We start from the raw sequence: 72,089 nt of genomic DNA on the forward strand, positions 1-72,089 counted from the left end.
CTAAGCTCAAGACCCTCTTCAACGTGATATAATTATTTTGGCAAGAAAGACACTTTGGTACCAAGTGGAGAATTTGGAAAAAGGTAAGAATTTTACTCCTTTTATCTTGGCAGAATTCTATATATATGTTGTAGTATGCGGTAATGAATGTAAAGTATGAAAATCTTGTGTTATGGGCATGTGTGTGTGTGTGGCCGAAAATGGGTGGATGGAGAGAAATGATTAAAATTTTATTTATTATGTTAATTGTGTTATAATGGCCTTTTTAATGCAAATGGAAGAATTCTAATTCAAGTTGGCATGAAAAATTGTTGTTAAGTTGTTGTAGGGAATTTTGTGATTTTATTTTAAATTTATGTAATTATGGAAATGGAATTGTTAAGGTGTAAATTGTGGTTGTTGTTGGTGAAGTTGGAAGATAAAAATATGTTGTGAATATTTGTGTCAAAGGTTAGAGGTTTCGGGTGAATTATGGCTTCGGTGGAATTTTTGTATATTTGGTAGAATGATATGAAATGCTTTCGGATTGTATTTGAATGATCTTGAGTTAGTGAATGAATATGAAAACGTTGATATTGGTTTGAAAGTGTGAAGTTGGAGTAGAAGTTGTAGCGTTGTGTAGAAAGGGAGGCTATTTATGTTAAAATGTGTTTGTATTGATTGTTGACGTTGTTGGTATTGTTGTGGGTGTTGTTGTTGACATTTTGGCCGAGTTAAATTCTCGGGGACGTCAAATTTATAGGGGAGATGCTGCCCAAATTTTTGTAGACAAGTGTTGATTTAAGATTTAACTTCTAAAGGCTTCTAATTAATGTTTGGTAAATGTGACCAATTGTAGATTTTGGAGAATTTGGAACTTGAATTTGGAGAGGCTTAAGAAGCGAAAAAGGTATGTAAGGCTTACCTTTCTTTCCTTTGGCATGTCCTAGGCATAATAGGTTTGAATACGAGCCTCGGAGACGATTCTACTCCTAGAAATCCGAGTTTAGATTTGGCCCTTTTTCATTCAATGGAATTGAATTAGATACTCTACGCTTTGTTGGAAAAATAACTTAAACACCCATAACCTTCACAAATGGAACCGAATTGTCCTAAAACTTCCATAGATGACTCTATAAAGTCTAATGTTCATAATTTGGGAACGCCACCTCAACTTGACCCGAGGTGGGCCCGCGATCCCCGAGATCTTTCCATATTGTTCTAATTGACTTATTTTCGAGTGATATTCAAGAAAACTTTGACTATTGTTCCGATTACTAGAGAATGATTGTTTGACTACCCATTGAGTCCCACGGTATATTTTGATTCGTACATATGGTCCTAAAGTCTCTATTCGGTTGAATTCATAATGGTATTGGAAAGCTACTTAATAGAGTGTTACTTGAATTTCCAAATACGGCTTACGAAATGTTGTTAGAAGGCCCCGTACTTCAAAGGCTCTATTTAATAAGTTCCGAGTTTGTCTACGATCCCTATTGGCCTATTGATACGAATATACGTAGTATGGTTAAGATTTTGCATGATTGAGTAACAAGCTAAGTTTAAGAATTTATGACCTTAAGATAATTTTGTAAGTACTAATGTCTTTAACTTTTGTATACAATTTCGGCACTAATACGTTATATCCGTGGATTGGGCTGTACATTCCGCCGCAACACACTGTATGATATCCTATGAGTATGCATGTATGAATCTGTTATATACGTATATGATATATGATGTCAGTACATTGATATGACTAAAGTTTGATTATTAAATGCTAGCACGTCGATTATTCTACCGAGTCTTTGACATACTTTGATACGTACGTATGATTCCAAGAGTTCTAATTAGTTTGATCCATAATGATGTCCAAAAGGTACTTGACCTGATTACAGCTTTGATTTTCCAATAATGGCTTCTGAAACATTTGTAGAGCGTTTTGTACTTCAAACGCTCGTAACTTTCGTATACTAGTTTCCCATTGACCCGAAACTTGTTTCTGAACCTTCAGTTGTCGATAAGTATGTTTGTATATAAGTATGTTGTATCTCGGGTCTTGATTCACATGTACATGGTTTCGCATTATTCTGTTCGTGCAAGCTTCAGTTTGGATTTCACTGAGCCCGGGCCAGGATATGTTTTCGTGCGTACTCCTCTGCATTATTCACCGCGTCCCTCTCATTTGCGGACCGGGGCACGTTATATTTATGATATGATGACGGGGCGGTGGCCAGGATGGCATATGATGATTTTATTCACCGCGTTCCGCAAAAGAGGGTCGGGGCACGTTACATGCACACATGATATATGATATTGGCATCTATGACATATGATTCACCGCGTCCCTCATCGAGGGCCGGGGCACGTTATATGCATATATGATACATGATTCACCGCGTCCCTCACCGAGGGCCGGGGCACGTCACATGCATATTTGGTACACGATTTTGACATATATGATTTCATCCACCGCGTCCCTCACCGAGGGCCGGGGCACGTTATTTGATATATGCATATACGACATATGATTCTGACATGCATGATCCGTGTTCGGGAAGTAAGTTCTTTGGCACTCTGAATGACTCACTTATTTGCTGTACTTCCTTTGACATACGATAACGACATATATGATTTATGTCTGGAAGGTAAACGTTTTGGTATTCTGGATAGTGTTCTTACTCTGGTACTGGATATTCGTTTATAGTTCTGTTTTCTATATTTCATGCCTTACATACTCAGTACATATTCCGTACTGACCCCCTTTTCTTCGGGGGCTGCGTTTCATGCCCGCAGGTACAGACGTTTATAGAGGTGATCCGCCAGCCTAGGGTATACATTCTGCTGTTTGAAGTGCTCCTTTGATCCGGAGCCCACACTTTCGGTACAGATTTTTCTGTTGTACATATTTTTGTATTTGTGACTATTTTGGGTACGGCGGGGCCCTGTCCCGTCATATGATTCTGTTGTCTGTATTAGAGGCCTGTAGACATGTATGTGGGTCATGGGTCGTGTTTTATCAGTGATGTCTAATTGGTTTGTGTCTGGTTTTCTTCTACACTACGTAACTTGATCGATTTATATGTTATGGTATAAGTAACGATTTAAATGGTATGTATACGATTTTGTATGCACGGGATTCATAATATGTAAACGCAAGTATAAATTGGTTAGTGAGTATGTACGGGTGCCCATGTCGGGCACTAGTCGCGGCCTACGGGGTTGGGTCATGACATACACATACTCGTGTAAAGATTGCAATAGGATATGTGATAGGAGAACTAAGAGCAAATTTGAGTAAAGAGGCAATGGGAGAGTTTGAATCAAAAATAGAGAAACGACACGAGATAATATGCCTAATGCATTGCCAGTTAAGGGTAAGGAAAATTACCAAATGATCTAACCGAGACAATCAGAACAAGCGGGTTACTGGTTACTGGATGACAGTAAGTTGTAATATGAGGGAACCCTAGCGCTATTTGATAGCCAACCCTAAAGATCGAGATCAAGAAGTAAAAGCAAGCAATAGTTAAAGACCTTTAAAAGAAAGTCAGAAAGTGTGATAACCAATTGTGAAACAAAGAGAAGAGTAAAGGCAATGACATGGAATAATTACCTCGAGAAGCAACAGAATGAGGAAATATTACAGGAATGACTGTGTAGAGGCCTGGAATGCATTATAACGAATTATAGCGAATCGACCAGTGGAAGAAGTATGTGAAGGGCATAATTAAATAAAAGGACACTTGAGAAAGTATTGGGAATTCAGGATCAGTATAACATTCGAGGACGAATGTTCTAAAGGGGGGAAGGATGTTATACCCCGTATATTTATACGTCGAATTATTTGCAAGCAAATCGACTCAAGTTAAAGGCGGAGTTATTTTTGGACACGAAATAGAAATCTTTAATTTTCAATTTTAATTAAAACATAAATTGTTTATAAATTTTATTTAGTGTAAAAATATTATTAGAGATTAGGGATTAATTAATTGTGATTAGATTACTAAATAAGAATTAGTGATTAATTAATTTAATTATTGAGAGTGGGCCCCATCCAAAAAAAATAAAAAATAAAATAAAATAAAACAAGTCAAGAAAATAATTTAATGAGTCACAAGGAGGGGGGGGGGGGGCACGTGTCTACACATGGGAAACCATATATAGGTTGTTGGCAAGTGAAAAAATCAACACTTGATTTCATTTTTGCAAAAAACTTTTGCTTAAGAAAAACAAAAAAGAGCAGCCATGGCTGCTACTGTTCACGGCCAGCCATGGTTGTTTTAAAAAAAATGCTTTGATTTAATTCCAAGGTGATTTACAAGTTCAAGGAGGTAATAGCAACATTGGATAATGAATCGAGGAAGAAGAAATTGCGAAATTGGAGCAATTAAGAGTAAAAATTCCTCCGAGAAAATTAAGGTAAGATTTTCTTGTTTTATAGTGTAATTGTGTTAATAGTGTTGTAATGGAGTTATTAAAATTGGATTGGACGAAATTGGAATAAAGAAAATGCATGAAATCGATGTTATAGGGAATTGTGGGTTGAAATGGATTTAGAAAGGTTGTTGGGTTGCTAGAATTGTTATGGGCTGAATTGTGAGAATTTTATATGTATATCTCTGTTGTTGGTATTTCTGTGTTAACAGGAGAATAATTGGAAATTCGGGTTAGGCGAATATATAGGGGAAATGCTGCCCGATTTTCGTTAAGTCCTTTAATAAGGAAAAACCCTAAACGAGAATGTATAGGTTAAAGAACAAGTTCTATAAAGCGATGGGCTACGGATTTACGAGCTAAAAAGTATAGCTATTGACGATAACATTACTTTTTTGTTAAATAGGCTAAAAGATCGACAAAGCGAACGGTTTTGCGATTAGTCGTCAACAGGTATGTAAAGTTGTCCCTTCTTTCTTTTGGCATGTCTTAGATTTAAGTGATGAATGATATGAACTTGGGGTAATTCTATTCATAAGTTCCGAGTGTGATTCATGATTCTTATTCACTTCTTGATGCTAGAACTCTTAAGTGATTGAGTTCCTCTCGAGTCCTCTATACGTTGGATAGTAGTTGGTGTGTGAAAGTTCCTATTCTTAAAGACTCTGTAATGATTAATGTCCTTGAATTCCAATAGCGGTTTTGCATTATCTTGGCACATGACGTATGATTCCTGAGGCTCTATTTGATTTAGTTCTTATTGACATCCATACTTACCATGACTATTGTCTTGATATTCGAGTGTTGGTTAGTTCACTTATTCTGTTGAGTCTCAGAATGATGATGTAGTTGCATATGGTTGCTCATGATATTCTACTCGTGCTTACTGTTATTGTATCATTCACCGAGTCCCGCGCCGGGTATGTTATCGTGCACAGTGTCGCTGCATTATTCACCGAGTCCCTTACTAGAGGGCCGGGTACGGTATATGTATATGATGATATGATTATGGCACCGAGTCCCATGATGGGTCAGGTACGATATACGTGTACACGACTTTATTCACCGAGTCCCTTACTAAAGGGCCGGGTACGATATATATATATGATGATATGATGATATGATAATATGACTTTATTCACCGAGTACCATAATGGACCGGGTACGGTATTTGATGATATGATAATATGACTTTATTCACCGAGTCCCATAATAGGCCGGGTCTAGTATATGATAATGATAAGCATGATGGCATTTCGTAAGGCACAGGTACAGTGATTTCTTGAGTATCATACTTGTCCCCCGGAATCTCTACTTCAATTATGATCCTTTTTACTGTGTTTCATGCTTTAAATACTCAGTACATATTCCGTACTGACCCCCTTTCTCCGGGGGGGCTGCGTTTCATGCCCGCAGGTACCGATAGCCGGTTGGTGACCCCTCAACATAGGACTCCTACTCAGCTGTTTTGGGAGAGCTCCGTTGTTCTGGAGTCTAGAATTTTGGTATAAATCTTATGATATATGTATATATGTTTATCCAGGGGTACGGCGGGTCCCTGTCCCGTCATATTTCGCTATTCATACTCTTAGAGGTCTGTAGACATATATGTGGGTTGTGTATGAGTTCTTTTCAGCTGTGTCTATACGATGTACTATGGTATGATGTCCGTCTATAGTTGCAGCCTTGTCATCTTGCATATGATATTGATATGTGATAGCAGCCTTGTCGGCTTGCGTATTATTTCATGATATGATTAGTTGTGACTCCTCGGGAGACAGTTGATCTGGAAATATATATATGACGATGTTACGAACTTTGGAGTTCCTTTATAAGTTTCCGTATTGTCGTAGTTTCAGTTTGATTATATTTAACAGGTTCATGTACGGATGTCCAGTTCGGGCACTAGTCACGGCCTACGGGGTTAGGTCATGACAGAAGTGGTATCAAAGCAGTTCATCCTCGGAGTGTCTACAGACCGTGTCTAGTAGAGTCTTGTGTATCTGTTGTGCACCACATCTATAAACAGGAAGCTACAGGACATTTAGGATGTTACCTTTCTTTCATTTCTAAGATCGTGCGATAGAGCCCAGCCATAGGAAATGAAATTCCTTATACTAACCTTTGATTTCAGCTGAAGAACGACATCGACAGAAGAAAGCGACTGATGATATTGGAAGCTATGCAGTACGCAATAAGCAATAGTGCGAAAGAGGCATGTCGGATAAGGTAAGAATATTGAAATATGATCGAAATGTAAAGTTGAAGGATGAAAGAGAAGGTAGATAGGAAGGTATAACAGGATAGGTCGTTAAAGGATCAGGTACGTCTCGAGGTGCGATATGTGAGGTAAGTCTTGACACCTTTATACTTTTACTGGAAATTGGGAGCCCTGTGTGGCTATGATACGATAGGATATATGTGTATATATGTTGGCCCTGTGAGGCATTGTTGGTATTTCCTGCGTGCAGGTTCTGGGATAGTAAGAAGTACAGAGGAAACTCTGCCCAAATTTTCCCAGAAGTAGGAAAAAGGAAGAGAATGAGATATAAGTTCATAATATGTTTTGAAGGTCGATACCGACAAGGTCAACTTATTATGTTGGACTAAAGCTTTAAGAAATACCCCCACGTCATCCATAAGAGGCATCATTCTTATTTGGGAGACCTTGTTTTGAAGAAGCGTATATGAGCAGCGAATTCGCAATTCATTTGAACGGACCAGAATACGTTCCAACCACATTTTGCCTTAGAAAAAGCTCATGTTGTAAGGGAAAAACAAACGTCCAGCAATTAAGTTTCACTTTATTGGAAGAGTACAAAGCATACAACAAGTAGTTTGTAAACTAAATGGTTCGCTCATGACCCAAGAACAAATATGGAGGTAAACTATGTGAATCAAGCACTTAGAAGTCCTGTGGTGCTTGTCGGATTCTAGTTTTCTTCTGGTGGTGGTTGGAGAAAGCTTCATGGTGACATTTTATTAGTTCTTAACCAACTAATTGGAGATGGAATTTGTGGAGGGAAAACTCAAACTTGTGGGCTGTCTAGGATCATGTATTTCATATGTTGTTGGTGAAATGCTAGGATGATTCGGAAGGGCTTGTGATACTAAGGGGTTATTTAGAAAAAGGTGGCAACTCGTAACAGAACACTTTACTGAGGTATCGAGCGAACCGATAAGTAGGGATAAATTATGATGAATTTACAATTAAAAAGAGTAATTGTATGAGTGAGATAAAAGTACGGAGAAGGAAGAGTTATGACAAGTCATGAAGGTATTGATAAGACAGCTTGTGAGATACTAAGGGTAGGATCGATCAGAAAGGGTGAAGGGTTAAGTACGCCTAGTCCGCAGAATGTAATTAAAACGTAGTAAGAATCGCGAATAAGATTAAGAAGTGTTACATTATAGGATGGATTACGAACAGGATGTGATGTGAATACCATAAAGATTGCTCTAGAAAGGAGTAAAGCCTAGCAAGGAAGTAACTAAAGAATACGGTGTGATTAGTGTGAAACGGGAAAAGCAAATATAGAACGAATAAGAAAGACTTACAAAGTTCTACAGGGAAATTTGTCTATAAGTTTATCATTATCAAAAAGGGAGAAATTGATATATCATGACATGTTTTTATGATTTGACAAACCATACTCAAACAACTAGAATACTACTATGTATCTGGAGGTCTGAGTCTCAGAGGGAACAGTATCTAGGTAAGGGATTTGGTCCTTAGGGGGAATATAATGGATATCGCTTTGTCATCATCAAAAAAGGGGAAATTGCTAAGAAATAATATGTGGATGTTATACCCCGTATATTTATACGTCGAATTATTCGCAAGAAAATCGACTCAAGTTAAAGGCAGAATCATTTTCGGACACGAAATAGAAATCTTTAATTTTCAATTTTAATTAGAACATAAATTGTTTATAAATTTTAATTAGTGTAAAAATATTATTGGATATTAGGGATTAATTAATTATGATTAAATTATTAAATAAGGATTAGTGATTAATTAAGATTAATTAAAATGGCTAATTATATAATTAAAGTGGGCCCCACCCGATTCTTTAATTAAAAGAAATAATAATAATAAAAACAAATGTATCAAGGTGATGATTCACCATGGTGGGCACGTGGAGGGACATTAGAATTCATATAAATAGCCTAGCTAATGATCAAAGTTAGCATTCATTTTCATTTTTTTTGCAAATTGAAGCTTAAGAGAAAAAAACAAAAAAGAAAAAGGAGCAGCCATGGCTGCTACTGTTCACGGCCAGCCATGGCTGTTTAAAAAAAAATGGTTTGATTTAATTCCAAGGTGATTTACAAGTTCAAGGAGGTGATAGCAACATTGGATATTGAATCGAGGAAGAAGAAATTGCGAAATTGGAGCAATTAAGAGTAGAAATTCCTCCGAGAAAATTTTGGTGAGATTTTCTTGTTTTATGGTGTAATTGTGTTAATAGTGTTGTAATGGAGTTATTAAAATTGGATTGGACGAAATCGGAAGTAAGAAAATACATGAAATTGTTATTATGTGAAATCGTGGGTTGAAATGGATTTAGAATTGTTATGGGCTGAGTTGTGAGAATTTTATGTGTATATTGTTGTTGTTGGTATTTCTGTGTTGACAGGAGAATAATTAAAAATTCGGGTTAGGCGAATATATAAGGGAAATGCTGCCCGATTTCCGTTAAGTCCTTGAGTAGTGAACAACCCTAAAGGAGAAGTATAAATTAAAGAATAGGTTCTATAAAGTGATAGGCTACGGTTTACGAACTAGAAAGTATGGTTACTGACGATAACGTTACTTATAAATTAAATAGGCTAAAAGAGCGACAAAGCGAACGGGTTCGCGATTAATCGTTAACAGGTATGTAAAGTTGTCCCTTCTTTCTTTTGGCATGTCTTAGATTTAAGTGATGGATGATATGAGCTTTGGGGTAATCATATTCATAAGTCTTGAGTGTAATTCATGATTCTTATTCACTTCTTGATATTAGAACTCTTAAGTAATTGAGCTACTGCCCCTCGAGTTCGCTATACGTTGGATAGTAGTTGGGATGTGAAAGTTCCTATTCTTAAAGACTCTATGATGATTAATGTCCTTGACTTTCAATAGCTGTTTCGCATTATCTTGATACATGACATGTGATTCCTGAGGCTCTATTTGATATAGTTCATATTGGCATTCAAAGAGTACTTAACATGATTATTGCCTTGATATTCGAGTGTTAGTCAGTCTACTTATTCTGTTGAGTCTCAGGTGATGATGTAGTTGCATATAGTTGCTCATGATATTCTACTCGTGCTTACTGTTATTGTATCATTCACCGAGTCCCGGGCCGGGTATGTATTCGTGCACAGTTTCACTGCATTGTTCACCGAGTCCCTCACTAGAGAGTCGGGTACGTTATATGATGATATGATGATGTGATGATACGATGATATGATTATGGCACCGAGTCCCATGATGGGCCGGGTACGGTATACGTGTACACGACTTTATTCACCGAGTCCCTCACTAGAGGGCCGGGTACGGTATATGTATATGATGATATGATGGTATGATGACATGATGATATGATTTTATTCACCGAGTCCCATAATGGGCCGGGTACGGTATATGATAATGATATGCATGACTTTGTTTCGTAAGGCACAGGAACAGTGATTTCTAGAGTATCATACTTGTCTCCTGGAATCTCTACTTCAGTTATGATCTTCCTTATTGTATTTCATGCTTTATATACTCAGTACATATTCCGTACTGACCCCCTTTCTTCGGGGGGCTGCGTTTCATGCCCGCAGGTACAGATAGTCGGTTTGGCGACCCTTCAGCATAGGACTACTACTCAGCTGTTTTGGAGAGCTCCGTTGTTCCGGAGTCTAGACTTTTAGTACAGATCTTATGATATATATATATGTATATGTTATCCAGGGGCCCTGTCCCGTCATATTTCGCTGTTCGTACTCTTAGAGGTTTGTAGACATATGTTTGGGTTGTGTATAAGTTCTGTTCAGCTGTGTTTATATGATGTGCTATGACATGATGTCCGTCTGTAGTGGCAGCCTTGCCGGCTTGCACATGACATGATATTGATATGTAGTGGCAACCTTGTCGGCTTGCGTATCATTCTATGATTGATCAGTTGTGACTTCTCAGGAGACAATTTATCTGAATATACATATATGATGACGCTATGAACTTTCGGAGTTCTTTTGTAAAGTTCCATATTGTTCGTAGTTTTAGTTTGACTATATCTGATAGGTATGTATACGGGTATCCAGGTCGGGCACTAGTCATGACCTACGGGGTTGGGTCGTGACAAAAGGAGACAGGCTCGATCCATAGCTATATTCTCAGAGACTACGTAGCAGAGCTCTATTTCATTCGGAGCCATATCTTTTGGGTACTTATTCTTTTTTGTATATAATTATGGGCATAGCGGGGTCCTGTCCCGCTTATGTGATATGTTATACTCTTCTTAGAGGCTCGTAGACATGTGAATATGGTCAGATGTGTCTGGCCTTGTCAGCCTATATTTTGTATATTATTTTGATAGTCTTGACGGCTCATGTACATTGACATGGTATAGATGCCAACCATAATATGAAAGCATTGTCGTCCAATGGGACTAGCATGAATGATGAATAGAAATGTATGTTTAATTATGTGGCTCACCTAGATGTAAGTATAAGTGTAAGCCAAGGGGTGCCCGGGTGGGTTAGCACCGGGCGCTCGGCGCGGCCCTCCAGACGGGTCGTGACAAAAGTGGTATCAGAGCCAGGTTCAGTCCTAGGGTGTGTCTACGAGCCGTGTCTAGTAGAGTCTTGGTTATGGGTGTGTTGCGCGCCACACTTATAAACAAGAAGCTGCGGACATTTTAGGAATAAATGACCTTCTTTCTTCATAAGAATCGTGCGATAGAGCTGTGATATAAGAATTCTTGTCCCTTAATCGTGTGTTGTGTATTTCATAAATGCCTGTAAAGAGAAAGGCTACAGCAGCCCAAAAGGGCAAGACGGTGGCAGAAAAGCGGGCTGAAAAGCACCGCCACCGGTAGCAGAAGAAAGTGAGTCCCAGAATGCGGCTCAATCTCAATCCTCCCGTTCAATACCTATATTAGAGGAGCGTGAGGGAGCCTCAGCCCCAGCTCCAGCTCCTCCACCAGATGCTTCAGGCCAAGATGTAAAAGAGGCCATACATTTGCTTACTCAGTTGGTTGCTGCTCTGACTCAGCAGCAAAGTGCAGGGCAAGGTAATAGGGCTGTCAGTGCAAGGGCCCGTGACTTCATCACTTTGAACCCTCCGAAATTCTTTGGGTCAAAGCCAGAGGAGGACCCTCAGGACTTCATTGATGGTATGCTGAGGACACTTCGATTGATACAAGCTTCGGACACCGAGTCGGTGGAGTTAGCGTCGTATAGATTGAGAGATGTCTCGATCCAATGGTATACGGTTTTGATGGCTTCACGTGGGGCCAATGCAACTTCCCCGGTATGGCAAGAGTTTGTTGATGCTTTCCTCCGACACTATATGCCTCCGGAAGTTCGGCGAGCTAGGGCCGATAAGTTCTTAAATTTGAGGCAAGGTAGCATGAGTGCTCTAGAGTATAGTCTCCGCTTTAATTATTTGGCTAGGTATGCTTTAGCCATGGTAGCAGACATGGGTGACCGGGTGCACCGATTTGTGAAAGGCCTAGGGCCACATTTGATGGATAGATGTTTGACTGCGTCCCTTCAGGACAATATAGACATTGCACGCATTCAGGCTCATGCTCAGAACTTAGAAGAAAGCCTACAGCAGCAAAGAAGCAAACGCGATCATGATAGGGGACATGGCAAGAGGGCTAGATCTTCAGGTCCGATGAGTGAGTTTAGAGGTGGGCACAGGCAACAGTTTCCCAGGCATTCAGGTTGTTCTATGACTAGTGCACCTCTACGGTTTTCAGGCCAGAGATTCGATAGATCTACTCGTTCCGGGCCGAGTCAGAGTTATTCGGGGTCTCAGTTCAGACATGATTCGGGTCAGGCAAGGCCACCCGTACTATGATGTTCCCAGTGTGGGAAGTTGCATTGGGGTCGACGCCATTTGGATTCAGATGTTTGTTATTCATGTGGTCGACCAGGCCATATTATGCGTGATTGCCCCTCAGTTCGTGGTAGAGGTAGGACCCAGCCTTCAGGGTCGATAGCCGGGTCTTCAGCATCTGTACGCCCTATGGGGCCAGGATTACATGCGCCAGGCAAATCGGGAACCAGCGGTGGGGCTTCAGGTAGGGCATCGGGCCATGGTAGAGGAAGAGGGAGAGTTCCCAGTTCTAGCGGTCCTCAGCACCGTGTTTATGCTTTGGCTGGACGCCAAGACCTCGAGTCTTCTCCTGACATGGTTACAGGTATATTATCGGTATTTTCTCATGATGTATATGCTTTGATTGATCTGGGCTCCACATTGTCATATGTTACTCCGTATGTTGCGGGTCGATTTAGAGTCGAACCGGAGTCGATCAAACCTTTTAAGGTATCTACACTCGTTGGTGAATCGGTAATAGCTAGCCGAGTATATAGAAATTGTGTAATTGTGATTTGTGATCGTCGTACCATGATTGATTTTCATGAGTTAGAAATGGTGGATTTCGATGTCATTATGGGCATGGATTGGTTGGCTTCTTGTTATGCCAATGTTGATTGTAGAATGAAAATGGTTCGTTTCCAATTCCCAGGAGAACCAGTTTTAGAATGGAAAGGGAACACGGCGTCACCAAAGGGTAGGTTTATCTCCTATCTAAAGGCAAGAAAAATGATCACGAAAGGTTGCATTTATCATTTAGTTCGGGTTCAAGATATAGAAGTTGAATTGCCGACTCTTCAGTCAGTTCCCGTAGTAAATGAATTTCCGAATGTGTTCCCGGAAGAGTTTCCAGGCCTTCCTCCCTAACGGGAGATTGATTTTGCCATTGATGTGCTGCCAGGCACTAAGCCTGTATCTATTCCTCCTTATAGAATGGCACCCGTAAAATTGAAAGAGTTGAAGGAGCAATTGAAAGACCTGCTTGATAAAGGCTTTATTAGACCTAGTTCATCCCCGTGGGGAGCACCCGTATTGTTTGTCCGAAAGAAAGATTGGTCTTTGAGAATGTGCATTGATTATCGGCAATTGAATAAGGTGACGATTAAGAACAAATATCCTCTTCCGAGGATTGATGATTTATTTGATCAATTGCAAGGTGCCAAATGGTTTTCAAATATTTATCTGAGGTCCGGGTATCACCAAGTGAGAGTTAAGGAGAAAGATATCCCTAAGACAGCTTTTAGAACAAGATATGGTCATTTTGAGTTCCGGGTAATGTCGTTTGGGCTAACTAATGCGCCGGCGGTATTTATGGATTTGATGAATAATGTATTCAGGCCCTTTCTGGATTTATTTGTGATCGTTTTTATCGATGACATCTTGGTATATTCTAGATCTGAGGCAGAACATGCGGATCATTTGCGTACTATCCTTGGAGTTCTTCGAGCTCGAGAATTGTTTACAAAGTTTTCCAAATGTGAGTTTTGGTTGAACTCAGTGGCATTTCTGGGGCATATTGTAGCAGCCGATGGTATACGAGTGGATAGTCAAAATATTGAGGCCGTGAAAACTTGGCCAAGGCCCAGAACTCCTACGGAGGTTCGTAGCTTTCTGGGCTTAGCAGGTTATTATAGGAGATTCGTTGAAGGGTTTTCTTCTATTTCTGCACCACTCACAAAGTTGACCCAGAAATAGGTAAAGTTTCAACGGACAGATGCTTGTGAACGTAGCTTCCAAGAGTTGAAAAGTAGGTTGACTTCCGCCCCAGTCTTGACACTTCCAGAGGGATTGGAAGGATATGTTGTTTATTGCGATGCTTCAGGCATTAGGCTAGGTTGTGTATTGATGCAATATGGCAAAGTAATTGCGTATGCTTCAAGGCAACTACGGAAATATGAGCAGAATTATCCGACCCATGATTTAGAATTGGCCGCAGTGGTTCTTGCGTTAAAGATATGGAGACATTATTTATATGGTGTCCATGTGGATATTTATACAGATCATAAGAGTCTTCAGTACATCTTCAAACAGAAAGAGTTGAATTTACGGCAACGACGATAGTTGGAATTGCTAAAAGATTATGATGTTGATATCTTATATCACCCCGGAGAGGCAAATGTTGTAGCTGATGCTCTTAGCCGCAGGTCTATGGGAAGTTTGTGTGATGTACGACCCGAGAAGAGAGAAATGGCCCGTGAGCTTCAGCGGCTAGCTAGTCTAGGAGTTCGAGTAGTGGACTCAGGTAGCCATGGAGATACTATCCAGAATCCAGCAGTCTCGTCGCTAGTAGCAGAAGTGAAAGAGCGACAATACGAAGATTCCATGCTAATGCATTACAGAGATACACTCCCTCAGAAAGAGGAGTCATCATTTGATATCTCAGGAGACGGATTTCTCCGATGCCGAGGCAGATTATGTGTTCCCAATGTGGCAGGTCTACGCCACCAGATATTGAGAGAAGCTCATTGTTCCCGTTACTCTGTTCACCCCAATGCGACAAAAATGTATCATGATCTTCAGTCCATATATTAGTGGAATGGAATGAAGAAAGATATAGCGGAATTCGTAGCTCAATGTCCCAATTGTCAACAAGTGAAAATCGAGCACCGAAAGCCGAGTGGATTGTTGCAAGCTATAGAAATCCCAACTTGGAAGTGGGAAGTGATTAACATGGATTTCATTACAGGTTTACCCCGTTCTCGACGTAAGTATGATTCCATATGGGTGATTGTGGATAGACTCACCAAGTCAGCTCATTTCTTACCGGTCAGGACGACCTATGTGGCAGAAGATTATGCAAGGCTTTATGTTAAGGAGATAGTGAGACTCCATGGTGTTCCAGTATCAATTATCTCAGACAGAGGAACTCAGTTTACAGCCAATTTTTGGAAGTCTTTTCAAGAGGGTCTAGGGACCCAAGTGAGCCTTAGCACGGCATTTCACCCACAGACCGATGGGCAAGCTGAACGCACCATTCAGACTCTTCAAGATATGTTGCGGGCATGTATGATAGATTTTGGAGGTAATTGGGATGACCATTTGCCACTCATTGAGTTTGCTTACAATAACAGGTACCATTCTAGCATTCAAATGGCACCGTATGAAGCTTTATATGGGCGAAAGTGTAGATCCCCAATTGGGTGGTTTGAAATAGGAGAGACTAAATTGATAGGGCCAGACTTGGTCAAGCAAGCCATAGAGAAATTCAAGCTCATACAAGATCGGTTGTTAGCAGCCCAAAGTCGTCAAAAGTCCTATGCGGATAATCGTCGAAGAGACATAGAGTTTCAAGTTAAAGATTGGGAATTTTTGAAAGTGTCGCCAATGAAGGGCGTTATGATATTTGGAAAAAAGGGGAAGCTTAGTCCCCGATACATTGGGCCTTATGAGATTGTACGAAAGATAGGCAAAGTGGCCTATGAGTTAGATTTACCTCCAGATTTGGAGTCAGTCCATCCAGTTTTTCATGTCTCGATGCTTCGGAAATGTGTGGGAGATCCTACTAAGATCATGCCAATAAGTGATGTGCAAGTGACAGAAAAGTTGACCTATGAAGAAGTACCCATTGCCATACTAGATAGGCAAGTACGGAGGCTTAGAAACAAAGAAGTGGCCTCAGTTAAGGTTCTATGGAGAAGCAGTAAACGAGAGGAAATGACATGGGAAGCGGAGGAAAGTATGCGATCCAGATACCCGCATTTATTTCATCCCTTGGAAGATACCCAAGATGAGACGTCAAGATTATACGGTATGTATGTTTTCCTTTTATGCTTTTGGGTTGTGTGTGGCCAAATTCTATTGCTATTATATTATGGCCCTGCGAGGCATTGTTATTGTGGGTTGTTCACAGGATGGTAGTAATATGTTATAGGGGAAACTCTAGCGAAATTTTTATAGAATTCCCGAAGACTTTAACATTCGAAAACGAATGTTCCTAAGGAGGGGAGAATGTTACACCTCGGAAAAATCCTCCGTTGTTGCACAAGTGAATGAACTAGTGAGGAGTACGAGTCTACGATATTTCCATGGGTAAGAAATGACATTTGATGGCCTTAAGTGAGATTTCAAAGGCATCCGATGTTAGACGAGAAAGTTGGCCAAGAGAAGGCAAGGCATACAATGAGTATCAGAAAGGAAATACGAGTAACGAGTTAACGAGGCTTTAATGATGTCTTGGTCCACGAGCGGTCGGGTGGCTTAGAAACCTCCCCCCCCCCCCCCCCTTCCCTTCCATTATGATGGTGTTATGGTTGCCCATGTCGGGATTTGTTGTTGAAACAATTTCCTTTGTTTTTTTTTTTTGGTTTGTTTGCTTGGATTTTCTTGTCTTTGGATAATTTCGTTTTGGTTGTGGTTAGCCTTGTTTGGGCTTAATGTTTAGATATTTTGTGTTGAATGTTGGACTATTTGGTTTCTTGTTTTGGTAATGGTAATTGGGTTTGTAGTAATGACTTGAGTGATCCTTGACCTTGTCGGGCTTGTCTTTATATCACTGATGGTTTGGGTTTGCTGCTTTTTTTATCTGGCCTGTTAAATGGCTCGAACAGGGGAAACAAGCTGAAAACAGGGGAGAAGTTTTAGGTATCTGAACCCAAGACTTTCGCTTCAGCGGTCTCTCAGACCACTATAGTGGTCCCGCTTCGGCGGTAGGGGAGCTGCAGGAGCGGTCAAGGAAGAACAGGAGGGGTACCGCTTCAGCGGTAGCCTACCCGCTGCAGCGATAACGCCACAGCGGTAGACTGACCGCTGGGGCGTAATGACTGGCAGTAGCATCATACTATGCTCGGAATACTTTCGCAACTAAAATTTAACTCAGCCTTTTCCAACATATTAGATCTGATCTCGAAATACGACTTGATTTCATGCGTAGATACCAATTGGAATCGTCTAGATACCAATTGGATACATCGAGATACCAACTTGACCGAAGTAGCTCGATTTGAAACAAAGAAGGAAAGTTTCCTAAATGCCCTATAGCCTCCCGTGGATGGGTACGGACGTCTACGTACCATTCCACGAGACTTTACTAGACATTGCTCTTGTACTTGTGAGGCCGCGAACCTAGGCTCAGATACCAAGTTGTCACGACCCAATTTAGAGTGTCGCGGGTACCTACCTTTCCCACCTCGAAAGGCGAACCCTTAATCAAACGAACACACTATCCAAGCAAAGAACGATTTCATTTTTTATCCAATTTGCAAATAATTAACAAGATAAGCTCAAAAAATTATACTAACCAAGTTTGCGAAAGTGATTACAACAATTAAATAAATACAAGACTTATTCGATTCCCACGACCTGGTCTAGACTAGTACAAGAGCTACTAAGGTAAATCCAGAATACAATAGACTCTAAGACTCAACCTCCATCCCGGAATGGAATGGGTGGAGGCCTTCAAGATAGGCATCGTGCATCTTCCGACTCTTGCTAACAATCAATCACCTGAAAAACTCTACACCTCAAAAAGGGCGTAGCAAGAGTAGTATCAGTACAATCAACACGTACTAAGTAAGCATCACAGGCCGACAATAGTTAGAAGCACATATCAGTAAAAGAGTTCACAAAAAAGCATGATGAGTAACCAGATTAGCAACATAGGTTTCCTACCATTTGTCATAACATTAGGAATTCTTAAGTCTCTTAACTCTTCCCAATAACCCTAGGCAATTCCACACCGGTTCCGGAAGTCAAATATTACTACGTTGTTCAATCTTAGTATAGAAGTCCACTAGCCATTTGATAATCCTTAATCGCCTAATCATAATTAGCCCAACATACACAACTGGAATACATAACAATCAACAAGGATAGTTTATGATCGTGACCTAGGATTTTTCAACTAATCCCAATCATGTCAAATCTCAATATATCCAATCAAGAAACAACAACACTGTCACGCCCCAAAACCCACCCTAGACGTGACCGGCATCCGACGTCATGAACAACATCGGAAGAACCTAAACGACATAATAATAATACTTGAACCCGCCAGGTTCAATATTCGCCTCCAACAATTTATAAATTAAATGTAACACATGAATTAAATCAGCGGAAGTCTTTATAAGCAATGGCCATCAACGTGGCAAACACCCATTAAGTCGTACGAGACTTTTGACAATCTACCAACAATTCTGACAACTATCTATGGAGCTTCTAAGAGACATAACAATCGTCAAACTTCGGGACGCAGCCCGGAAATCTAGAATAATAAATGAAACGGAAAGTGTCCCACGAACAAGGATGTGGGCTCACCAAATCCACAGTAGTAGCAAGTCCTATTAAGCGTCGAAAGTATCACGAACCTGCTCTTCTTCGTTACCTAACATACCATCAAAAACAACAATGGTATGCCTGAGTACTTTTGTACTCAGTGAGTGCCTCGGGGACAACAAGTATTATGAAAATAAAATATAATAATATATAAAGAAATCAGTTCTGAAAAAGATAGCATAAAAATAGCCATTCCACTTTGTGATTCTCAATATCATTTGTTAAACAGTTTACAAATCCATTAATCAATATAGAAACAAGTATTCAACATGTGTATCTCCATAAGAATTATCAAAAATCGATTATGAAGTCTTTTGTTAAGTTACAACTTTTAATTATGCCTTTCAAATTGATCATGTCAACAACGGTTCCATGAGAGATTACGAATATTACACATATACGAATATTTTACATACTGACACAAGCCCAAGAATCAATCACATCGAGGGAATGACCGTAGGGTTCCCTTGTCACAACTCACCACACCGAATTATAAAGTCTCGGTGACCACTCATCCTCTCGAATGGCTAGGCATAAACACACCGGGATATGAAATCCCCGGTAACCACTCATCCTCCCGAATGGCTAGGTACACTGCGCAATACACCGAAATATAGATTCACGGTGGCTACTCTTCCTCCCGAATAGCAAGGCCATTAATGCACCCCAGGTAACGAACCCGGAAGTGGCCACTCCTCCTCCCGAATGGCAAGGCAATTAATACACTAGGATCCATAGTGGCTACTCCTCCTCCCGAATAGCAAGGAAAACAGAACAACAAAGTCCATGGCATAGAAGCCGATTCACCAATTGTCTCAAAACAGTCATACCATCAATAACATTTAAGTTCATTACACATATCGATCAACGAAGGACATATCAATTTAACTCTTTACCATTTACCATGCCAAGAATTTCACTTACGAATTCAATATCACTACAAGCCACTCACAGGAAACAAGATAGAAAGCAAGCCACTCCTAGGCAAACTAATCAATCAATCGATACTCCTGGTTAGGAAACCACGGAGGCTAATCGTCCTCTGGACTAACACAACTTTACCATACAGGTACAAAAACACAAACAAAAATACAAATAATGTCATATTACTAAATTATCAATCATGGCTTAGGGCCGAACCTCACTTCTCAAGTCATCATCCCAAATAGAGGCATTTCAAGTTACCACCGATTGAGAATCTTATTCAAATATCTTATTCAAATTTCAAGTTTAAGAAACCCATTTTACAACAAAACAAGTTGAAGGTCTAACCTTTAGAAGATTTAAGTTCAATCATCCAATAATGGGGAAAAGCGAGTTTCACAAAGTAGTATAGTTCGTGTAAGGTTCGATGCGGGCTTGACCCTACACACGCATGACCTTGTCTAAAAGAAATCATCTTTGTAGTCAAATTATCATTACGGAGCATTATGCCATATTGAAAGGATAAGTTATTCCGACCAATGTTTGAAAACGTATAACTTCTTTACGAAAGATTTCCATGTCTTAAATCATCAATGAGAATATCATTACCAACCCTTAACCATCATTATTAAACATATCTTATAGAGGAAAACATTCATAATATCACATACATATATAGGGTTTGTTACAATCTAGGTTTAATGTGGGTTTGTCCCCTCACACACATTAACCACCATTTAAACATGAATTAGAGTTCAAGGAACATGAAAAGATTTCTTTTCCTTTCATTCATTAAAGGATCTTGAATAATATTTATACTTCCAAATTCAAGAACAACAACATCAACAACAATCTCAACAATTATTTTATATCAATATCCAACTAATTCTATCCATTTAATCATACCAAAACAGCCCACAAATCATTTGATATCCAAAAATCATAACCGAGCTTTCAATGCCATTTTCTCTATTCTAACCCGTCAAATCTATCAATGATAAGGGTAAGAACATTATTAAAATCTTAGACATACATTAGGGTTTTGTATGAGAAGTTCACCCTTTCTATTCAATAAAGAACCTTCAAGAAAAGAAGTCATGCATTCCAAAATAAGATTTTTCAAAAGAGACATACGAATCAAAATCAAAGAGTTTATAAAAAAAATCGATCAAAAGAGTATGTTCAAAAGAGGCATACCTTAATTTGTTAAACAAGATTTAACAATTCACTTTTCTATTGAAGAACACCCAAAACCTAGCTTGAATCACTTTGGAAGGAAATATGTTGCAAACCCTTAATTGCTCCAAAACCTGAATTAAAGACTTGAATTTTGGAGAAGATTTCCCAAATCTTGATTCTTGAATCTTGAGATGGGTTTTCTTGAAAACCCTATATTAGGAATGATGATTTATTGTTTAGATTACAAGGATATATGTTAGAATTGAGTTGGAATAATTAGAATGGACTTACCTTGGTGTTCTTGATGTTGGAGGAGAGTAGGAGGGCGTTCTAGGGTTTGAAGGAATGAAAAATAATGAGTTGAACTGATATGGACGAATATATATTGTTCTGTGAAAGTGAAATTTACGACCTGAACACTGCTGGTCGTAAAGTCAGTTTACGGGCCGTAAATTGATTTACGGACCGTATTCTGCACTTTGGACTGCACTGTGTCGCTTCAGTAAAATGGTCATACCTCCTTGCACAGATGTCCGTTTGACCCCCGTAAGATACCGTTGGAAAGGTATTTCAATTCTCTACAACTTTCATCAAGGAAGTTGTCCCAAATTCGAAATACGTTTTGAAATACGGGCCGTAAAGTGAAATACGGTCCGTATTTAACCATATGACCTCAAAATGTCAAATTCCAGAATGTTCAGAAATTCTTGGTTTCAGTTTACGGGCACTGTTCATGGTCGTAAATTGAAATACGGTCACTGTTCATGGGCGTAAACCACCATATCACAACTGAACAGAAAAATTTCAATTTCCACATTCTTTATCTGATGTTCTAAGTCTAGGATCGTGGTCAAAACTTTCGTTAAAGGTACGGGGTGTTACAAACACAATAAATCATTGATCATCACAAATAAGCCATAATGCAATGCCACGATGTAAGAATACAATGCAATGCCACGATGTAAGAATACAATGCAATGTTGTGTACACATGTACTACAGACGGAAGTATCGACGTCCCGATAGCACAACCCATGGGGGACCCGCGAAGTCCATGTACTCACTCATCCACGATTCCGAGACAATCATCGGACATCAGACTCTCACATCACACAATCCACGATTCCAAGACAACCATCGGACAGCGGACTACTCACATAACTCGCACACAATCCACGATTTCGGGACAACCATCGGACATCGGACTACTCATATCATTCTCATGCAAACTGAGCTCAGCTCATCACATTGTTTCATCAAGTATTAGCAATGTATCAACAATATATCATGAGAGATGTGAATGCGTGCGATGTATGAGTCAACATGAATAATTAGATTAATATCACAAGTACCAAGCATGGGTACACCAATAATATCATGAAAGATTACGCAAGTCATATAGAACACTACCTTCGTAATTAATGCCAACAAGTGAGGCACCACCATATCATGTCAACAATAGAAAAAATCAATCACAACACAATATTACTACTCTCTCTTTACTGCCCATCAACATTAATATATAATAATTCCCCCTTCTATTTACAAGACATCGCCACTACCCAGTCTAGAATTAATTTAGGATCTTCGGAACATTTTATCTGTCCATTATCAATTAGATTTACTATTTATGGCATTGCACAAATTAGTCATATCTTACGGAAATTCTCATCGAGAGACATAGAAGAGTATGTACCAACCACTACTTCCAAGTCACATAAAATCCACCAACGCCGAAGGAAATAATACAAGAATCCTAGGGGATCTACAGGCCACAAGCCCAAACACATAAATCGCATGACAGTACCATCCTATGAATCCATCCCAAATCTCCAACTCCAACACATGCATTCTCTGTTCCTTCTAATACATGAATATGAGAAACTAACCGGAGTCTACCAAAAAGAAAAGTCGTAACATACCTCGAGGCTGAGCGGGTGCCACGAACATCCGTAGACCTTCAATTTGTTCATCACGTCGTAACCCGAATGAAAGACTTGAGATACTCATGAGAGTCAAGGATAGGAATCACCATTGACACACTTGTGAGGGATTTCAGATTGATAAGGAAAATTTAGGAATTTGGACCACACTTCGATTTCTAGGCTTTCATCACCAAAAGAACTCTTTTCCTATCCATAAAGAGTTATTGCTAGACCAAGTTGCCATTTTTAACTCTATCCTTTAGAAAAACCCATTTCCAAGATTCATGGAAAAACTCATTTACAATTAGGAAGAAGACAGGAATCTAGGTTATTAACCAATCTAGGGTGAAGACCGTGAGAGATTTAAATCAATGTACATATGAAGAACAAGCTAACCAATCATTCTTCCAATCTAGGATTTAGATTCCCAACAAAATCTGATTTTAGGCTCTCAAAAGACTTGAGGGCAGCTGGATTTTGGGGTTTATGAGAAAATGTCGCCAATTCCCAAAATGAATTCTTAAATAGGGAAGTTTACTGCGTGTCACCGTTGTAGCGGTCGGCCTACCGCTTTAGCAGTAGCACTCCACCGTCCGCCATGCCGCTTCAACAGCCTGATGCCACCACCCCACCTGCGCTTCAATAGGATCAGAGTCGCTGGGGCGTGATCGCTGTAGCGGTCATCCCAGCGCTGGGGTGATCTGACTGGGTCTCCAACCTGAATTTCGATGTTTTGATTCCTTCCCGTACAATGGGTCCCACTAGGCTAAGATGTCCGTCGAAAATACTTAGCGAACTAAAAGGTCCAGGATATCACAGTTGCGAATATTTCAAAATTTTACGGTAACGATTAAACGGGTCATTACAACTTCTTTTTCTCAAACTCTATTGTAGGAGCCTTTGTCAAGCCATTTGAAAAAATAGTCAGTTAGAACAAGCAGAAAACGTACCTATTCAAGGTTGATCGGTAGTGTTAGTTCGACAATGTCCATTTCCCACTTCATGAAGAACCAATGTATTAATATGGAATGAAATGGCTCTGCAGGCTGGTGCAATAGGTGGGCAAACCGCGCGCACTTAATTATCACAGCTTTTGGCTAACTCCATTGTCATGCTCCATCCGGAGGCAATAATCGTCGGCCCTAATGAGCTTTTGAGCTTGTGCTCTATCTCCAGAATGGTTACTACATTGTCCTTCATGTACTTCTTTCACTACATATTCAATACAAAATATTTAGCTAAAGTACCATTCAATGTCCTTCGATAGATCTAGCCTTCAATGAGGCAGTATCGAGTTGCCCTGTTGCTGAGTTATCTCTATGCTTTCTTATTATCGGGCATGGTGTCGTGTTGTAGGTAATTAATGAACTCATTACGAAAATACTAGGTAAAGCGGGTGTTATATCATGTCAGTCAAACACAATCGGGATAGAAGGTTTAAGATCCTGGCCAAATATTGTTGCATCTGGGCTTCTCGTACCTCATACGTCTGTGGATCCGGTGAACTACCAACTGGAGTTGCATTTTAACTCGATACTATATTCTCCAAGTTCAAGGGATAGTTCAAGTCTTGCAATTACAACTTCATACTCTAGTTCGTTATTAGTACCAAAGCGACATTTTATGGATTGTCGAATCTTCTTACCCGACGGTGTGGTACATGAGATGAGAATATGTTTCTCATATTAGATGGTCACTCCCATTATATGTGATTGGGAGAAGTTGAAAATAAGGGTTCACCATAAGGGGTCTGTAAAAGCCCATTAGGGTAAACATAGTAACTTTAGTAATTAATGGGACCCTGATGGTTTTTTTTTAATAAAAGTACACATTCTTTGTACAACACTCTTGTAAAGCTTATTGAAAATATCAATAACAATACTCTTCTATCTAGTACATGGATATAGATATTATTATATTGAGCATTAAAAAGAAAATTTAATATACATTCATATGGATTAATAACAAGATAACTTCCTGTGTTATAATGCACATATTGAATTACTATAATGCGATTATTTCCAACTTGTCATTCGATCCAATTGTAGGTTAAAACCAGTGTTTTAAAAGGAAATTTCGAGACTCGCTCCGGGGCGAGGCAGGGGAAAAACATCTCGAGGCTAATGTGTGGGGCGTAGTTCTGTGAGGTTTACGTCCTAAGCGCCCAACTATACGCCTTAAATATGCCTAACGCCCAACGTTCGGGGCTCACCTGACAGTTTTTATATTATGTGTCAAAATCCTTAGTTAAAATTGTTGACCCTCATAATTTTGTAATAAATGAATGTGTTGAATAGTATTTTCATCTATAGTAATAAGAAGATTGAGAGTAACTCAAATAACAAGTCGTAGTATTGCATATTTACTATTTGAAAACACCTTGAGGGTGAACACCATAAACTGTTTTTTTTTTTAAAATACATAGCTGAATTTTACATCTTCACTTGTTACTGGTCTTCATATGTTTGTCCTATGTCTCAAAATTATTATATTTTATTATTTTGCTATTTGAAAGTAATTTTATTTTTCTTCATGAAGGAGTGATGTTTTAACTGTAATACTGAAAACGTTTATTGATTATTTTCTTTTAGATAGGTAAATTGCATAGTATGATAATAATATATTTTAAGAAATTGTGATTTTTTTAAATTTTTAAAAGTTAAGTTGTTAGAGTTGATTTGTTATCTAATAATAGCGTTTATATATATCATTGCATTATTTATACTTGTAAAATCGTGTTAGAAGTTTTGTTTTCTATTAGTTCTTTAATCATGTTTTTATTTTTTTAAACTATTAATATATTTTTTTTATAATAAATGTGTTGTTATACTATTTTACTACATTATAAATTAAAAAATTTAAGATCCTTGGGGCTTATGCCTCGCCCCGTACTAAATAAAACGCCTCGCCTCACGGCCCCGCTTTTTAAATCATTGGTTAAAACATTCAAGTAGGAATAAGATATTATTATCTTAAAGCATATTCAACCTTGAAAATCAAAATTAGTATCTATTTTCTGTTGATGATGTTTTTTCATATTAATAGTACTATTTTTTTGTGGGAGGGGGAGAGGAAATACATGAGAATGGACTCTTTCAATCGAACCAACGTATGAACAAGCCGTAAAGGTTGTTGGGGTGCGTAAAACCCGAAAAAGGGATTTGTTCAACGTCTAAAATTGCCTCATTATATCCACAAGAGATGGATCTACACATATAAGCAGTGAATGTATTTTACTATCTTTAAATTCTAGATCGTTTCTAAAGGTTTGGAATTCCCCTGTGTCTTGTAGGAATAAATTATTCATCTATATGTAAATCACCATCCACCGTTATTTGCATTGAAGTTGTTCCAATATTTATTGCATTAGTATTGAGAAATCAAAGAGAAAAAGGAAAGAAATTTGAAAATGAATGACACAGATGTATCAAAGCAAATACAGCAAATGGTCAGATTCATTCGGCAGGAAGCCGAAGAGAAGGCCAATGAAATCTCTGTCTCCGCTGAGGAGGTTTACTTCCCACCTTTTCCTACCTGAACTATCAGGTGTTTGCGTTCTTACCTAAACTATCACCAACTATTTATCAAAATATACCTGAACTATCATTGTAATTTGTACTTTTTGGACTTCTTCAAGTTTTCTCTCACTGTGTACAATGCTTTTATACTTCTAAGATAATTTGGGATTAATCTGCAATTAGTCATCTTTCACGTTTAATTAGACGCAAATTTAGGTAATACCACATCATGAGACTTGATTAAATCTATCTGAAGTGTGCATCTGCTTCCATCTATATTATATTGGTAATTGGAATTATGTGAATATGTAAAACTCAATGAGAATGAATAATATTAACCTAATACATTTACAGTTTTCATACATTGAGATCCTAAATCCGTTTCCCCTGCAGTTCTATTTTTTTTAATTAGTTAATTAGTTTCTTCTTTAACATCTACCTATCTCTTTGCGTCTGCATGGTAGGAATTCCAAATTGAGAAATTACAATTAGTTGAAGCTGCGAAGAAAAAGGTCAGACAAGAGTATGAACGGAAAACCAAGCAGGTGGAAGTCCGTAAGAAAATGTAAGTTCTACGTATCCTACAGTTACGTATGTGTAGTTATATTTTTTAGTAACCTGATAGTGTTATAAAAATTAAACTCTTTTTCTAATTGGTATAGTGAGTACTCTATGCAACTAAATGCGTCCCGCATCAAAGTTCTCCAAGCACAGGATGATGTGGTCAACGGAATGAAGGAGTCTGCTAGAAAGACACTTCTAAAGATTTCTGGTGAAAAGAATAATTACAAAAAGCTTCTCAAAGGATTAATTGTTCAGGTAAGTTGCTTAATCAAATTAGTATTCTTATACCTCTTTACTGCTATTTGAACTTCACTAATGAGCGATAAACCAGGCATCTTTAAAAACTCAACTTTTTGTGACAGTTGGTAGGAATTTAACTTTTTTACACACCGACAGTTACTAAAAGGCGTTAATTGTTTTCATTTAGAGTCTGCTGCGACTGAAGGAACCATCGGTGTTGTTGAGGTGTAGGGAGATGGATGTTTCAGTAGTTAAATCAGTTGTAGAGGATGCAAAAAAAGAGTACATTGAGAAAGCCAAAGTGCGTAGCCCTAACATCACCATTGACAATAATGTGTATCTACCTCCTCCTCCAAGTGATGCACATCCTCATCGTTCCTCTTGGTACTTTCTCACTTTGTTTCCCCTGTTATTTGTTTTGCATGTTTTCCTAGATGTTTGACCATGACTTGTAAATACTGAAGTCATTATTTGCAAGTTGAAGTTTGGCCATAACATATTTAGTGGCGTTATCTGTTATTCTCCTTGTCTAAATAGCTGGCTTATTATTTAAACTTTGATATTCATGTGTCCTCAAAAAATGAAGGTAGACTTGTATGATCTTGGAGAAATTTTCACACAGCTGAAATAATTTTTTTAGGACAGTGCCTAGCACGACTTAAGCCAATTTGTGCATCTGTTCATAATTAATACAGTAGCATTGTAATATTTTCCTTATTGTTATTCCAACAGATGTGTCAGTATATAATGTAAGCAAGTCTATAACAGCAGAAGAACATTGTGAAAGTGCGGGGGGGGGGGGGGGGGGGGGGGGGGGGGATGGGTGGGTTAACTATAACTTTTTCGATTTATTAGTCGACTAAGTAAGATTAGTAGTCGACTGTTAACTCAGTGAATGCTAAAGTAAAATGCAGTAAATAAATAACACCAGATATTTTATACTGGTTCAGATTCAATGCGAATCCTAATCCAGTCTCCTTGAGTTGCAAGGGTGTTCTCTGCAGCTCTTTTGTAAAATGTTTAGTACAAGGGTGATTTGAATGAAGCTCCTACGTCTACATTCAAAATACTCGTAATCTTTTTTATACAATGCCTCACACACTATACTATGTCTCTCATTTCTTTTTTTTGTTTGCAATATAGATCACTCAGAAATACAATGTTTATGAAAAGTAAAGTAGATAGCTTAAGAGAATGACACTAAGGTATATTTGTCTTGTTTTGTGAAGCTGCCTTTTATAGTTGTTTAGGCTCTTCACGCAGAGATATCAACCCAAGGGATTTGATCCTTGGAAAAAGGAATTGGTGATCCAATTTCCAAAAATAAGGTTAGAGTTGTTTGATGTGTCTTGATATTTCTTGATGGTCTTTCCTTGTGTGATGGAACTGCATCTTCAATCAACAAGATTGTTACACTTGATTGAACATTTCTCCTTTAATGCGGCAGATCCTGTATTCTTCTTTCCTTCCTTAAACTTGATTTGTATTATTTCCTTAGCTGTAAATATGTCACGACCCAGCTAGGGGTCGTGACGGGTACCCAGGGCTAGCCACCGAGCACCACTCGTTCTGCTACTCACCTTACCCATTTAATGCTCTTTTATCAATTCATGCTAAGGACATAAGAAGATCATCTTTTCATTTGGGAAAATAAAAATACTTTTATACATAAGCCTCTCGGCCATCAAAATAATACATACATATACATAAAAGCCTCTCGTGAGACCATCTACCCACACTGCGCATCTACGAGCCTCTACTGACATACTATACATATAGGTGGAACAAGACTCCACCATGCCCAAAATATACATATACCCAGAGAATAATCATGAGCACCTCCGGACAATGGAGTGCTCGCAATCAGCTAGCAGCTACTAAGAATCTGGATCGAGCTCACCTCCCTGTCTACCTGTGGGCATGAACACAGCGTCCAAAGAAAACGGACGTCAGTACGAATATTGTACTGAGTATGAGAGGCATGAACAATAATAATGCATCAAGGAAACAAGGGAGGCATCAAGTATGGAGTAATTGTACCTGACTGGGAATTACATGAAAAGTAATGCATGCTGACTTACTTTTAGGCTTATCATCATCTCATGTATGCATATCATATATATATAAACTGCCCGACCATATAGGTGCGGTGTGATAATCAGTAACATTAGCCCGCGTCCAGGCCTCCCGCGTCTGGGGTACCATCTCATGCCGCCCACTAGTGGTGTCTACCCATGCCAACTGGCCATGGTGTATCGTATAGCTGCCCGCTTTCCCGGTGACTGCCCGGCCAACTAGGCCCGGTGTGATGCAATCATGACATGCTCATCATAAAATACTTATAATAATTATGCTTATCAAAAAATACTTGTCATCGTACATGCATAAAGACTCTAGAACAACTGCACTCTATCGAGGTGACGTAAGGTCGTGAACCCTCGATTTCATTATGAACATATATGAACATTCTGCCTCACCTTGAAGGGATTAGTATATAAGGTGAGTGTATACAAGGAACATCATTTACTTTATAAGAACGTCATATCATATCTCTTGACTCATATAGCTATTCATGATCTTAGGCTCTTGGCTTTCCGGGTTATAGGAGAATCATGGAAAGGAAGAAGAATCATATCATGGGATTTATGTCATAGAAAGAAAAGGATTAGCCTCACATACCTTTGTCGTTTAGCTAAGCTATCGTTCACTTGCCCTCCTTTAATGTCACGTCGCTACCTTAGATGGTGGTGGAACAAGCCTAGAGTGGAGTTCTTCCTCCTTCTTCAAAACCCTATTTTTCCTTCCTTGGAATTTCTTGGTTTGGATGAACTTCACTTGAGTTTCACACACTTTGTTTCATGGATTTGGTGTGGTTGATCTTGATCTCCCTTTGATTCTCTTAAATTTTGTGGATGAAATGTTTGGATAAGTTCTAGAGGGTTCTTGAAGGTTATAGATGAAATATGAATGAAAATGAATGAGAAAGTCACTTATAATAATCACAAAATCTAATTTTTAATGAACAGTCGTCGGGGTGTACAGTGGTCATAAACCACAGTTTACGGACCGTATACTAGTTTACGGACCGTATAACATGGTCGTATTTAAGCATATCAAAAACAGAAAGTTTTGCTGGAGGTCATGATGGTTTATGGCCACAGTTTACGGGCCGTATTTCAGTTTACGGTCCGTAAACTGGGTCATATTTTACCATTTAAGCTTTGGACAGAAAGTTGAAATTTTGGAACGTTGGAGGACGATGGCAGTATACGGTCCGTAAATCACTTTACGGGCCGTATTCTGTTTTACGACCACTGGCTAAATTGAAATTCTACAACTTTCTTATTTCCAAAAATTCATGAATCGTCATTCCCTACTTAGTAAAACGTCGCACACTTATACCCTTCTTTGGTCTACTCATTGTACATGTACGGGGACTTTTCCGAGGTGTAACAAAATATCTCTTTTAGCCACCGAAGGATACACCATATATTTGTGCCTTGTTGAAGGGTTGACGAGTATTTCTTGTGTAAGCCCATCTTGCATATGCGTCTGTTGGGCTCCTTACTGGATCTGGGGGCTTTTTTATTCCGTGGTCCATACATGTAGTCAACTTCCTTGGTATCCTTGCTTCTCGTACTTAGTTTAATTTCCATACCTACACAAGTAAAATTGTCATCATTAAAACTTGACACTAACACATTGCATAGACTAAGAATACCATTACAAAGAGTGTAGAGGCGATACATGTTTTCGGCATGCTGTTAATCTTGCAAGAATCAATACACTCGATGTTCCTCTCAATAGATGACAGTTTCAACGAGGCATGCATTTGCTCGGTGTAGGGAGTGGAGAGGGGACTTAGCACCATATATAGAGCTTTAAAAGTCAAAACCGGATGGACCCTCCCATCAGGGCCCATAGGACTGGCGAGGCCTACACTACTACCATCCGCATTAATGTAGTAATTTAGGCCCAACATGAAATTCAATAGAACAACAATCCAAGTCATGCCATTGTACATAGAAATAGCACCCATTGGTCATTTTTTGCCTGTCTTTAAAAAATATCCACTACCCTAGAGTTTTAAATTTCACAAGTGAACCGTAGGACTCTATCTTCGAGTTTCACTAGTGAAATTTGAAACTCAAGGACAATGAATATTTTTCAATTATAGGGGCTGAAAAATGGCTATTTGAGAACTTTTTCCATCATCCTACTGTGTTTGTTTAGCCTGTTTATAAGAAATCAAATACCACTTAAAGTTCATACTAAGTCCATTTAGAGGATGCATTAAACACCATACGTCATATTATTATCAAATCTAGAACATAAGAAGAAATAAAGTAAATCTTTATTGAAAATTTTCACGATGACATTGAGGTGAAGCATGGTTTTTGACTTGTTTTTACTTTGCTAATGAAAGCTCTGGAGGAGTAATTCTAGCTTCTGAAGATGGGAAGATTGTATGTGAGAACACTCTTGATGCTCGACTGGATGTTATTTTCAAGCAGAAACTCCCCGAGGTAATATGTTACGCGAATTAAATGATAAACTTTTTGCTGAGGAAATGAGATTTAGAACAAGAAATTATAACTGAGTAAATAATTGTAAAAGAATGAAACTACGTTCAGATTCATACTTATTGAAGTCCATGACTTGCTCTTTGTGCAGATACGTAAACAACTTTTCAGTAAGATGAGTGCATGAGGATTCTGGATTTCTCACGATATTTCAATTACTTACTAGCATAGACATCTACCGTGGATGAATTTAATTCACTCACGTCCCCAACTTTATTGAACAGTTGTTTACATCCCTTCACGGAGATGTGTTAGTTCAGTATGTTGTTTTCAAGTAAATTTTTCTAAGATCTCAACATCATTGAATAAATAATTTTTACTTTAAACATCATTATTCTTCTTGTGACCAGAAACAAATTCAACAATGTGCAACATGATATCTAAAATATTGGCTAGGACAGAAAGAAAAGAGCACTCACCAATAATTAGCACTCTCCGAGACTCTTGAATAAATGCATTAATTACAAAGATTGTACATTCTTTCTAACATTGCGCGAACAAACTTTTCCTAGGAAACAGAATACCTCCTACTCCTACCAGTTTTTACTTCTGATGTCCTGGATTTCCTACCAGACTTGTGATGTTTTCCCACAGAAGGACCACCAAATATACCAAACCTTCCTATACCTCTAGAAAGGGAAGTTAAGAATGTTTTTCCATTTCCTGTTTTGTCTATCATCCCTTGTTTCATGAACATTTGTTCCTTCTCAAGGTCACTGAGCCTCACTCTCATTCTTGATATCTCCAGCTTCAGTTCTCGGTTCTCTCTCCTTAAAGATGCATAAGTATCTCTAGGAGACATGGCTGCACTTGTAAGACCACTGCTGATCTTTTGTGATACAAAAGTATCTCCACAACTTCCAGATAGAGCATTCTTTAGGCGGAGCTGCTCAAAGTAGAGAACTCGGACAGTCATTTGAACTGGGAGCCTGTCGTTCTGTGCTGCATGATTGCATGCTTCTTGAGAGAGCTTTTGGCAATCTATGAATTTGCATAGCTTTTTACATTCATGCTCACTTAGCATCGGATGGGCCTAGTGAAGTTCAGAAACAGTGCATGATTAATTAAGAATATTCATACTATAGAAAGAACATGTTATTACAATTTGCAGGGATTCATAAAACCAGATGATCTGTTGCTGGACTAATATACAGGTCTATAACTAAAATTTTGAAATTTTACCTTCAAATAAATATCAATAGCTCTGTAAAGTCCGTCATCAATTACACGAGCATAATCAGGCAAAACTGATATCATAGCAGTGAATTTGTCGAGACTCAAATATGGATCAGGAGCTATTTCAGCGAGATATGTGTCTATGAGCTGTCCAACTTTCAATAGAGCACCGTGGCTTGGAGAATCAATACCTTCTGATTCATATCCACAATCTTCATTTTCTTCCTGGTCAATCCTTTGGAGGAAATGTATCAATATTCGCTTGACAGTGTCAACATCAAACAAAGAATCACCTGTCTGGACAGATGGTATAAGCAAATCATCAAGTAATACCATTTCCAACCTGAAGGCAATCCTCCTCTCAATTTCAAGTCTGCAGGCTAGCGCGGCATCCACCATGATAGCTATCCTCAATATCCCAAAAAGAAAATTCAATGGAACCGATGAACTTTTCTCTGGTGGCAATAGACTAACAAGAGTTTCTACTATTGTTTTCTGCCCCTTTTCTCCCTTACATGGATATGCTCTAGCTGGATTCCAAATTTGCGGTTTCCCAATACCCTTTAGAGACACCTGGGCGTAATGCATCAAGGATGCAATTATGCTGTCTATGTGTACTCCAACATGTTCCATTGCCATGATAACTCTGCGGTAAAAATCAATGCTTAGAACAGAAAGATCTTCGACCCACCATTCAAGACACCTGTCCTTGAGTTCCAAAGATCCACTATCACAATCTAAACGAGATAGACCTGAAACAAGTTGCTCCTGACAAGCGTCCCTGGCAATGGCATCGATGCATCTGTCTGGAATACCAACCTCCTCTGCAGTAGGAAGCAGGGATTCACAAGAAGAAAGTACCTCCACCGATTTTTCAAGACTTGGAGACACAACTTCAACAAGGAAAGTTTCTGTTCTCGCAATAAGGTTCTCTTCTCGATAATCTTCTGTCATTTCCAAGTATTCTGCCACACAACGCAAACGTGCTACATTTGTAGTTGTGATCTCAAAGTTCATGCCATAACAAAAATTTGCAGCTAGTTCAAATGTTTCAGGTCCCCCTGGTACATGGGTCAAATCCAATTCTGAGAGATTTGGGTCTTTGGCATCCGCCACCATCTTCCGGATCTTTCCACTCAAAGACACTAGTGGAAACTATAGCAAACCCACATAGTTACATAACACAATTATCAAACTTCATGAATCAAGTCTATAGTTAAGTGATAACGCATTAGTTAAGTGATGACGCATTAGCAATTTTTAAATACTGTGTGATGAAATATCCAGACAAGGTCAAGATTCACATGTTACCATTTTAAAATTGATTTCTAGAGTACATTTGTTGCAATGCCACACCTAAAAGAAGTACCATTTTTATAATTTGCTAATGCGTACTTGATATGGCACGCTCTACTGTCATTACCACTGGGTGCTTGAAAGCTTGAAAATAATGGGTTTGGTGTACATGATGTGTCATCTCATATAGTGGTGCCCTTGTCGAGGTAGGATAAGGCCGGTTTCAAAGACAACAAGGAGGTGCTTAATCTTGATAGTATTACTTTTAGCAGTGTTACATCACCAACTGGAGTTCTTGTCAAACTAGACTGTGTTCCAAAGTTGTGATCTTAAAGCTAGCCTATTATGTATACCATAAGACGAATTTTTTGCTTTTTGGATAGCCAATTGCTCCATAAATGGAAAATTTTGTTTTCCAATCTTTTTATCCTATCGAATGACAGGAACATTCTCAACCAAGTCTGACCATTCTATGTGTTTCCAGTTTCATCGGCATCATAATGTCAATGTATCTAGTTAGTAACCAAGAGGCGAAAAAGGAAGTACCTTTAAACAGCAAATTAACACAAACCTCAACCCTCGAAAAGCAAACCCTCTCCTAATATACATGATCTAGAACCAATAGCTACATATATCCAGATAATTTATTTATATTTCTAACCTTGTCTGCACTTCAATACTTCATGTATTATCTAAAGGTAACTAGCTATGAGAGAAAGATAGGAGAAAGTGGAAACAGAAAAGTACCTTATGCAGTAGGAAAGACTCTCCGTTTACAGCAACAGTAATATCCCCAGCAACATCAGAGAATATAGTGCTGATCAATATCGTCACCATTAAGTTGATTTATTGCAAAGATTTTGACATAACAAATCCGTAATAAAAATGATGTCAGAACAAGTATTAACCTTTTGAGGTACTTTTATTAATCATTCATGAAATAACAGAAGATAAAGTGTCTAAACCAACAATAATCATCGGAACAAACAGAGGCCATCAGTAAAATCCTCCAAATGATAGCTCAAGTTTATTGATAAAAATGAAGAACATGATAAGATACCACACCTACATTCAGATACTGTCCCCAGTTCAAAATAGTACCACTTTGACAAATTATGTGAAACGGCATACTGAAGAAAGCATATAAAATATCAGAGTAAAGAATTACCCTAAGAAGTCCACAAGAAAGGCAGTTTGGAAGGCACAATGATTAAGTAATCCCAATAGAAAATATCCCGTGGAAACAAAACAAAATATAGGCTAGCTATATAATGATAGCATGAATAATCAAACAGGTCAGCCAAGATGCAGTTCATTTTTTCTTTATATTTTGCTTCTTAATTATATGGATGGTGGGGTAGCTAGCTCAAATCAAGCTGAAAGCACTAGATTCATTGAATCATGTCACTTCAATTATACTCATCATTTGAAAGGGACAAGAAATTAAACTTGATGTCATACCATGTCCAACTCGTAATTCTCAGTAAATAAGTCTTTTAAACTATTTACCCAAAGAAAAAAAAAATTGAGTCTTTTAATCAGTAACTGACAATTCTTGAAATTCTTAGAGGTAGACAAGATAATGGAGATTACATACCGGGTGGTAAATGAGTTGTAATTAGGAGAGTGTTGAGACACCATTCTTGAATGACTTGTATTAAGAAGAAACTTGAGCTTCACCTTGGAGCAGCAGCAGCAGCATCGACTGAAACTAGTAGCACCCAAATCCCAACAAGTAGTAAAAGAAATGATAAGCGTTGAAAGAAGAGCAAAAAAAGGAAAAAGTGAAAGTGGGACATATATAGGAATGGTGATAAATAATGCAGAAGGAAAAAAGCTAAAGAATACAGAGAACTGGGCACAAGGATATTGGCACAAGGGTGACCAGGTGAAGTGTTTTACTGCAACACAAAATACCTTTTCCTCTTTCTGCAGTAACTATGCCTGTTGCTTTTCATTCCCTTGTTTCTATATACCTTCGGAATGTCTTTTTTACTTGAATATTATATCATCATCGATCATTGTCCTCGAAACTATAATCTACTTAGTCTAATACTAGTAGAGTAGTAGGACACTGCCTTAGCACTAGTTCTAGTAAAATTTTGATGAATTCATCAAACATTTATAGAATGAACAAGGCGACAACAAAAACAATATATGCAGCATAATTCCATAAGTGGTTCTGGAGTGAGTAGGATGTACGCAGACCTCACCCAGCTTATCTTTATGGGATGTGAACCAGATATAGAAAATTTATAAAATCATCTAACTAGTTCAGAATTAAAATATACTCCTAGTAGTTATTTGAAACAGTGGTGTGTGCACGGCTTATCTTAATCTTAGTATTAATTAAAGGAAAAAAAAGGATTGATATGAGACATACTTAGAGGAATTTGCAGGCCACGCTTTTCTCATAAAATGACATGAATTCGAAATTTCTAACTTACCGAGATTGGCAGGCTGTGGGGTGATCACTAGACGTTACTTTCAAACATGCACATACGTTACTAAATAAATAGCAGGCATTGCTCCAATCTGTATTTATCTCTTTGTTTAACGGAAAGGGCGTTACTTTAATTACTTCTAGATCTGTTTTTCTTTTCTTTTTGCTTTTTATTTTACTTTTATGTTATAACAGTTGATATTTGTGGTCCAGCTTCCATGCATCTAACACATTATAGTCCAATTTCTTGTATCAGTGAAAGGTATATGCCAATACATAGAGAACTTACGAGAATAAAACCTCATTTACTGCACCTTCGGGTGTGGCTGAGTTGGTTTGAGGGGAGGGAGGTCACGGGTTCGAACCCCCCCTAATGCCTTCTCAGTCGAGCCTGTCGCACAGGGCTTGCCTAGTGCGGTTCACATCCCCTGTGAGGTTTGCAGGCTATTTCACAGGGGGGTTTACCCAGTGCGCACACAGTGCTCACCCGAAGGGCAGAGGCTGTGGCAGAGGCTGTAGCCGGCTGCGGGTTTTCCAAAAAAAAAAAAAACCTCATTTACTATTCATATAAGTATTCTTTTTTTTTTTCAACTATTCATATAAGTATTCACCAAATTTAAAGTTGAGAGATTTGCCAAATAAGTATTCAGCGCAATAACATATTTTGCATCAACTTAGGAAGGGTTGAGTTGGCTGCCTTTTACAATTAGAATAAAGATTCAAATTCTATCAATTACTTAGCATTTTTTTCTCCTTTCCTCTTTCACTACCCTGAGGTATCTCAATGGACCAGCAAGTTTTTCTTTAAATGCAAATTTTTCATATGCCTTTTAATATTTTATATTATCAATTATTAATGTGACTTATAGTAATTTTTACGTAATTTATTGAAAATCTTAGGACACGCTTAGAGAGAAGGAATGAATGGAAAAGAAATGGGGTGGGTTATGTTTTGGGGGAATTTTTTTTGGCGGAATATATCAATAGCCCCTTAAAGTTGGTAGCAATTTCATTTAGACACTCGAACAACAGTCTATTTTAATTGAACACCTGAACACGTGCGATAAAGTGCTCCTATTAGACACTCACGATTCAAAATTTGGAAATCTTTTTGCGCATGATCTCAAGCAACCACTAGCTAGATAAGCTAACCACTTAAAATATGTCACGTCCCTTAATTGTATGCATTAGCCTTGATAAGTACTAAACTTCAGGCATGTTCCAACTAAGGTTGGTGTATGTAATTAAAGGAAGTAATATATTTTATGTAGTTAACTTATCTACGTAATAGATGTTTGAGAACATGTGCAAAAGCCTTTCCAAAAAGTTGAGTTTGAAGTGTCTAATAGAAACACATCATTATATGTCAAGGTGCTCAATTTGAATAGGTCGTTGTTCGAGTATCTAAATAAAATTTATCGACAAATTTAAGAAAGATATATTCTATAATTTTTTGAAGGCTACAAGGAAAATTGTTTATGTGGCGCCCCTCCCACATGTTATGCCAACTAGGATTTTGCAGTTCCAGAGAAAACAAATTAGGCTTAATATATAGTTAGCCTAGGATATTACTCAAACTAAGTCATATTTCAATTGAACATCTAAACTTTTAATAAAGTGTTTCAATTAGATATTTTCGGTTCAAATTTTGAAATTTCTTTTGCATGTGTTTTCATTCGTCTATTAGATAGTTAAATTAACCACATAAATATGTCACCTCCTTTAACTATACGCATCAACCTCAAAGAGAAAAAACGTGTTGTTTTCCAGCTTAATGAAGCGAATGAGTATAATCAAAGAAAATGACATATTTTTATGTCGTTAACTTAACTACCTAATAGACGAATGAAAACACATGCAAAACTTTTTCCAAAATTGAAACCGAAATTGTCTAATTGGAACACTTTATTAGGAGTTGAGGTGTTCAATTGTAACAAGGGTTAGTCCGAGTGACTAAATGGAATATCCTGACAAATTTAAAGGACTATCTATGTATTAAGCAAAAACATTATGTTCCGGCTATAGTGAATTTTGATTACTCATGTTTAGTTAGACGATTTTATTGTGATTAAGAAAATTAAATTTATTAAGTAATTTCATCAACCTGAGTGACTCATTTAAGAGATTAACTCCCTTCTCCTCCTTCTCCTCCCTTGAAGTAATCAAGGATTTTTATTTTTTTTCTAAATCATGGTATCTCCTTTTACTTTTCTTTTAAGAGGTTACTAGTATTAGTACTCGCGCGATACGCGGAGAAAATATAAAAAAATATGACAAATAATTTTGATGTCATGTTGGAATACACATTGTTACATGCACTGTCCTATAACTTTTTATTAGCTTGTGCTTCACTTAATATTTTTACCTATTTGCTCTCATTTTAGTATAATAGCATTAGGACCTGCGCAATGTGCATATAATATCATAAAACATTAAGCTTATCAAATTATAATTTTGCTTATTTAAGCGCATTACGTCACATTGCTTTAATAAAATCTCAACTGCATCTAGTTTCTTAATAAAATGCCAAAGAATAAAAGAGTTCTTTAAAGCGTTCAGTTACTGTAAGACGGGACAGAGAAAATTCAATGAAACGTGGGTCTAGTTTAAAGTGGATAAAAATGGATGGATGAAAGAAAATTATCTAATTTTTTTTAATTTTCATATAATTTTATAATTCTTAATTCTTTGATATTTTGTCTTGAGCAATGCTAAGTGATTTATTTTTATGCAGCCACTTAACTTAATGAGGAGGTCTTTTTTCCCCTTTTAATAATAGTAGCTAGATTTAAAGTTCATGCGGAAAAGAAAAGAATAAGAAAAGGATAGAGCTGCGTTTAGTGGAGTTAAAGAAAGCCGTAAAGTAAAGAAGGCAGGATTTTGGAGCGTTTGAAAGAGATTTTAAATGGAACACGCGACTGACCGATCTGCGGCTCGGAAACCTATAAAGCAATAATGAAAGCAATCATACAAAGTTTAGCGCCATTTATCCTTGAGAATTTGCAATTTCATCTACTTCTCTTTTCATCTTACGATGAAAATTGAATACTTACTAGGAGTATATGGTTGGTGTTTTTCTATTAAGGTGGTGTTTGAAAAATACAATGTAATTATAGGTGATAACTAAAGTGTATAATAATTATATAGCAGAATAGTTAAAGACTCTCCAAAATTCGGCACCAATAATTAATTTAGAAAAGAGTCATATTTGTCCTTATATTCTCACAAATAAGTTATATTAGCTCTTCGTTATACTTTTGTTACATATTTTCCTTGTCATCCAATTTTAAGGTCATATTTACCATTCTCATCTAATTTTAGAGTTATATTTACCAAACTTCATCAATTAAATTCAATGTCCCCACCTAAATTTTACTACGTGGCACATTTTTTTTTCCAACTAAATCTAGTTACTCATTTAAACTCTTTTTAATGCCAAACTCAAACTTAAAATTTTCTCAATATATGAAAAATTCACTATTTTGTTAAAACTGATACTCATTTTTTAAAACTTTTTTAATCAAATGCCATCTCAACGGCTAGGATAAGAGGTTCGTGTTGCAATTTAATCATTGTAGCTTATTGTATATTGGTAAAAAGAACTACAAATTCAATATCACTTTCTTCTTATTTTTTTTCCTTCGTTACGATCACTGTGCCATCATATAAGGAAAAATTAGCTAGGATAATTTTTTTGGCATATTCTTCAAAAGAATCGGAGTAATGGACTAGATATTCGGACTAATTAGATGATTCTGATTATGCCAAGTGCTGGAATTAGACTTATTTGGGGGGAAATAAAAGCCACGTAGGCTCCATGTAGGTAATTTTATGTGGGGACATAGGGATTATCATGCCCCAAACCTGGAGAGGTGTGGCTGGCAATCGGTGCCTTACTTGACCGAGCGTACCAACCTGTAACTCATGAAACCTGAACGTATATAGGTAATCTGAGCAAACAAGGCCAATCTGTAAAACAATTAACAGTATATTAGGCCGACAAGGCCGTACTTAGAATAATTTGTGAATGGCAACTGTCTCAACTGAAATGGGATCATCCCAAAAGATATATACATATAAACGGGCCGACAAGGCCGCCATAAGTGTCAACAACCAATAAACTCAAAAGAAACATATACAAGGGCTAACAAAGCCACCATGATACTATCTGACCATACAGGGCTCGCCCATCGATAATATGACTCTGAAATTTTGGACCTGGTAACTCTATATGAAGTGGAGCTCACCAATTAAGCTGGAACTCGGCAACGTCTCCTGTGGAGGCCTGTCTACCTGTCTGTCAAGACCTGCAGACATGAAATGCAGCGCCCACGGCAAAAGGGACGTCAGTAAGAAACAATGTACCTAGTATTTGAGGAAACTCAATAACTGAACTGATACACATAATATACTGAAAGTAAGCTAGGTAGTCAAGGATAATCTGGAAGCATACTTACCTCCTTCTGTCTCATATCATATAAGTAATGCTGAAATAAGCTATCCAGCATCAAATAGGGCTCAGTGTGTATCTACCGGGCCATACAAGGCTCGGTGTGTATTTGCACAGCTACTCATAGCTCGTTGTGTATCTGTCTGGCCAATCTAGGCTCAACGTGCATCTACCCAACCACCCATTGCTCGGTGTATATCTACCCGGTTGTACAAGGCTCGGTGGCATATCTTCCTGGCCTCGTAAGGCTCGGTGGCACATGGTAATAATGTACATGGCATATGTATATTATCTATTTCTCAACTAGTCATGGAACCATGCTAAACTGAATATGGATTCTTGACAAGGGATAGCTACGACATAAACAAGATGGAACAACATAAACGTGAGAATTCTGTGAATGACTCTTCAATTGTATGCTTCGTTCGGAACTTACTTAGTTATGGATTCATGCCATCAAAAGCAAGGAAATAAGGTTAACATACCTTTCATAGATTTACTCCAACAATGTCAACAAATACTATCCGTACAACACTTTAATCTACAACAAATGATAATGGAACTATCGTCAAACTAAAGGAAAACTAATATACGATACGTCGAGCGACACGCTCGTCTCATAACAACAATCAATACTTCTCTATATCACTTTTTTCCTTCATAACACACATAGCAACAGCAACAACAACATACTCAAGCTCTTTAATCAACTTCCATCCACATAATAAATACCACAAGAACAACCTCAGAACATTCCAATATACTACAACATCTCAAATACGATTCCCGACCTTTATTTTGTGAGTTTTCAATCAGACATTCTAGATATGACCCAAATGATCTCAAATATATGAAGAAGAAGTATAATCTTAGCTCAAACAACTAGGAAAACCCTTAATATGAGCTTACTTCAACTTTGGATAATCTTCCAATCAACAAAAACAAAGAAGAACTCGGTTTCACTAGCACCACGAGATTCCCGGCACTTGATTCACATTGTTTATCTTTGATTTCTGTTACACCCCGTACTTGCGGAGAAACACTGATCAAATTTGAGCGTAAGTATGTTGAACTATGGCTAAGTAAAATAACTTCGGAGTATAAGAGCGAAGCATTATTAATTATATTTTATGAGTAAAGGATGCATATGAGGAATTCTGGAAGGTCCTATAAGGAATTGAGTGGAAGGAGTTGAGTTAGTATGACTTTGGAAAGAGATGAGCGTTACTTTGAACAACAAAGTATGAGCCAACTTGGGCAAAGAATATCTTTTAGTATATGAGGAGTTTTTAAGTAAAGCAAAAGCCTAAATTTAAGTTCATGAAGTCTAGTTTCCACGCAATAAACCGCTCGTCGATACGACGTCGGAGTAGAGAATTATGGACGTTACAAGTCAAGCTGGCAGAGCAAAAACGCGCAGCTACAGTGCGCGGAAAGTTCTAAGCCGGTGCAAACCGACCCTAGAACAATATAAAAAGGGGATTTACCCCTTATTTTCATTCAACCACCTCCCCAAACCTTCCCTAACCCCCCTAAACATATCCCAAATCCTCTAGAACATCCCCCCAACTTCCACAACATGCACACATATTCCTACAAGTCTATATGATAATTTTGGTCATTTTTATTTTATTTTTAACCTTGATCTAAGTCCTAGGAAGTCCTAGAAAACCTCTCCAAACATATTTCAACATATTTCCAAGACTAAACCAAGGGTCAAAGTGAAGATTAAAGTGGTTAAAGGTTCTAAGTGAGGTCTACACTTGTCTTCTCTTCTTCAAAATGTTTGGGTGATTATTTTTAAGGTGGAGTAACCGTGGAATTGAAGTGTTCTTGAATTTTGAGGTAAGATTTCATCGTAGTTTCATGTTTATGAGTTTGTTTGGTAATTATGTTAAGATTTGAGAAGAAGAAAATTGGAGGAAAAGTTCAAATATGCATTTGATGATATTTTGAGTTGTGAATTAACTTGAGTTATAATTATTAGTATGTTTTGAGCATAATCTTGTTATGAGGGATAATAATGATGTTAAGGAATTGTCGTATACGAGTGTATAAGGGGTTGTATGAAGTTGTTGTTATGGATTGATTATGAAAAGAAGTTTTGGGATTGAATTGGGTATAGTTTGAATGTAATCTTTTGATTATGGAATTGTTGATGTTTTATGGTGCTTTGGGAGTTGTTTTGAAGATTGGAGGGAGTAGAAGATATTGGGTAGATGCTACCCGAATTTCGGAAGATTCTAAAGGAGTTTAATTTGAAGGCTTAAGATAAGCATATGACGATAAGCCTAACAATAGTATGAATTCTCTTGAATGTAGATTTACGAGCTTGGGAGGACAAGCGTTAAGTAGTTAAAGTTAAGGCGACCGAAAAGGCATGTTAAGGCTAGTCCCTTTCTTTCTAAAGGCATGATTCCCTTTTTATGCACCCATACATGTTTCCCATAACATCCTTATTCCCCAAAATCCATAAGTTTAGGATTCTCAAAGTTCTTATGATGCTTAAGATAGATGTTCTCTATGATGATAATGATGATGGTGATGATCTCATTTCGGGAGATTCCAAAGCTTATGGATTTGATGCCATTATGAGATTATTGAGCTTATTTCATGATTTTCTTTATTTTATTCATTGTTGTTGAACTCACCTTATGATAATTGTTCCTTTAAGGTGAGATATAGCGATGATGATTGTTCCATAACATAAATCGGAGGTTACCGACCTTACGTCACTCCGATAAAGTGGTAACTTTTATTTGGGCTCTCATGCATGCTACTTATATATTATATATATATATATATATATATATATATATATATATATATATATATATATATATATATATATATATATATGGGAGCGAGGCGTTATATACGCATAACCACCTGATCAGTTAGCATATGATGATATCGTCTTGGACGCGGGATGCCAGGATGCGGGATATATGGGATAAATGGATCGGGTCTTTCATTTCGCGGCAACATATATGATGATATAATATAGTTATGGATCGGGATACACGTTTCGCAACACTATTATGTCATATATGTATGAAAAATGTTTTCTTTTGAAAGCTAAGCATGCATGGTATCCGCCTTATGAGACAATCAGATGTACAGGTTATCCTTATCTCATGTTATGTTCTCTATCTCTTGTTATGTTGTTATTCATGTCTTACGTACTCAGTACATTGTTCGTACTAACGTCCTTTCTTGTCGACACTGCGCTCATGCCCGTAGGTAGGCAAGGAGACAGATCAGATCTGTAGGTGCTTTATCAGCGGATTCTCAGGAGCACTTAACTTACTTCGGAGCTGCAATCTATTTGGTATTGGTTCTTATGGTCACTTGTATTCTATGTAGAGGCTTGTAGACAGGTGTGTACAGTTAGTAGTTTCATAACCCTACCGGTTCATATTGTTGTATAATATTTTAGTAGCCTTGTCGGCTGGTGATGGGCATAGTTGTTGAGGAGTATATAGAGATGTGTTGTTATGTTGTGATGTATTTCCTTACAGATTATGATATCCATGAGCTATCTTTATGGTCCACCCAGAAATGATTATGAGATGTATGCTTAGAGGTGCTTGGTATGTTAGCTCCGGGTGCCCGTCATGGCCCTCTGGTTGGGTTATGACAATTTCACTCTAGGATCACACAAGAACTCTCAAAGAGGGTTTTTAGGTTTATATGATCTGAAAAGGTGATAAATGAAATAAGAAGCTAAGGCCACCGTTTTATACATTTCAAGAATTTTCCACCTCTTTCACTTTCACGGTGGCTTTCATGCCCCCATGAAATGGTTTTATGGTGGGACTGCCACCGTGAAACACCCCTCCACTTCCAAATTTCTGCCACCAAACTACGGTGGAACTTCCACACTTTGAGGGGCCATTAAACTATTTCACGGTCCGTGAAACCTCTCAATACCATCCTAACTTCTATGAACTTATTTTCTTCGATTCGTTTAACCTTTAACCTTCACAACACTTACTTAATACTTGTTAAACATGGTTTAAACACATATAACCTCAAAGATAATCTTGTTCTCCGAGCTTACGTCGACTTACTTACGAAAATACGGGATGTAACATCCTCCCCCCCCCCCTCGGGAACATTCATCCTCGAATGTGGAGGCATAATGGGGAAAAACTAGCTTTTAGGGATTCTACAAAAATCTTGATAGAGTCTCCCACGTAAACAGGACTATCCTAAACCTGTCAAGCAGCCAAAAACATGCTATGTGCTTCACAAGGCCACAAGAAAGCAATAATATATCATCGAGCCTCACACAACCATCAACATCAAATAAAAATCATCACAAACTATAACTTACCCCATATATAAATAACTCTTATCTCTGGTCATGCTATAACGTCTCAACTCCATTATCATCTAATAATAAAATGTGGGGTTAGTAGAAAATGTCATGACATAGCTAAAAACATATAATCGAATCATAGTCATCCAGAGCCTTTGGTCTGAAAAAAGTGGGGTATTTAGACTTCATCTCTTTCTAGGCTTCCCACGTCATCTATTCGACATTCTTATTTCTCAACAATACCTTCATGGAAGTCATACCCTTAGTCCTTAACTTGCAGACCTTAGGATGTCAACTCGAACAACTTCGTAGGATAAGTCTTCGGTAATCTGAATGTCATTAACTGGGATAACCCGAGAAGGGTCTCCAATGCACTTTCGCGACATAGACACATGGAAGACCAGATGGATGGACTCTAAATCTGAAGGAAACTTTAGCTCATAGGACGTTTGGCCTATTCTCTGAATGACTCTGTACGGCCTAATGTGTCGCGAACTAAGCTTGCCTTTCTTGGTGAATCTCATAACGCCTTTCATAGGAAAAGCGTTCAAGAATACCCAATAATCAACGTGGAACTCCAAGTCTCATCGTCGCACATCTGAATATGACTTTTGGCGACTCTAACTTGTCAATAATTACTCCTGAATAAGCTTCACTTTCTCTAATAGACCAAATCGGGTCCAAGTAACTCTGACTCGCCTACCTCGAACCAACTGATAATAAATCTACAGTTCTACCCATACAAGGCCTCATAAGGAGTAATCCTAATACTGGAATGATAGCTATTGTTATAGGCAAACTCGATAAGCGGAAAATGGTCATCCCAAATTCTCTTAATGTGTAGCATGCACACTCGTAACGTATCATCGAGTGTTTGGATCGTGCGCTCAGCCTGGGCGTTTATCTGTGGATGAAAGGTTGTACTAAGATTTACTCGTTTCCCCAAACCTTTCTAGAAGGATCTCTAGAAGTTAGTTGTAAATTGAGCTCCTCTATTAGAAATAATGGTTATTAGAACAACGTGAAGCCGTACTGTCTCCTTAATATATAACTTCGCATAATCATCGACCAGATAAGTAGTTTTGTAATGACCTGCTAGGCCATTTTGTCTATTTTGACTATTTTACCCCTATTGACCCATCTTCTAGCTTCTTTATGGTATATTTGACTTATGGGGATGGGTGGCGCGATTCCCGATGTATTTAAATGACATTTGGGTGAGAAAATGGGATTTTTAGAAGTTCACAAGTGTTGGGTTGACCAAAATTAACATCAGGGGTTAATGAGTCTTTTTAGAAGTTTTATCGATTATGACTTGGTTAAGTAGCTGGTTCGGTTCCCGAGGGACTCGGGGACATTTTGGTCTTTTGGTTGTAAATCTAGTTTTATGAGATTTAGAGTTGACCACAATCAACACTGGGTCAAGATGACCTCTTTTGGAAATTTTGAGTGCGCGAGTAAGTTTGTAGCGTGTTTTATGATTGCAATGCACGTTTGGTTTGTGTCCAGGGGATTCCAGATGAGTTTCGCGTATCGGATCGAAATTAGTGAAAAACTTGAAAATCTGGTTTAAGCTGTGTCTGGTGTTCTTCGTCGCGATCATGAGGCCATATGGCATGATTGTGTGTTGCTGATAGTTGGTCATCGCGGTCACGATCGCAAGAGAGATATTTTTTAGGGTCTCGCATTCACGATGGTAGGTCCCACGATCGCGAGAAAGGAAATATTTGGGTAAATTTAATTCCCCAATTCGAGTTTGTTACGTTGAGATCCGTCGTATGTTAGTTGTCCTAGTCTTGGACACTTGGACTATCTTCGAGGTTATACGATACTAGACATGCCTATCTTACGTATATGAGGGTTTAAGTTCATGTTTATTAAGTTATGAAAGGATTAGAGGGTTAACGAATGGGCGAGAATATGTTTCGACGGAATTTGACCTTGGGGGGTATTTATACAAACCGCAGAATGTTCTATGGCTCGTAGAACGAACCAGCCCCCACCGTATAATGGTAACAGTGAGGGACGTATTATGTGACCATTATACGGTCCATTATACGGACCATATAATGCACCGTATAATGGAGGTGGTGCAAATCTTTAAAATTGTATAAATCGACCCCAATTCATTTTCATCTCATTTTTCAATACCAACAGACCCTAAACAGTCTCTATAACTCTCCCTAACCTATTCTTAATACACCCTACATAAATCAACGATTAAAAGTGAGAATCAAGTGCTAAAGGTTTTCAAAGTATTGTTGAAGCTTGTTTCTCCTTCTTGTAGAACCTTTGGAGGATACTTCAAGGTGAAGTAATCTTGAAATGGAAGTGCTTTTGAGTTCTTGAGGTAAGATTCCATCTTATTTCCATGTTTATGAGTTTATGTGATGGTTATGCTTGGTTTGGAGGAAGAGAAGTTAGAGGAAAGGTTTAAATATGAACTTGAGTTTATGTTGAGATGTAATCTAACTTGAGTTATGTTGCTAATGTGGTCTTAAGATACAATCTTGTTGTATGGATTGTAGATGATGTTAGATTGTGTTAGGATTGTTATATTTGGTATAATTGGAAGAAGAAAGTTCATAAGTGTCGTATGCAAAGCATATATCAGACTGTTCTAATGTATATTTCTAAATATTGATGATATGAGTTTAAAGAGGATCATATGAGGTTGTTGTGTTGATTGTTAGTTGTTTGATATGTGGTGGTGATTAAGAAATAGGGGAAATACTGTCTGCTTCGTTTCAGAATCAATTTATTGTTTGATCTACGCGATGTACTAGTACCATCTAAGCTTACGAATGCCTTCATTTGTTATAGGATTGGAGCACTAGTTCGACGGATTTGTTGTAGGATTGTGTTGACGACCTGAGTTATGATAAGGCAAACTTTCCTTCTTTGGCATGATCCTTATGAACGGAACGTAAAAGTAACGCTACTCTATAATGATTCTATTCTTAGTAGCTAGGGATGTTCCATGTTGATTCACGTCCTAGAATGTTGTTTTTTAGTAAGTCTTTCTTCATATTCAGTATGATTCATAGACTCTCTTGTTGATGAAAATGCTATCTCATAACAATGTTCGGAGGCGTAAAAACCTTACGTCACTCCGATAGATTCAGGATGTACTCTTATTATATTCTTGCATTGCATTTCTTTTTATATATATGTATGTACAGACCTATGACCTCTCAGGCGTTATATACGCGTATATTATGTATTATATATATGGGGTATGGGGAAGGTGACGACGTTATATACGCACTACCACCTGATCAGTTGGTCACATAATGATGGCTAAAGAGACCGCTATGATATGAGAAGATGCCTACAGAGGCTTGTGTCACGACCCGACTAGTGGCCGCGACGAGCACCCGGTGCTAGCCCACCCGGGCACCCCTTAACGTACTTTTACACTTACATCTAGGTGAGCCACATAATAAAACATATATTCCTATTCATCAATCATGCTAGTCCCATTGGACAACAATGCCTTTATATCATCATTGACATCTATGCCCATATCAATGTACGTAAGCCAACAAGGCTACAAAATGATATACAGAATATAGGCCGGCAAGGCCAAACAGATCTAACCATATATACATGTCTACGAGCTTCTAAGGAGAGTATATCATATCAAATAAGCAGGACAGGACCCCGCTATGCCCATATTTATGTACACAAAAGAATAAGTACCCAAAAGCTATAGCTCCGAAGGAAATGGAGCTCTGCTACGTAGTCTCTGAGAATGTAGCTATGGATCAAGTCTGTCTCCCTGGGCACCTGCAGGCATGACGCAGCGTCCACAAACAAAAGGACGTCAGTACAAAGAATTTACTTAGTATGTAAAGCATAATCAATATCAATATAGAAGCACAATAAGCAACATAAGAAATAGCATAAGATGGGAGGTAGTGGAATCATCGTCATAAGCACTTACTTGCCTTACATAGGAACTTTCCATTTTGAGTGCGTAATTGTGTACAAACATCCATATCCACATCCGTACTCATTTACATACCTTATTTGTATTCATATCATGTACATATTCTTATTCATAATCGTATCATATTCGTATTTCGTACTAATATCTATATCATGTCCCAATCCATAGCATGCACATATTCATATCATACACATATCATTTACATAGCATACCCGACCGTGAAGGTTCGGTGTTTCACGTACCCGACCATAGCTAGGCTCGGTGATCATACATACCTGGCCAACCAAGGCTCAGAGTTATACATACCCGGCCTTATAAGCTCAGGGTCCCATAATAGTCATGCATAGATACATATACACAATAGCTCGTAAGCATTTTTAATATTACCATCACTATCATCATTGTCATCGTTATCGTCATCGCTATTACCATTATAGTCATTATCAATATCAATATCACTATTATCATCATTCATTGCCTCTATCTTTATAGGCTTACTCGTCATATGAGGAACTTAGTACAATCGTAGCATATCAAGAATAGTGAGCTTACTAGCTCGGAAGATCGAATCATTTGAAGGACATCATAGACTTATAGAAGATTTAGATGTTTGGCCAAAGAACCATGCCTTATGAAAGAAGGGTTAGCCTTACATACCTTTCCGTCCAACTATTCTACACTTGAACGTTCTTCTCCGAAGCTCACGTTTCTACCTTCATTAAAGTCATACTATCATTAGAAATCGATACCTAGCATACATGATTAAACTAGAGAAAATCGAACAGCATCTCCTTTATTTACACAACATTCCTCCATAGCGTATATCAACTCCCAAACGTCAATAATACATTCACAATATCATAACAATAGTCCTTATTCATCCATATTACCCACATTTCTCAATTCACTTTCAATCACCCATACCCATGGTCATAACACACGACTATGTTCATTCACATACATTGCCTATCCCGTGTTCTCAACATCATTTATAACATATTTATATCACAACACATCAAGAATCATGACCCAATTCAAGTTATTACTCAAAATGGCACTATTCCACATTCATGACCCATTTTTCTATATCCTTCTACAAGCCAAGTATCTCAATTCTCAAATACCTTAAACAACATAGGATCACAATAAATCTTACCTTAGATGTTGTAGGAACAAGCCTTGGTTGGTAATACTTCACTTGAGTAAAAACCCTAGTTCATCTCCAATGAGATTTCTTGACTTGAATGATCTTTAATGGGTTCTCTTACACTTGATGCACTTAATTTATGTTGTTGATCACTAATAACCCTTGAATTCTTGTGGAATAAATGTAGAGAGATGTTTTAGAGAGAAGGGGTGTGATATAGGAATGAAATGAAATAAATCTTGAATCCCTTATTTAATGAACAAAACTGTCCCCGGTCATATATATGGACCAACATACGGTCCGTACATTTTATACGGGCCGTATGTTTGGTCCAAAAAGGTATGACATTTTGGGCTGATTATACGGTCCCAACATACTGACCGTATAATTTATACGGCTACTATGTTTGTCCGTATAATCCCCAGTGATTCCGAAGCTCGTTTCGTCGACTCGTTTGATCTCCAATCCTTATGGAACCTTCTTAGCACTTCTTCAACACCTCAATACCAATCTAAGGGACGTTATCACTCTTTTCCAAGACATCATTAAGTCCTTGTTAACTCGTTACTCGTAATTCCTTTCCGATACCTATCGTATGCCTTGCCTTCTCTTGGCCAACTTTCTTCCCCCATCTCTAACATCTTTGAAATCTTAACTAGGGTCATCGAATGTCATTTCTTACTTATTGAAATAACATATACTCGTACTCTTCACTAGTCTATTCACTTGTGCATCAACGGACGATTTTCCGAGGTGTAACATTCTTTCCCCCTTAAGAACATTCGTCCTCGAATGTTAAGCACTCGGGGGTTCTACGAAAATTTCGCCAGAGTTTCCCCTATAATATTGCACTACCATCCTGTCACAACAACCCACAATAATAATTCCTCACAGGGCCACAACATAATAGCAATGGAATTTGGCCACACACGACCTAAATGCATAAAAGGAAAACATACATACCTTATGATCTTGATGTCTCATCTTGGATTTCTTCTAAGGGCTGAAATAAATGTGGGTACTTGGATTTCATAATTTCTTCCGCTTCCCATGTCATCTATTCTCAATTATTATTTCTCCACAAAACTTTAATTGAGGCTACTTCTTTGTTTCTAAGCCTCCGTACTTGCCTATCTAGTATGGCAATGGGTATTTCTTCATAAGTTAACCTTTCTATCACTTGAACATCATTTACTGGGACGATCCTAGTGGGATCTCCAACACATTTACGAAGCATCGAGACATGGAAAACTGGATGAACTGACTCCAAATCAGGAGGTAGATCTAATTCGTAAGCCACTTTGCCTACCTTGCGCACAATTTCATAAGGTCTAATGTACCGGGGACTAAGCTTCCCCTTTTTGCCAAATCTCATAACGCCCTTCATTGGCGACACTTTCAGGAATACCCAATCTTTAACTTGGAACTCTAAGTCCCTTCGACGATTATCCGCATAGGACTTTTGACGACTTTGGGCCGCTAACAACCGATCTTGTATGAGCTTCACTTTCTCTATGGCTTGCTGGACCAAGTCTGGCCCTATCAATTTATCCTCTCCTATTTCAAACCACCCAATTGGGGATCTACACTTTCTCCCATATAACGCTTCATACGGTGCCATTTGAATGCTAGAATGATAACTATTGTTATAAGCAAATTTAATGAGTGGCAAGTGATCATCCCAATTTCCTCCAAAATCTATCATACATTCCCGCAACATATCTTCAAGAGTCTGAATGGTACACTCAGCTTGTCCATCAGTTTGCAGGTGAAATGCCGTGCTAAGGCTCACTTGGGTCCCTAAACCCTCTTGAAAGGATTTCCAAAAATTAGCCGTAAACTGGGTTCCTCTGTCTGAGATAATAGATACTGGAACACAATGAAGTCGCACTATCTCTTTAACATAGAGCTTTGCATAGTCTTCTGCCACATATGTCGTTCTAACTGGTAAGAAATGAGCTGACTTTGTGAGTCTATCCACAATCACCCATATAGAATCATACTTACGTCGAGAACGGGGTAAGCCTGTAATGAAGTCCATGTTAATTACTTCCCACTTCCAAGTTGGGATTTCTATAGCTTGCAACAATCTGCCCCGCTTTTGGTGCTCGATTTTTACTTGTTGACAGTTGGGACATTGAGCTATAAATTCTGCTATATCCTTCTTCATCCCATTCCACTAGTATATAGACTTAAGATCATGATACATTTTCGTCGCACCGGGGTGAACAGAATAACGGGAACAATGAGTTTCTCTCAATATTTGGTGGCGTAAACCTGCCACATCAAGAACGCATAATCTGCCTCGGCATCGGAGAACTCCGTCTCCTGAAAGCTCAAATGATGACTCCTCTTTCTGCGGGAGTGTATTTCTGTAATGCATTAGCATGGAATCTTCGTATTGTCGCTCTTTTACTTCCGCTACTAGCGACGAGACTGCCGAATTCTGAATAGTAGTTCCCCTGCTACCTGAGTCCACTACTCGAACTCCTAGGCTAGCTAACTGCTGGAGCTCACGAGCCATTTCTCTCTTTTCTGGTCGTACATCACACAAACTTCCCATAGATCTGCGGCTAAGAGCATCAGCCACAATATTTGCCTTTCCGGGGTGATATAAGATCTCAACATCATAATCTTTTAGCAATTCCAACCATCGTCGTTGCCGCAAATTCAACTCTTTCTGCTTGAAGATATACTGAAGACTCTTGTGATCTGTATAAATATCCACATGGACACCATATAAATAATGTCTCCATATCTTTAACGCATGAACCGCGGCAACCAATTCTAGATCATGGGTTGGATAATTCCTCTCATGTTTCCGTAATTGCCTCGAAGCATACGTAATCACCTTACCATGTTGCATCAATACACAGCCTAGCCCAACGCCTGAAGCATCGCAATATACAACATATCCTTCCAATCCCTCTGGAAGTGTTAGGACTGGGGCAGAAGTTAATCTACCTTTTAACTCTTGGAAGCTACGTTCACAAGCATCTGTCCATTGAAACTTTGCTGATTTCTGGGTCAACATTGTGAGCAGTGCAGAAATAGAAGAAAAACCTTCAACAAGTCTCCTATAATAACCTGCTAAGCCCAGAAAGCTACGAACCTCCGTAGGAGTTGTAGGCCTCGGCCAAGTCTTCACTGCCTCAATCTTTTGGCTATCCACTCGAATACCATCGGTCGCAACAATGTGTCGCCGAAATGTTACTGAGTTCAACCAAAACTCACACTTAGAAAATTTTGCAAACAACTCTCGAGTTCAAAGAACTCCAAGGACAGTACGCAAATTATCCACATGTTCTGCCTCGGATCTAGAATACACCAAGATATCGTTGATAAATACAATCACGAATAGATCTAGGAAGGGCCTGAACACCTTGTTCATCAAATCCATAAATACTGCCGGTGCATTAGTTAGCCCAAATGACATTACCCGAAACTCAAAATGGCCATATCTTGTTCTGAAGGCTGTCTTAGGGATATCTTTCTCCCTAACTCTCACTTGATGGTATCCGGACCTCAAATCGATCTTTGAAAACCATTTGGCACCTTGTAATTGATCAAATAAGTCATCAATCCTCGGAGGAGGATATTTGTTCTTAATCGTCACCTTATTCAATTGCCGATAGTCAATGCACATTCTCAAGGAACCATCTTTCTTTCGGACGAACAATACGGGTGCTCCACACGGGGATGAACTAGGCCTAATGAAGCCTTTCTCAAGCAAGTCTTTCAACTGCTCCTTCAACTCTTTCAATTCTGCGGGTGCCATTCTATAAGGGGGGAATAGATATAGGATTAGTGTCCGACAAAACATCAATAGCAAAATCAATCTCCCGTTCCGGAGGAAGGCCTGAAAGCTCTTCCGGGAACACATCTGGAAATTCATTCACCAAGGGAACTGACTGAAGAGTTGGCGATTCAGCTTCTACATCTTGAACCCAAACTAGATGATAGATACATCCTTTCATGATCATTTTCCTTTCCTTTAGATAGGAAATAAACCTACCTTTTGGTGACGCAGTATTTCCTTTCCATTCTAGAACTGGTTCTCCCGGAAATTGGAAACGAACCATTTTCATTCTACAATCAACATTGGCATAGCAAGAAGCCAACCAATCCATGCCGCTAATGACATCAAAGTCTATCATTTTTAGCTCATGCAAGTCAACCATAGTACGACGGTCACAAATCACAACTATATAGTTTCTATATACTCGACTAGCTATTACCAATTCACCAACAGGTGTGGACACCTCAAAAGGTTTGATCGACTCCGGTTCGAATCTAAATCGACCCGCAATATATGGAGTAACATATGAAAATGTGGAGCCCAGATCAATCAAAGCATATACATCATGAGAAAATACCGATAATATACCTGTGACCACGTCAGGAGAAGATTCAAGATCTTGGCATCTAGCCAAAGCATAAATACAGTGTTGAGGACCGCTAGAACTGGGAACTCTCCCTCTGCCTCTACCATGGCCGATTGGCGCATGTGAACCTGGCCCCATAGGGCGTACAGATGCTACAGATCCGGCTACTGACCCTGAAGGCTGGGTCCTACCTTTACCATGAATCGAGGGGCAATCACGCATAATATGGCCCGGTCGAGCACATGAATAACAACCCTCTAAATCCAATCGGCATTGACCCCAATGCAACTTTCCACACTGGGAACATCGTGGTATGGGTGGCCTCGCCTAACCTGAATCACCTCTGAACTGAGACCCTGAAAAACTCTGACTCGGCCCAGAACGAGTAGATCTATCTAATCTCTGGCCTGAAAACCGCGGAGGCACACTAATCATAGAATGGCCTGAATGCCTAGAAAACTGCTGCCTGTGCCCACCTCTGAACTCGCTCATCGGACCCGAAGATCTGGCCCTCTTGCTATGTCCCCTATCATGCTCACGTTCACTTCTTTGCTGTTGTAGGCTTTCTTCTAAGTTCTAAGCATGGGCCTAAATGCGTGCAATATCCATATTGTCCTGAAGGGAGGCAGTCAAGCACCTATCCATCAAATGTAGCCCTAGGCCCTTCACAAATCGGTATACTCGGTCGCCCATATCAGCTACCATGGCCGAAGCATACCTCGCCAAAGAATTGAAGTGGAGACTATACTCTAAAGCACTCATGCTACCCTGCCTCAAATTCAAGAACTTATCGGCTCTAGCTCGCTGAACTTCTGAAGGCATATAATGTCAAAGGAAAGCATCAACAAACTCTTGCCATACCGGGGGAGGTGCATTGGCTCCCCATGACGCCATCCAAATCGTGTACCAATGGATCGAGACATCCCTCAATCTATACGACGCTAACTCTACCGATTCGGTGAACGAAGCATGTATCAATCGAAGCGTCCTCAACATACCATCAATAAAGTCCTGAGGGTCCTCATCCGACTTTGATCCGAAGAATTTCGGAGGGTTCAAGGTAATGAAGTCACGGGCCCTTGTGCTAACAGCCCTATCACCTTGTCCTGTGCTTTGCCGCTGAGTCTGGGCAGCAACCAATTGAGTAAGCAAATGTATGGCCTATTTTACCTCTTGGCTCGAAGCATCTGGTGGAGGAACCAGAGGTGCTGGAGCTGGGGCTGAGGCTCCCTCACGCTCCTCTAATATAGGTACTAAATGGGAGGACTGAGATTGAGCCACACTCTAGGACTCACTTTCCTCTACTATCGGTGGAGGTACTCTTTCAGGCCACTTTTCTGCCACCGTCTTGCCCTTTTGGGCTGCTGTAGCCTTCCTCTTTACAGGCATTTCTGAAATACACAACACACGGTTAAGGAACAAGAAGTTCTTATATCATAGCTCTATCGCACGATTCTTATGAAGAAAGAAGGTCATTTATTCCTAAAATGCCCGCAGCTTCTTGTTTATAAGTGTGGCATAACCAAGACTCTACTAGACACGGCTCATAGACACACCCTAGGACTGAACTGCTCTAATACAGAGGCTTGTGTCATGAACTGATTAGGGGCCGCGACGAGCACCCGGTGCTAGCCCACCCGGGCACCCCTTAACGTACTTTTACACTTACATCTAGGTGAGCCACATAATAAAACATATATTCCTATTCATCAATCATGCTAGTCCCATCGGACAACAATGCCTTTATATCATCATTGACATCTATGCCCATATCAATGTACGTAAGCCGACGAGGCTACAAAATGATATATAGAATATAGGCCGGCAAGGCCAAACAGATCTAACCATATACACATGTATACGAGCCTCTAAGGAGAGTATATCATATCACATAAGCGGGACAGGACCCCGCTATGCCCATATTTATGTACACAAAAGAATAAGTACCCAAAACCTATAGCTCCAAAGGAAATGGAGCTCTGCTACCTAGTTTCTGAGAATGTAGCTATGGATCAAGTCTCTCTCCCTGGGCACCTGCGGGCATGACGCAACGTCCACAAACAAAAGGACCTCAGTACAAAGAATGTACTGAGTATGTAAAGCATGATCAATATCAATATAAAAGCACAATAAGAAACATAAGAAATAGCATAAGATGGGAGGTAGTGGAATCATCTTCATAAGAACTTACTTAGCTTACATAGGAACTTTCCATTTCGAGTGCGTAATTGTGTACAAACATCCATATCCATATCCACATCCATATTCACATCCGTACTCATTTACATACCTTATTTGTATTCATATCATGTACATATTCTTATTTATAATCGTATCATATTCGTATTTCGTAATAATATCTATATCATGTACCTATCCATAGCATGCATATATTCATATCATACACATATCATTTACATAGCATACCCGACCGCGAAGGTTCGGTGTTTCACGTACCCGACCATAGCTAGGCTCGGTGATCAAACATACCTGGCCAACCAAAGCTCAGTGTTATACATACCTTGCCCTACCAAGGCTCAGTGTTGTCCGTACCCAACTGCAGTGGTGTGCGCACGTTACATAAACATACATACATATTCTACCCGGCCTTATAAGCTCGGGGTCCCATAATAGTCATGCATAGATATATATACACAATAGCTCGTAAGCACCTTTACTATTATCATTGTCATCGTTATTGTCACGACCCAACCCCGTAGGTCGTGACTAGTGCCCGATCTGGGCACCCAAACCCATCTATCAAATGCATTCAAGTAAATAGCAGAAGCCGACAAGGCTATATTCCAGATTTTGATAATTTCCAGAAAAATTTCGGCAGAGTTTCCTTTGTTTTACAGACTATCCAAAATAACCCTGTACACAACAAACACCAACAAAGGCCACACAGGGCTAACAAAGCAACGTATAAACATATGCGGACCGGCCGCCTCGGCGTATGGGATCGCCCAAACAACATATACACATAACCATACAGAAAGACCCTAACCCACAGACCTCTAAACTGACCGACATAATCATATGACGGGACAGGGCCCCGCCGTACCCAAATAGTCAGACATACAGAAATACACACATAGCAAAAGATATATGTACCAAAAGTGGACTCCGAATCAAAGGGAGTACTCCGAAATAGCAGAAAGTGGAGCCTACAGTGGTGGATCACTGGCGTCTTTACCTGCGGGCATGAAACGCAGCCCCCGAAGAAAGGGGGTCAGTACGAAAGATGTACTGAGTATGTAAAGCATAGAGTACAGAATTATAGGCCACAACTTAAAGCAAACAAGATAGAAAAAGGGAAGCACTGAATGATATATCAAAATTTGTAGCAAAAACACACACACACACACACACACACACATATATATATATATATATATATATATATATATATATATATATATATATATATATATATATAATGCAAATAAAATCATGCAAGGCTCAAGAACGTGGTCACCACTCCGACGCTGGTGCCACACACAGCATAACTCCAGAAGGTTCAAATCGCCGTACATCCCCGAGCACACATATCATCATACATATCACCAGCCATATCACAGCATAACACCAAACGGAACCCGGCCCTATGGCGAGGCCTCGGGAACCGTAACACAGCATACGACCGAATTTATCATAGCGCGCACGAATCATAACCGGCCCGGGAACCGGTGAACGAATTATAATAAGGGCAGGAGCGGAGTCGTGAGCAAACAATGCAATTTGTATGTCAAAATATTATTTAGAACTTGATAAAATCATAGGTCAAGTCTTTAGTAAAAATAGTCGAACAATTAGTTAGTACGGAGTTCATTTTACAAAAGTGCTCCCGAAATGGTATTTATAACCCCAAAACATAGTTTAGCATATTGTGTTAATCAAAACATTATTTTATAATAGACGATTTCACAGTTAAAGGTCCCTTGTCAAACTTTTACAAAAAGAGAGCCTATTAGAACAAACAAGGCATCTCGGGGTTAGCGGGCCCACCTCGGGTCAAGTCGAGGTGGCGGACAAGAATCACGGACATTTGGGGTCTATGGGATCATACATAAAGGTTTCGAAGTGATTCGACGACGTTTGCATAGTTTCAGACACTTGGTTCCTTTCTAGCCAAAATAAGGTCTTTAAGCTTCAATTCAATTGAATGAATAGTAGACATTTTATAATTCGGATTTCGAGGAGCAGGATTGCTTCCGGGGTTCCGATATCAACCTAGCATACCTAAGACATGCCAAAAGAAGGAGTGGGTAGCCTTACATACTTTATATACGTCTTAGGCTCGCCCAAAACTCAAGTCCCGTTTCGCTTAGAATCTGCAAATGGTCAGAGTTACCTAATTAGGAATTTCAATACTTAAGAATGCACTTAATCCCATATTTGCCTACCGAAATTTCGGCAGCATTTCCCCTATATATATATCACCCCGAGACTTGGCTCGACTCCATATAAAACAACACAACAGCCCACAAGATCACAAACATCATATGTCGCAACAAAATAAGTCTAACGTCAATATTCTTTCTTTCTACATAATTCAATAACTTTCATCCAAACTTCACAACATCAAACTAACATCCACATTATCATATTCATTTACTCATTCAAAGTTATTCAAACACATTCCAATAATATTCCAAGCGATATACATGAATTCAAGTATGCCGCCACTTTTCATATTCTATCCAAAACTTCAACAAATGCGACAAACTATCAACTCGCATTGTTTTCATCCAAATTCATTAACAACGACCATAATTCACATTTAAAATCTTACTTCTATAATTATATAAGATCACATGAAAATTACATAATCTCCCATATCGACATAAGACCAACTTCAATGCCAATTCAACTTGTTTAACATTCATTTACATCATAAATGCCACAACGACACAACTAACAAACTAAACAAAATCAAATTCACCTCCCCTCCACCACACTATGGCTCACGGCCAAACACACCCTTCTCACACACACACGCCATGCACAAACACAACACCATTCCATAATCCTCATGCAACATCAATCACTATAACATATAAACCCATTTCATAACATAAAAACATAGATTTCTCACCTTTTTCTTGAAATTCCGATTTGCCGCAAACGTCGCTCTTTCGCCAAACTAATTGTATCACGTCGGAGAGCGTCTTGAACTTACTACTAATACAAAAGAACAAGAGTTTTAGGATCAAATCAAGGCTAGGAATGTTTTTTTCCAAGGTTTCTGCCGAGAGGGTCCTTTGGGGTGCTCTATAATTTTTGTGTTTGTTTTGTTGTTCTTGAACTTTCTAAAGGATAAACACAATATATAATATGCTTAATTAATAGCTCACATGAGAGTCACATGACCATTTCATGGGTTGGGCCAAGTCTCTTGGCCGGCCACCCCTTGAACTTGGGCCTCAATTTTCTTAAATTTTGTTGAGCCCAATTCGTTAAAACTCTCATTTTGTAATTCCCGAAACTAATTTCTGAAATCCCAATTTGCCCTTGGACTTCCTCCATATTGCCACACCAATATTTTTCATAAACAACCTAGACATATTAAAATCAAGATATTGCCTTATAACATACAAGTCTTAATTATTTCCAAGATTTCCCAATTATGCGAAATTACGGGACATAACATTCTCCCCCCCTTTAGAACATTCGTCCCCGAATGTTAAATTAGTGTTATAAACATAACGGGGGAGTCTCTCTTTATGATTAGCACACATAATTCATTCGTCAATCAACACAACAACCTTAAAATTTAGATTACCTGTGGGCGTAGGAAATAAGTGGGGGTATTTCTTCTTCATCTCATCCTCCGCCTCCCAGGTCATTTCTTCCCGGTTGTTTTTGCGCCACAGGACTTTAACAGAAGGCACCTCCTTAGTACGTAGTCTCCTGACCTGCCGATCCAGAATAGTTATAGGCTGCTCTTCATAAGAAAATGCTCTGTTACCTGAATGTCATTTGCTGGAAATATTCTGGAAGGATCACCAATACATTTTCGCAGCATGGACACATGAAATACCGGGTGCACTGCCTTCAAATCGGATGGTAAGTCTAGCTCATAGGCGACCTCGCCTATCTTTCGAATGATCTGATACGACCCGATATACCGCGGGCTTAACTTACCCTTTTTACCGAATCTCATAACACCCTTCATAGGCGACACCTTCAGAAATACCCAGTCGCCAATCTGGAACTCTAATGGTCGACGTCGTCTGTCTACATATGCTTTCTGTCGACTCTGTGCAGCCAATAATCGCTCCCGAATAAGTTTTACTTTATCCACTGCTTCGTGGATCACATGTGGCCCAATTAATTTAGTTTCACCCATGTCGAACCAACCAATAGGAGACCTGCAGTTTCTACCATAAAGGGCTTCGTACGGTGCCATCTGAATGCTGGAGTGATAACTGTTATTATAGGCAAATTCAATAAGCGGCAAATGATCATCCCAGCTGCCTCTGAAATCAATAACGCAGGCCCGCAACATATCTTCCAGCGTCTGAATAGTGCGCTCGGCCTGCCCGTCGGACTGAGGATGAAAAGCTGTACTGAGGCTCACCTGAGTCCCTAATCCCTCCTGAAATGACCTCCAGAAATTTGCCGTAAACTGGGCACCTCGGTCTGTAATAATAGATACAGGGACTCCGTGAAGTCTGACTATCTCCCTGATATATAATCTCGCATAATCCTCGGCCGAATAAGTAGTCCGAACTGGAAGAAAATGGGCTGATTTCGTCAATCTGTCAACAATAACCCAAATAGAATCGTACCTGCGTGGAGTGCGCGGTAACCCAACAACGAAGTCCATATTAATCATCTCCCATTTCCAGGCTGGAATTTCCATCTCCTGCAATAATCCACCGGGCTTCTGATGCTCAATGTTTACTTGCTGACAATTCGGGCACTGACTAACGAACTCGGCAATATCTTTCTTCATACCGTCCCACCAGTACAAACACCTGAGATCATGATACATTTTAGTGGAACCAGGATGAACAGAATATCGTGCATAATGCGCCTCGCCCATAATTTGTCGCCGTAAGCCTGCAACATCCGGTACACAGAATCTGCCTTCATATAATAATACCCCTTCCGGCGAAATTTCAAACGGAGTCTTTTCTTTATTAAGGGCCACATCCCTGTACTAAACCAGAACAGGATCCTCGAACTGACGCTGCTTTACCTCTTCTATAATAGATGATTCAGCAACTGCACGAAAAGAAATCCCAGAATCTCCAGAATCTGCCAAACGAACTCCAAGGTTGGCCAACTGATGAATTTCACGAACCAAGTCCTTCTTACCAGGTGGCACATCAGCCAAGCTGCCCATGGACTTGCGGTTAAGTGCATCCGCTACCACATTGGCTTTCCCAGGATGGTACAGAATATCAACGTCATAATCTTTCAGTAACTCAAGCCATCTCCTCTGCCGCAAATTCAGTTCTTTCTGCTTAAAAATATACTGGAGACTCTTATGGTCCGTATAAATATCAACATGGACCCCATATAAATAATGCCGCCAAATCTTCAAAGCATGAATCACCGCGGCTAACTCAAGATCATGAGTGGGATAATTTTTCTCGTGCGGTCTGAGCTGCCGGGAAGCATAGGGTATAACTCGACCGTGCTGCATCAACACGCAACCTATCCCAATACCAGAGGCATCACAGTAGACAACATACCCGTTTGATCCTTCTGGAAGAGCTAATACTGGTGCCGTAATTAATTTTTCTTTCAACATCTGAAAGCTGCGCTCGCAGGCATCGGTCCACTGAAATTTCGCTGCTTTCTGAGTAAGCTTCGTCAGTGGTGCTGCAATAGAAGAAATGTTTTCCACGAACCTCCGATAATATCCGGCTAACCCCAGAAAACTGCGCACCTCTGTCGGTGTAGTAGGCCTGGGCCAATTCTGTACAACTTCAATTTTCTGCGTATCGACCCGAATACCGTCTACTCCGACAATATGCCCCAAGAATGCCACAGAAGTTAACCAGAATTCACATTTGGAAAATTTAGCATATAATTTCTGTTGGCGAAGAATACCAAGTACCGTCCTCAAATGATCTGAATGCTCCTCTGCTGATCGCGAGTAAATCAGAATATCATCAATAAACACAATCACGAACATATCCAAGAAAGGCCGAAATACCAGATTCATCAGATCCATAAATACTGCTGGAGCATTAGTCAACCCGAAAGACATAACTCTGAATTCATAATGCCCGTACCGGGTCCTGAAAGCAGTCTTCGGGATATCTGATTCTCGCACTCGCACCTGATGATAACCCGAGCGCAAATCTATCTTTGAAAAATATTTAGAACCCTGCAACTGGTCAAACAAATCATCAATCCCGGGGAGGGGATATTTATTTTTTATAGTCACCTTATTCAATTGCCGATAATCGATACACATACGCAGTGACCCGTCTTTCTTTCTTACAAATAATACCGGCGCTCCCCAGGGTGATGTGCTGGGTCTGGTAAAACCCTTATCCAACAAATCTTTTAGCTGCTCTTTCAATTCCTTCAATGCAGCCGGTGCCATTCTATACGGAGGAATAGATATAGGCTGCGTATCCGGCAACAGCTCTATGGTGAAATCTATCTCCCGCGCGGGCGGAAGGCCCGGAAGCTCATCAGGAAATACATCTGGGAATTCATTAATGACCGGAACAGACTGAATAGTAGGTGTCTCAGCTGCAGTGTCATGCACACGAACCAAGTGATAGATATAGCCTTTCTGAATCATCTTCTTAGCCTTGAGGTACGAAATAAACTTACCCCTCGGCGATGCTGTAGACCCGAACCACTCTATAACTGGTTCCCCTGGAAACTGAAAACGGACTACCTTTTTCTGGCAGTCAACATTAGCATAACAGGAAGCTAACCAGTCCATACCCATAATGACATCGAATTCCAGCATATCCAATTCTATCAAGTCAGCTTTAGTGCAACGATCACATATAGTCACAGAACAATCCCTATATATCTGCCTCGCTATAAAATAGTCCCCAACCGGTGTAGCTACCTCAAATGGGTCTATAGGCTCAGACACTATCCCAATTTTACTAGCAACGAGCGGGGAAATATATGATAAAGTGGAACCAGGATCAATCAGTGCATATACAGATCTGGAGAAAACCCGTAATGTACCTGTGACAACATTCGGCGAAGCCTCCTGATCCTGGCAGCTGGCCAATGCGTATATGCGGTTCGAGGGACCGCAAGAACCTGAAGCACTGCCGCGACCTCGACCGCGTCCCGCCGGTGCTGGCATACCTCGCCCTGCAGGGCGCGCCACTGATGGAGCAGATGATGAACCAGCGGCTGATCCCGTCGGCTGAGCTACACTACCTGAACCGCTCGCCAACGGACAATCTCGCATAAGATGGCCCTGACCACCGCATGAAAAACAGGCTCCAGTAACTCGATAACACTCCCCAGGATGTGATTTCCTGCAATAAGAACAACGGGGCCTGGGTGGTCTGGGCTGGCTGGGACTTCTGGATACCTGTGAACCTGACGCCCTGGAGCTCTGACCGGCTCCAGACTGTCCCGCACTGTCAAATCTCCTGCCGCCTGACTGTGTACTCCGGCCAGACGAAGGAAGGTGTCTGCCTGACTGCTGCTGCTGCTGAGGCTGTCCGCCTCGAGAATCTCCAGAATATCCTGCTGACCTGGCCCTCTTGGGCGGCCTCCTGTCCCGATCTCTGCTGGAATAATCAGCTCTATGTCGGTCCTCCATACCCAGGGCATAAGCCTGTAGTCGGGAAATATCCATGTCTGCCTGCAATGCCACCACCATACAGCCATCAATCAAATAGCGGTCTAACCCCATCACGTATCTGTGCATCCGATCGGCCATATCTGCTACTATGGCAGGTGCATACCGGGCCAAAGAATCATACTCCATATTATACTCACGGATGCTCCGACCCCGCTGCTGCAGATGAAAAAATCGGTCAACCCGCGCCCGCCGTAACTCTGGGGCAAAAAGTGGTGAGTGAAAGCAGTCACGAACTCGTCCCAAGTAGCTGGGGTAGCACCCTCACCCCTGGATAGCTCCCAAGACTCATACCAGTGAGCAGCAACATCCCGTAGTCTATGCGAAGCCACCTCAACAGACTCAGTCTCTGAAGCCCTGACCAAGTCTAGTGAGCGCCGCATCCCCCGAATAAAGTCATGGGGGTCCTCGTCGGGCTTAGACCCGTAAAAATCTGGAGGGCCACATAATAAAAACTCTCGAACCCTCAGGCTGTCACGCCTGTCGTCATCATCATCACCTCTCCGCCCGCGTCTGCGAGCCTGCCCCGCTACCAGTGTGGTCAATAACTGCACAGCCTCTCTCAGTGTCCTGTCCTCCGCCCCTGTCTGAGGAGCTGGAGGCTCGGGTGCGGGTACTCGGGCCCCTGGAGCTGCTGATGGACCTGATCCAGGCTCCGCCGGTGGTGGTGTAGCGGATCCCTCTGAATGGGGCACAACCTCGGGCAAATCATAAACACGAGCCCGGGTAACTCGCTGTGCCTGACTAGTGCCTGCCATCCCTGCCTTGCCCTTCTGGGCCGCTGTTGCCTTCTTCGTAGGCATCACTGCAAACACAATAACGGATCAGATCAAAATCGTCCAAATAGCACAGCTCTAACGCACGATCTAAGATTCCAAAGAAAAGTAACACCCTAAATGCCCTGTAGCCTCCTGTTTATAGATGTGGTGCACAACACACCGATAAACAAGACTCTACGAGACACGGCCTGTAGACATTTCGAGGACAAACCGCTCTGATACCACTTTTGTCACGACCCAACCCCGTAGGCCGTGACTAGTGCCCGATCTGGGCAGTCAAACCCATCTATCAAATGCATTCAAGTAAATAGCAGAAGCCGACAAGGCTATATTCCAGATTTTGATAATTTCCAGAAAAATTTCGGCAGAGTTTCCTTTGTTTTACAGACTATCCAAAATAACCCTGTACACAACAAACACCAACAAAGGCCACACAGGGCTAACAAAGCAACGTATAAACATATGCGGACCGGCCGCCTCGGCGTATGGGATCGCCCAAACAACATATACACATAACCATACAGAAAGACCCAAACCCACAGACATGTCCACAGACCTCTAAACTGACCGACAGAATCATATGACGGGACAGGGCCCCGCCGTACCCAAATAGTCAGACATACAGAAATACACACATAGCAAAAGATATATGTACCAAAAGTGGACTCCGAATCAAAGGGAGTACTCCGAAATAGCAGAAAGTGGAGCCTACAGTGGTGGATCACCGGCGTCTGTACCTGCGGGCATGAAACGCAGCCCCCGAAGAAAGGGGGTCAGTACGAAAGATGTACTGAGGATGTAAAGCATAGAGTATAGAATTATAGGCCACAACTGAAAGCAAACAAGATAGAAAAAGGGAAGCACTGAATGATATATCAAAATTTGTAGCAAAAACATATATATATATATATATATATATATAATGCAAATAAAATCATGCAAGGCTCAAGAACGTGGTCACCACTCCGACGCTGGTACCACACACAGCATAACTCCAGAAGGTTCAAATCTCCGTACATCCCCGAGCACACATATCATCATACATATCACCAGCCATATCACAGCATAACACCAAACGGAATCCGGCCCTATGGCGAGGCCTCGGGAACCGTAACACCGCATACTGCCGAATTTATCATAGCGCGCACGAATCATAACCGGCCCGGGAACCGGTGAACGAATTATAATAAGGGCACGAGCGGAGTCGTGATCAAACAATGCAATTTGTATGTCAAAATATTATTTAGAACTTGATAAAATCATAGGTCAAGTCTTTAGTAAAAATAGTCGAACAATTAGTTAGTACGGAGTTCATTTTACAAAAGTGCTCCCGAAATGGTATTTATAACCCCAAAACATAGTTTAGCATATTGTGTTAATCAAAACATTATTTTATAATAGACGATTTCACAGTTAAAGGTCCCTTGTCAAACTTTTACAAAAAGAGAGCCTATTAGAACAAACAAGGCATCTCGGGGTTAGCGGGCCCACCTCGGGTCAAGTCGAGGTGGCGGACAAGAATCACGGACATTTGGGGTCTATGGGATCATACATAAAGGTTTCGAAGTGATCCGACGACGTTTGCATAGTTTCAGACACTTGGTTCCTTTCTAGCCAAAATAAGGTCTTTAAGCTTCAATTCAATTGAATGAATAGTAGACATTTTATAATTCGGATTTCGAGGAGCAGGATTGCTCCCGGGGTTCCGATATCAACCTAGCATACCTAAGACATGCCAAAAAAAGGAGTGGGTAGCCTTACATACCTTATATACGTCTTACGCTCGCCCAAAACTCAAGTCCCGTTTCGCTCAGAATCTGCAAATGGTCAGAGTTACCTAATTAGGAATTTCAATACTTAAGAATGCACTTAATCCCATATTTGCCTACCGAAATTTCGGCAGCATTTCCCCTATATATATATCACCCCGAGACTTGGCTCGGCTCCATATACAACAACACAACAGCCCACAGGATCACAAACATCATATGTCGCAACAAAATAAGTCTAACGTCAATATTCTTTCTTTCTACATAATTCAACAACTTTCATCCAAACTTCACAACATCAAACTAACATCCAGATTATCATATTCATTTACTCATTCAAAGTTATTCAAACACATTCCAATAATATTCCAAGCGATATACATGAATTCAAGTATGCCGCCACTTTCCATATTCTATCCAAAACTTCAACAAATGCGACAAACTATCAACTCGCATTGTTTTCATCCAAATTCATTAACAACGACTATAATTCACATTTAAAATCTTACTTCTATAATTATATAAGATCACATGAAAATTACATAATCTCCCATATTGACATAAGACCAACTTCAATGCCAATTCAACTCGTTTAACATTCATTTACATCATAAATGCCACAACGACACAACTAACAAACTAAACAAAATCAAATTCACCTCCCCTCCACCACACTATGGCTCACGGCAAAACACACCCTTCTCACACACACACGCCATGCACAAACACAACACCATTCCATAATCCTCATGCAACATCAATCACTATAACATATACACCCATTTCATAACATAAAAACATAGATTTCTCACCTTTTTCTTGAAATTCCGATTTACCGCAAACGTCGCTCTTTCGCCAAACTAATTGTATCACGTTGGAGAGCGTCTTGAACTTACTACTAATACAAAATAACAAGATTTTTAGGATCAAATCAAGGCTAGGAATTTTTTTTTCCAAGGGTTCGGCCGAGAGGGTCCATTGGGGTGCTCTCTAATTTTTGTGTTTGTTTTGTTGTTCTTGAACTTTCTAAAGGATAAACACAATATATAATATGCTTAATTAATAGCTCACATGAGAGTCACATGACCATTTCATGGGTTGGGCCAAGTCTCTTGGCCGGCCACCCCTTGAACTTGGGCCTCAATTTTCTTAAATTTTGTTGAGCCCAATTCGTTAAAACTCTCATTTTGTAATTCCCGAAACTAATTTCCGAAATTCCAATTTGCCCTTGGACTTCCTCCATATTTCCACACCAATATTTTTCATAAACAACCTAGACATATTAAAATCAAGATATTGCCTTATAACATACAAGTCTTAATTATTTCCAAGATTTCCCAATTATGCGAAATTACGGGACATAACAGTTATCGTCATCGCTATTACCATTATAGTCGTTATCAATATCATTATCACTATTATCGTCATTCATTGCCTCTATCTTTATAGGCTTACACGTTATATGAGGAACTTAGTACAATCGTAGCATATCAAGAATCGTGAGCTTACTAGCTCGGAAGATCGAATCATTTGAAGGACATCATAGACTTATAGAAGATTTAGATGTTTGGCCAAAGAACCATGCCTTATGAAAGAAGGGTTAGCCTTACATACCTTTCCATCCAACTATTCTACACTTGAACGTTCTCCTCCGAAGTTCACGTTTCTACCTTCATTAAAGTCATACTATCATTAGAAATCGATAGCTAGCATACATGATTAAACTAGAGAAAATCGAACAATATCTCCTTTATTTACACGACATTCCTCCATAGCGTATATCAACTCCCAAATGTCAATAATACATTCACAATATCATAACAATAGTCCTTATTCATCCACATTACCCACATTTCTCAATTCACTTTCAATCACCCATAATGGTCATAACACACGACTACGTTCATTCATATACATTGCCTATCCCGTGTTTTCAACATCATTTATAACATATTTATATCACAACACATCAAGAATCATGACCCAATTCAAGTTATTACTCAAAATGGCACTATTCCACATTCATGACCCATTTTTCTATATCCTTCTACAATCCAAGTATCTCAACTCTCAAATACCTTAGATGTTGTAGGAACAAGCCTTGGTTGGTAATACTTCACTGGACTAAAAACCCTAGTTCATCTCCAATGAGATTTCTTGACTTGAATGATCTTTAATGGGTTCTCTTACACTTGATGCACTTAATTTATGTTGTTGATCACTAATAACCCTTGAATTCTTGTGGAATAAACGTAGAGAGATGTTTTAGAGAGAAGGGGTGTGATATAGGAATGAAATGAAATAAATCTTGAATCCCTTATTTAATGAACAAAACTGTCCCCGGCCATATATACGGACCAACATATGGTCCGTACATTTTATACGGGCCGTATGTTTTGCCGTATGTTTGGTACAGAAAGGTATGACTTTCTTGGCTGATTATACGGTCCCAACTTACGGACCGTATAATTTATACGGCCAGTATGTTTGGCCGTATAATCCCAGTGATTCCGAAGCTCGTTTCGTCGACTCGTTTGATCTCCAATCCTTATGGAACCTTCTTAGCACTTGTTCAACACCTCAATACCAATCTAAGGGACGTTATTACTCTTTTACAAGACATCATTAAGTCTTTGTTAACTCGTTACTCGTAATTCCTCTCCGATACCTATCGTATGCCTTGCCTTCTCTTGGCCAACTTTCTTCCCCCATCTCTAACATCTTTGAAATCTTAACTAGGGTCATCGAATGTCATTTATTACTTATTGAAATAACGTATACTCGTACTCTTCACTTGTCTATTCACTTGAGCATCAACGAAAGATTTTACGAGGTGTAACAGCTTGACAGGCGTTATATACGCATATATATGTATGACCCCTATGCATGCACGCATAGTATTATGCATATCATTGGCCCACAGAGGCCGTTCAAACATAAAAGTTGCATTCATTTTATCCTATGTACTTTTATGTCTCTTCATGTTACTTTCATGCCTTATGTACTCAACACTTTGTCCGTACTGATGTCTCTTTTTCTGGGGCACTGCGTTTCATGCCCGCAGGTTCAGGTAGACAGATTGATGATCCAGCACTTTAGGTTACTGTGCAGCTGGTATTGGAGCACTTCTCTTATCTAGGAGTTGTTATAGTGTGTTTGGTACGTTGCACTTTTGTGGGCATACGGGTATGGCGGTGCCCTGTCCCGACCTATTTATGTCATACACTCCGGTAGAGGCTTGTAGACATTCGTTGTATAGCTATACTTTGTTTGTCGAACTGTCCAGCTCAACATGGTAATCTTGTCAGCTCGTACTGTCCAGCTCAGCATGCTTATGTATATATGTCCCTTTGGACTTGCTTTTCTTCAGCGTATTGCTTCTATGAGTCAGCAGGTTGTCTTGTGGAGGCCCCCGTGGCCCACTCTCTTGTATGATTATGTCATAAATATATGTCTAGCGGTGCTCAAAAAGTAAGGCCGGAGCGCCCATCATGACCCTCCGGTTTTGGTCGTGACAAACTTGGTATCAGAGCAGTTGCTTCCTAGGGTTGTCTACAAGCTGTGTCTAGTAGAGTTTTATTTATGGTGTGTTGTGCACCACACTTACAAATAGGAGGCTGTAGGGCATTTAGGAAGATTTTCCTTCTTTCTTATCTTAGATCATGCATTAGAGCCGTACCAACAGGATTTCTCTTCTAATAACATACTATGATTTCAACGATGCCTATAATGAGGAGAGCTTCAGCCAGCCAGAGAGGCAAGGCTGCGACAGATAAGGGTACCAGTCGGGTGCCACCGGTAAATGCGTGCAAAGGTAAGTCCCATAGTTAGGCCCCATCTCAGTCTTCTGAGAGCCCTTCCGTCCCAGCGGACCCCAGAGGGGCTGCAGCTACAGTTCCTCCACATGTTGCATAAAGCCAGAAGATACGAGATGCTATCCGATTATTGACTCAGTAAGTGGCCGCTTAGGCCCAGCGTCAAGGTACGGGTACTAGTTATGTTGATACGGCTGTTAGTCCCAGGGTTCGAGACTTCATTAATTTGGATCCTCCAGTATTCTTTGGATCGTAACCAGATGAGGACCCGTAAAATTTTATAGATCGGATGCTAAAGACATTGAGGGTAATGCATGCTTTAGACACTAAGTCAGTAGAGTTGGCTTCCTATCGTTTCCAAGATGTTGTTGTCTAGTGGTATGAGACCTGGGCGTTTTCTAGAGGGGCGCACCTCCAGCAGTATGGTAGGAGTTCACAGAGCTTTCCTTTGATACTATTTGCCAGCAGAGGCCCGACGGGCTCGAGTTGATAGATTTCTAAATTTACACTAGGGGAATATGAGTGTTCGGGAGTATAGTCTTCTCTTTAACTTACTAGCCAGGTATTCTCCCACGATTGTAGCTAAATGGAGGATCGGGTACACCGATTTGTGATTGGACTTGGGTCGCACTTGATTAATAATTGTATGACAGCCTCACTTCTGGAGGGTATGGATATCTCTCATATTTAGGCATATGCTCAGGGTTTAGAGGAGCGGAAGCAACAGCAGCGAGCTGATCGAGAGCGTGATAGGGGTTAGAGTAAGAAAGCAAAATCTTCTGGGTCTTTTGGTGAGTACTGGGGTGGTCAGAGATAGTAGTTCCCTAGGCGTTCAACCTATTCAGTGGCTAGTGCGCCTTCACAGTTCCCAGAACCGAGGTTTGATAGACCCACTTATTTTGAGTCAGGCCAGAGTTCCAAGGCTTTCGGTTCCCAGTCTACGGATGGTTTCGTCCAGATGAGGCCATCTCTACCATGATGCGCTCAGTGTGATAAGTTGCATGGCGGACAGTGCTGTTTGGGTTCGGATGTGTGTATACCTGTGGT

At 39.6% G+C, this 72,089-nt stretch overlaps 2 protein-coding genes across 4 annotated transcripts; one reads left to right on the forward strand and one right to left on the reverse strand.

The window, feature by feature from the left end:
• The first annotated feature begins 25,866 nt into the window (after positions 1-25,866).
• LOC132631212 (V-type proton ATPase subunit E2-like) lies at positions 25,867-32,024 on the forward strand. Its single transcript, XM_060346807.1, has 6 exons — positions 25,867-26,304; positions 26,776-26,876; positions 26,974-27,130; positions 27,303-27,499; positions 31,542-31,641; positions 31,790-32,024. Exons 1-6 carry the CDS (start codon positions 26,203-26,205, stop codon positions 31,823-31,825), a joined length of 693 nt encoding a protein of 230 aa, XP_060202790.1. The 5' UTR covers positions 25,867-26,202; the 3' UTR covers positions 31,826-32,024.
• On the reverse strand, positions 31,999-36,716 carry LOC132631211 (BTB/POZ domain-containing protein At3g08570). 3 transcript variants are annotated; one of them, XM_060346805.1, is made up of 5 exons: positions 36,618-36,716; positions 35,768-35,881; positions 34,918-34,987; positions 32,881-34,029; positions 31,999-32,731 (listed from the first exon to the last, which is right to left on the reverse strand). In XM_060346805.1, exons 2-5 carry the CDS (start codon positions 35,809-35,811, stop codon positions 32,207-32,209), a joined length of 1,788 nt encoding a protein of 595 aa, XP_060202788.1. In that variant the 5' UTR covers positions 35,812-35,881; positions 36,618-36,716; the 3' UTR covers positions 31,999-32,206. The 3 variants fall into 3 exon arrangements, with proteins under 3 accessions (XP_060202788.1, XP_060202786.1, XP_060202789.1); XM_060346803.1 differs by lacking the exon at positions 36,618-36,716 and adding an exon at positions 36,088-36,391; XM_060346806.1 differs by lacking the exons at positions 35,768-35,881; positions 36,618-36,716 and adding an exon at positions 35,339-35,745.
• Between the last annotated feature and the right edge of the window lie 35,373 nt (positions 36,717-72,089).

The sequence above is a fragment of the Lycium barbarum genome, chromosome 3, assembly GCF_019175385.1.
Source record: "Lycium barbarum isolate Lr01 chromosome 3, ASM1917538v2, whole genome shotgun sequence".
In the NCBI taxonomy this organism is placed as follows: Eukaryota; Viridiplantae; Streptophyta; class Magnoliopsida; order Solanales; family Solanaceae; genus Lycium; species Lycium barbarum.

Coding starts and splice junctions, on each gene's coding strand:
- LOC132631212 (XM_060346807.1), top strand. CDS start 26,203: ATGAATGACACAGATGTATCAAAGCAAATACAGCAAATGGTCAGATTC. Junction 26,305..26,775: donor TCTCTGTCTCCGCTGAGGAG/GTTTACTTCCCA, acceptor TCTGCATGGTAG/GAATTCCAAATTGAGAAATT. Junction 27,131..27,302: donor TCAAAGGATTAATTGTTCAG/GTAAGTTGCTTA, acceptor GTTTTCATTTAG/AGTCTGCTGCGACTGAAGGA.
- LOC132631211 (XM_060346803.1), bottom strand. CDS start 36,128: ATGAAAAGCAACAGGCATAGTTACTGCAGAAAGAGGAAAAG. Junction 34,988..35,767: donor TACAACTCATTTACCACCCG/GTATGTAATCTC, acceptor GATATTGATCAG/CACTATATTCTCTGATGTTG. Junction 32,732..32,880: donor CTATTGATATTTATTTGAAG/GTAAAATTTCAA, acceptor GAACTTCACTAG/GCCCATCCGATGCTAAGTGA.